Genomic DNA, 70389 nt, shown 5'->3' on the forward strand with positions numbered 1-70389 from the left:
AGAGAAAAAGAAGGGGATGTTTTGAAAAAGACTGTGTTGACCCACGGACCCCTCTGCTGGACGGTGGACCGGCGGTGTGTCTGGGTGAAATCCGGGGGTCGTGGTTTCCGCTGAAAGAAAAGTCGTTGAAAAAGCACAGGGGCTGCCTTGCCCTGCGCTTCGGGGTCGCCGAGAGTCAGAATCCAGCCCACGGATTGTGGGCTGGATTTAAAAATAGATATATTTTTTATTTGGGGGGGCACCAGGGAAATCCCCTCCCGCCAAACCCCTCCACCCCACCCCCCGCGCGGAGAGTAAACTTGCAGAGACAAAAGGAGACTGAATTGGGCGCTCACAGACGTCGCTGCGATGGCTGCAGGCTCGGGGGCCAGACTTGCAAACAACACGGACGCTCTTGTAACAGCTTTGCTTCCAGGGACGAGGTGCGTGTTTGCACAGCCTCTCCGGCTTCTGCGCCAGATTCCTTCGCCAGGGTTTACAAAGACCGCAGTGTTCCCGGCGGGAGACCAGACCCATTTCCTGCAGAAGAAAAGGGGGTGGGGGTGGGGCTCCCTCCCAAGACTTTTTCCAAGGAGCAGGACCGCCCGCAAAGCCCCTGCAGGGCCTGGCGCGGGACTCCTGCCCGGAGCGTCCGGAAACCAGCAGCCTTTCCTCCCGGGGAGAAAGATGAGGCTTTCCACTTCTGTGAAGAGTTGCAAAATCAAAACTCCCCACAATCACTTGCCATCAAAATGCGGCTCTCGGGGACCCTGCTGGACAGGGCGGAGCTGCCCCCGGGGGTCCCCCAGGCGGTCAGTCTGCACGGGAGCAGACGGTCTGGTCTCTCTCCCCAGGAGCTAATGGATAGAGAGATATGCAGATAGATAGATATGCAGATAGATAGATAGATAGATAAATAGATAGATAGATAGATAGGTAGATGGATAGATAGATAGATGATAGATAGATAGATAGATACATAGATACACAGATGGATAGATAGATCAATATGTAGATAGATAGATATGTAGATAGATAGACAGATAGATGGATGATAGATAGATGATAGATAGATAAATAGATAGATATGTAGATGGATGGATGGATGATAGATAGATAGATAGATAGATAAATAGATAGATAGATCGATAGATGGATGGATAGATAGATAGATGGATAGATAGATAGATAGAGATAGAGAGATGGACAGGTAGATGTGTAGATAGATTGATAGAAAGACAGACGGACAGAGGGACAGGTAGTTTTGTAGATAGATTGATAGATAGACAGACAGAGGGACAGGTAGATGTGTAGATAGCTGCATAGATGGATATGTAGATAAATTGATAGGCAGATGGACAGATGGACAGGTAGATGTGTAGCTAGATTGATAGACAGATGGATAGAGAGGTGTATAGATAGATAGATAGATACATAGATAGATACATAGATGGACAGATGGACAGGTAGATGTGTAGATAGATAGATAAGCAGATGGGCAGAGGGACAGGTAGATAAATTGATGGATAGGCAGATGGACAGAGGGACAGGCAGGTGTGCAGAGGCAGACAGCTTGTCTTTCTCCCTCAGAGAGGCTGGTGGTTTCTAACCCCTGGCCTTGTGGTCAGCAGCCCAGGACATAACGGCGACTCCCAGCCTTCAGCAAGGAGCCCGCAGGGCAGTTCCTCCCTGTCCTGCAGGTCGGCGGCTCGGAGGCCGGTCTTGTGTTTAGGCTCCGCTGTGTTAGTTCTGGTCCACGGCCGCCCGATGTACAGCAGATGGACACTCCGCCCGTCCGGGGCCTCCGCTGAATTCCTGGTACCCGTGAACCAAGCCCGCATCCTCTTCCACCGAGCTGACCCTGATTCACGGCGGAGCTGTGGGGCGGGTCGGACTGACCCCCAGGAGCCGAACTCTTCAAGGGACCCGAAAGCCTCGTCTCTCTCCCCACGGGGTGACCGGTGGGTTCAAACTGCCGCCCTTACGGTCAGCAGTGAGATGCGTAGCCCAGCCCTCACCATGCACCATGTGTGTGTTTGTGTAAAAAGACTCCACAGTTTGTGCGTTGGGAAGGGGGTGTCTTTCTCCCCTTCCCAGCCAGCCCGGCAGGAGAAGGCTGCCCAGGGGCTGGCCTGGGGGTGTCCTGGATGGACAGCACTGTTGGGGGGGGGGGATTCTGCACAGATATGAGTCATGTCCTACCAGTCGGACCCCGATGGCCTCGGTCGGAAGGCCCTCACGCTTCCCCACTTCGGCTGTGCGGGATGGAGGATGGATCTGCCCCCCGTCACGACGGTGGACAGTTTGATTTAATTCCATGGCGTATTTAACTCGCTCCCTGGCTGAATTCTCAGACACCGTGATGCTAAGGGGCTCCCTCACCCGGATAATGGGTCCCTGTGTTTGTGTCCTCTCTGCCCTGCTTAGGACTTAACAGGAGTCTCCTGGCATTTCCTTGGAGACGGGAGCGGCTTCTGTGCCCTGGGCTGGGCTGCTGACCACTCGCTTCAGGCCAGCAATTCAAAAGCCCCAGTGGATCCTCGGGAGAAAGACCAGACCGTCTGCTCCTGTGCAGACTGACCGCCTGGGAGACCCCCAGGGGCAGCTCCGCCCTGTCCTGCAGGGTCCCCGTGAGGCAGTGTCCCCTCGAGGGCAGTGTATCTATCTATCTATCTATCTATCTATCTATCTATCTATCTATCTATCTATCTACCTATCTATCTACCTATCTATCTATAGATCTATCTACCTATCTAATCTATCTATTAGCTATCTATAATTTATCTATCTATTGTCTATCCATCTATAATTTACCTATTATCTATCTATAATTTATCTATCTATAATTTATCTATTATCTATCTATCATCCATCTAATCTATTATCCATCAATCTATCAATCTATCTATTATCTATCTAATTTATCTATCTATCTACATATCTATCTATCTATCTATCTATCTATCTATAGATCTATCTATCTAATCTCTCTATTATCCATCTATAATTTATCTATTAGCTATCTATAATTTATCTATTATCTATAATTTACCTATTATCTATGTAGAATCTATCTATAATTTAGCTATTATCTATCGATTTAATGTATTATCTATCTATAATTTATCTATCTATAATTTATCTATTATCTATCTATCCATCCATCTAATCTATTATCCATCAATCTATCTATTATCTATCTAATCTATCTATCTATCTACATATCTATCACCTATCTATCTATCTATCTATCATCTATCTACCTAGCTACCTCTCCATTCCCTCTGTCCTGTCCTGCTGGGTCGCAGGCGGCAGGAGAGCATTTGCAGGGCGGTGAGTTTGTTTGCTTTCGGATTTGCTTGTGTGTTTTTCACGTGGGGCCAGGCTGAGCCCTGGGAGGCTCTGTGCTCCTTGTCCACAGTCAAGGACGCAATGTACCCTCTCTGCTTGCCTGGGGGCCTGGCCGCTTGCCCGCCGGCCTAGGGCCCCCGAGTGTCTTCCAGGTGTCGGTCTGCAGTTGACTGTCCTTCAGGGGAGGGGCACGTTCTGAAGGCTCGTTCCTCCTTTCTTTCCTCAAAGGGAAAGAAAAAGTTGTATTTTCCTGTTGGAAGCCGGGAAAGCCATTTGGCTCCCCACCTGTGTCCGTCAGTCTGGGTTGGTTAGAGACGCAAATCCGGAGACACTGCTCAGTGTGTGCGAGAGAGCTTTCTAGGCAAGAGTGCCCGGTCCAGGTCAAGTCCATCAGTCCAATATTAGCCCATAATGTCCAATACCGATCTATAAATCCCTCTTCAGATGCACGCAGCCCCTGCAATGACACAGATGCAGGAGGGTCACAGGCCAGGCGGTCAGTCTGCACGGGAGCAGACGGTCTGGTCTCTCTCCCCAGGAGCTAATGGATAGAGAGATATGCAGATAGATAGATAGATAGATAGATAGATAGATAGATAGATATGTAGATAGGGTGCTTACGTCCGCTTTGTGTTTGCAAACATCAGTTCCAGCCCCAGGTGCATGCTTTATATTGACAGTCTGCCGGGGGAGCCGGCCCCCAACACATCGTGACGGGTCCGGTGGGCGCGATGTACAGCGATAATAGGTAAAGATCATGGTAAAGTCATAGAGAGCATGAGAGAGAGAAGAGAGATTGAAATAAATGGAGTCAGTCATGATTCATGGTGCGTGCTCACCTGAGCCCCCCTGATGGTCCACGTGGAGGGAGAGATCTTAAATGCTAGCCCAGGCCTTTTATCTTCTCTGGAGACATGCAAGCCCCCCAATTACAGGTGAGGACATATGTCACTGGAAAGGGCTGTCCTACAGGTAATACAGTAATGAGGGGGTGATCTAGGGGTATCCACACCATAGGAAGAGGAGGGATTGGGGTACACATGTGGCAAGATGGGCAGATCCGAGATCCAGGATGCAGCCTAACCTTGGATGTCACTGAGCCGGTTTGGCCTGTTCCCTGGCTCATCTGATCGAGACCATTATCAGTGGGGTGTGCACTCTCTTCCAGGAAACACGCTCATGTTTGGGGCCCCCACCCCTGTGCTCTGGGGAGACAGCAGTCTGGCAGCGACTGCCTTCAGGGCGGATGCCTGTGAGCATCTGCCCTCCCCCCACAAGTCCCCCTTTTGTTTCATAAATAAAATTCTAAAGCCACATAGGCGACATGGTGATTTTGTAGACATTAAAAGCTGCCAGGACAAAACCTCGTGACCCAATTAATATAGCCAAAAATTCAGGCTTGAGAGTGAGGCAGCGGCGGGGGAAGGCACCGGTGGGGCCGGCGGGCGGGTCGAAGGAGGGAAGCGGGCGAGCGAAGTCCCAGTGCGCGCCGCGGCGGCCCGGGTACCCTCCCCTTCCGGGCGTGAGGCGCTGTGAGGAGAGCTGAGCCCAGCGGACTCGAACCGGCAGCGAGGAGCCTGTGTCGCCGCCCCAGCCTGGTCTCCCTCGGCTTCGGCACTCCCGTCGTGGGGGCCGGGTTTCCTCAGTACACCCAGCGCCAGCCACCCCCAGAGCCTGCTCCCAGCCCTTCGGAAGCCCCGGCGTCAGCCCGGGCCCTGATCGGGGAGGATGACGGAGCTGCAGTCGGCGCTGCTACTGCGAAGACAGCTGGCAGAACTCAACAAAAATCCAGTGGAAGGCTTTTCAGCAGGTTTAATAGATGACAATGATCTTTATCGATGGGAAGTCCTTATTATTGGTCCTCCAGATACACTTTATGAAGGTGGTGTTTTTAAGGCTCATCTCACTTTCCCAAAAGATTATCCCCTTCGGCCTCCTAAAATGAAATTCATTACAGAAATCTGGCACCCAAATGTTGATAAAAATGGTGATGTGTGCATTTCTATTCTTCATGAACCCGGGGAAGATAAATACGGTTATGAAAAGCCAGAGGAGCGCTGGCTCCCCATCCACACCGTGGAAACCATCATGATTAGCGTCATTTCGATGCTGGCAGACCCCAATGGGGACTCACTCACCTGCTAATGTCGATGCTGCGAAAGAATGGAGGAAAGACCGAAATGGAGAATTCAAAAGGAAAGTTGCCCGCTGTGTAAGGAAAAGCCAAGAGACTGCTTTTGAGTGACATTTATTCAGCAGCTAGTAACTTCACTTATTTCAGGGTCTCCAATTGAGAAACACGGCACTGTTTCCCCTGCACTCTACCCACTTATTGCTGGACTTCTGTTGTAACATGTTGGCAAACACTGGCTGGAACTGGGCTGCAATAAAACATTGCCAGTTATCAATGCTGCCAAGAGCCTAACCAGTGCCAACTTACAGATGATGACGCATTTTGAATTCGAATGGACTGTTTTACCCTTCAGGAAGAACTGTAAAGATGTGTACATAGCACAACTTGATCCGGATAATATATATACTGTCCATGGACATCCATAAATACACCTTGTACCAAATAATGCTTTCTTGTACTAGAATAAGAATCGTGTATATTCTTAAAAGATTTTAGCAGGGTTTCTTTCCCTATTCATCGTTTCTTATCAGTTTTAAGACTCCTTAAAGCATGGAAGATGAAAAGCAATTAGGATTTGAAAGTTTCCATTTAATTTCCTTTTAAACCACCGAGGCTTCATTAACCCTTTCACTCCTTCACTCCACTGTTGCATCTTCTTTGTTTGGGCGCAGTCCTCTCTGCTGCCATCCCTCTGTCTTCTCATACCATTTCCTTCAGACGCGGAAACACGTGATGAGCCCCTCCTTGATTTTTTAATGACAACTTCAGAGAAGTGGTCATCACTAGGTGCTTTGTCCTTTTTGTACTCTAGTCGCACCCATCTCTCCGACTGGATGTAGCAATAACCTTTTTGGCTGTTGAGAGCTCTTGAACCCAGTCATGATCCTCGAGAACTAAAGAGTTGGTTCTGAATTCAAGTTAACTGAAATTTACCCTAAACAATTCAGAATTCTGAATTCCACCCCGTCTTCTCCAAGCCCCCCCCCCCCCCCCCGTTGCCTAATGTGAAGGTTGGATAAATAAAGCATGCACAGCTATTGGCTTTCCACTTGACGTCTGGGTCTGCTATCACAAATGCTGTTTACCCTCCAGCCCAACTACTTCCTTGGCCCTTTATCCTTCTTTGCCTCTATTCTCCACTGCAGATTTTCCCCTCACCTATTGTACAAAGAAATTGCGATGTATATTTTCATGTAATTTGATTTTGGAATTCTGTCACCTTATGTAGTGAGTTCTTCCAAAATACAATTTTTTTTCCAATATAAAAAAAAATTCAGGCTTGATAGAAACATTAATGATCCAATTAATATAGCCAAAAATTCAGGCTTAATAGAAACATTAATGATCCAATTAATATAGCCAAAAATTCAGGCTTGATAGAAACATTTAGAATCCAGGCACTGGGGGTAAAGTCCCCTTATTCTCATCTGCTATTGGAGGAAGGTATGAGAGAGATTGGATACTGTGGTGGGTAGAAATAGAGCCAAATAGGAATGTCTGCTTCTATAGGGAGAATGAATCAACCATGCGCTCACTTTAAGGCAGCACAGCTTTAAGGGAGAATCTGTGGAAATGATAGATTACCGCAGGAACATGAACTTGGAGTATATCTCCAACTAACAGAGTGGCGTCTTCCAGCCATGGAACATTAGTCTCCCAGATTCCCGCTGTACCAGTCAGGGAATAAGTCCCAGTATTATTTCCCTTGGTGCTAGTATCCCACATTTCCCCTCTCTGCATTATGTTTAAGATTCAATAGTGTCACGGAGGCAACATGGTCTCTTTTCATATCTATTAGCTTCCTATAGAAGTGACATGAGACTGCAAGCATCACAATTATGATGATAAAAAACACAGTCAGACTGGAACTTAAGCTATGTGAAGTACTTTGCCCCCAAGCTCGCGGGTCCAACCCTTCCATGCTACTCATCAATTGCTTAATCACATCAGAGCCAGGAGAAGCCTCAAGCTTGTCTTTGAATGTATAGAAAATATCCTTTCTAAGCTGATCAATATCTAATGAAATGTTTCCTAATCAAATCCCAATCATGCAATGTCTTATTATAAGGATAAGGGGTTGTACAGAAATCAGTTACATTCCAATCACATGATAGCATCGACAAATTCAAAATCTTGATCTTTCAGCAAAGCAGTCTGCAGTAATGTTCCAGTCACATTGTATAAAATGTTCAGTTTTTGTCCCAGGGTGTCCTTTAGACAGCGTCAGCCATGGAAGAAATATCTCAGCAGTCAGCAATCGCCATTCTCAGGAATCTGCCAGGTCTCCTTGACGTTTTGGATAACTTCCGTAACAGGACAGGGTCGCGTCACATATCAGCTTCTCTCCTTTCTTCTGGGCCTTGCTGGCAGAAGAGAAATCCACCTATCTATCTCCTTTGCCTGTGAAAAATATAAACAAATAGCCCCTCTCTCTGGGGAGTCATGAACCTGAAAAAGGAATTATGATGAATAGTGGGTGTCTTCCCCATCTCTTCCCTGTCCATCTTTCTCCAAACATGGTTGCGTCCTTCTAAGGAGAGGCCCACAGCTTTCTTCTGTAAAAACATGATTGCATAGCCTCTTCTCCAGGTGAATGGACCTGGATCCCAAACGCGGCTTCCATCGTCTTCGGATTTCTTAGGATTAATTTTCTCTGTAGGAATTGAAAACGTGTTTCTCTGCCCTCATTTTGTCACGCACTTTTAGTAAGGAGAAAAAAAATTTGGTTAAAATCACCAAATGAAATTTGTCACACACGATATTCGTCTTTTCCCCCTTCTGTTTTACCCATGCAAATATTAAAATATTGCTAGCACTCTCCGTTACCTGGCTAGGTCTTGAACCAGTGAAACTACTTGTTAGATAGCCTCCATTGTTAAGTGAATCTTGGCTTTCGGCTCTCAGAGAATTAAGAGAGCTAAATTGAGAGAACTTCGTACCATACTTTGAAAGACTGGAAAATTTTTAAGAGATTTTGTTCAGCTGCTCTTTAAGTAATTTACCAAACAGACATTTTTTTCTCTCTCCAAGGTTACCAATAAGGTTGTAGGCTCAATTAAACCGCTTTGCCCTTCAGGCTTCTTACACTGTATGATTTTACAATCTTGCAATCGTCTCTCTTGGTTAACTTCACTCATTCCTTCCATGCTGGACGTAGAGGAAGTTCACGGGAGGGTCTTAGGCCCTCCTGAATGACCTAAAGAAATGACCCTGTATCCAAAGTTTAAAACCATTTCCCCTTCAATCTCTAATTCCGTGGGAGGTGGTTAGGTGGGGGGCTGGGGGTGGGGGGTAAGCGCTCTCGTTTCCCCACAACAGCATTCCCAAAGACCCCTTGATTTAAAGGGTGGTCAGACTTCTCAAGTACTCTTTCCTGATAGACATACAATTTTACTCTAGGACAGCAAGGAAGCCAAAATTGGCTTAAGCGATCTTCTTTTATAAACCATGATATATCAGAATTCATCACTGCCTTAACTTTTTCATAATCTCGTTCAATAATTCCAGCAACTGCCAGAACACCGTGAGGATTTACATTAGACTTTCCTAATCGACATCCTATAGTTCTTTGAGGTAGCGAACCCCAATTACTGCTCTTAACAATTTCTGATAGAATCACAGCTTTTGGCTTTCCTTCACAACTCTGATCGACTCCAGTATCAATTTGAATTTCTTGAGTACTCAGGTTAAAACTTCCTGACAAAAACGGTATTACTCTTTCAATAAGGGGCTCCTGTTCTTTAGCATCAGCAAACTGCTGTGAGGGCTCCTGAGCCTTCTTTTGGTTAATCAAGGTTCTAGCAGCCAGAACAGGGGCTGGGGTTCTGCAAGTTTGGCTAGGTCTGGTCTCCTGCTGTGAGGTTGGGGGATGCCTGCAGTTTCTCTTTAGGATCTTTGCTCTGGCCGGCAGACACCTTGCCTCCCATGTTCTGCTGGGTGGGGTCTGTATCCAGCTCCTTCCTCTATTACCTGCGCCCCGCTGCCCGTTTCTTGGCTTGGCGTTACTTCCAGGTAAATGGCCTCAATTGCTACACTTTGAATGACCACCCTCTGCCCAGTGACTACCTCTCTCGCAGCAGGGGCAGAGTCCAGTTGCCTCGGACTCTCTCCCTGGATCTTCTCCGCTGTGAATCGTCCTGCTCTTTTGCGACATCCGCCTGCAGGCTCTCTGGGAATGTCCCTCGGCTCCACAGGTAAAGCGTCTCCCATTAGGTCTGGGATAACTTTGCAAAGCGGCGGCCATGAGGTTGGCTCTGAGCTCATGTGTCCCCACGTCTTTGCAAAGCCTGACATAATCTAACAGCGTGCTCTGTCCCTTGAAAGGGCGATGGCAGCCTGGCACGATGTATTCGAGTTCTCCAACGCTAATGTCAGAGTAAGATTATCCGCCGCCCCTTTGCCTGTGACATTCTTGTGGACAGCATCCTGCAACCTGGATATAAAATCTCCGTAAGACTCACCTTTCCTTTGCTTTACTGTCGCGTCACTGGGCCGTCTGCTTCCTGATGGTATTAATCTCTCCCAGGCCTTAAGACAGACGTCTCCAACTTGAGCAAAAGTCTGCTCATCAAGGTTTAATTGTGCCTCGATCGCGATATAATTCCCATCTCCTAGCAACTGGTGAACCCCCGCATCTATCCCATCTCAGCATCCTTGCGCGCTCGTGCGAGGGCTGCCTCCTTCCGCAGCGTCTGATGTTGCAAGGATTCCGAAGGGGAAACGCACACTTTCGTCAGAGCTTTCCAGCCTGCCGGGATCCCGTGTTCCACATCTGCCACATTCCTGACCTTACCAATTACAAATGGTGAATCTGGGCCATAGCTAGATTCGGCTTGCTCAAGATCTTTCCGTCGCTTCAAGGGAAAGGCAGGATATCGCCTTTCTTGACTCCCTTCGGGGTGCTGCTCGTCGGGCTCCCGGTCTATAATTCTAGCAGGATAAGCCATTCCGAATTCCACGTCTGCTTCTTGAGCTGTGCTCTGTATTCTCCACCCGTGAGAGCAAAGGTGCTTTCCTGCTCCCAGACTCTTCGCCTCTCACCGTCCCAGCCTCACTTGCTAGGTTAAATCTCCCGATTTGCATTTCTCTGGATCTAATCCCTTCTCCTCCAACACTGGCTTGCGGGATAGGATTGTGATTCCCTGCGCTGGGCTCTGGCCGGGCAGATGCTTCTACTCTGAGATCTCCTGATTAAAACTTTGTTTTCCCAGCTACTCCTAAAACCTTCTCATCCGCCTGGGACTCATTCTGCCTGCTTCTCGCCTGGTTTAAGTCTGCGTGGCTTAGAGGTTTCTCACGACTCTGCTGGTCTTGCAAGCCCCCTAATTACAGCGAGGACCCACGTCACTGGAAGGGGCTGTCCTATGGGTAATGCAGTAATGAAAGGGGGGTGCTCTAGGGACAGACACGCAATAGGAAGGGGAGGGATTGGGGGTCACATGCAGATCCAGGATGCAGCCTAACCTTGGGTGTCACAGAGCCCGTTTGGCCTGTTTCCTGGCTCATCTGATCGAGACCATTATCAGTGGGGTGTGCACCCTCTTGTAGGATCGAGGCCATTATCAGTGGGTTGTTCACCCTCTTGTAGGTTCGAGGCCATTTACCAGTGGGGTGTGCACCCTCTGCCTGGATCCAGGGCATTATCAGTGGGGTGTGCACCCTCTGCCTGGATCCAGGGCATTATCAGTGGGGTGTGCACCCTCTGCCTGGATCCAGGGCATTATCAGTGGGTTGTGCACCCTCTTTTATGGTCGGGGCCATTATCAGTGGGGTGTGCACCCTCTTGTAGGATCTGGGCCATTATAAGTGGGGTGTGCTCCCTCTGCCAGGATCGAGGCCATTATCAGTGGGTTGTGCACCCTCTTGTAGGATCGGGGCCATTATCAGTGGGGTGTGCACCCTCTGCCAGGATCGGTGCCATTATCAGTGGGGTGTGCACCCTCTTGTAGTCTCGACACCATTATCAGTGGGTGTGTGCACCCTCTGCCAGGATCTGGGCCATTATCAGTGGGGTGTGCACTCTCTTCCAGGAACCACGCTCATGTTCGGGGGGCCCCACCCCTGTGCTGCGGGGAGACAGCAGTCTGGCGGCGACTGCCTTCAGGGAGGATGTCTGAGAGCACCTGTCCTCCCCCACATCAATCTCTTCTTCCGTCGTGCACACTACGCAGTGTCGTCTATTGATCCTCCTGTTTCGTCTCCACGCGGCTCGCCTGACGTGACGGGTGGACGAGGGAGCTCGCAGTTTCCAAGGCGAATCCACGTTTAACCAGGATCCCTTCAGAGGCTCTGATTGATTCTTCTCTGCCGGGGCCGCTCTGCGGCCACGAGTTATTGATCCGTCTGTTCCAGTCAACGGGCACACGGCTGCCCCCCTGACGGCCGTGCCGGGCATGACCGCGGCCACGGTTCATCGGCAAGATGCCAACGCCAAGAGGTGTTTCCGTGGCTCGGAGAGGGGGTTCGCTCGGTCGTCGGGTAGCCATGAGCTTGGCGGGCTGCAGGACTTGCCGTGGTGGCCCCCCCATTTCAGTTGCTCCCCGGCAGTGCCAGCGCCCCCATGGGGGACCCGCCCGCACCATCATGGGCCCGAGGGGCGGCTGTGTCCCTCAGGGGGGACGTTGAAGGGACGTCCCGTAAGAGACGGCTCACCTCCCCGACGGCCACGAGGAGCAGCCAGTCCGTGCAGAGAGCGTGGACACGTCCTATCACGCGTGGCAGGAAGGGCTGTGCAGTGAGCACACGTGACAGGAAGGGCAGGGGCGAATACAGATGACAGGATGGGGGCCCTGGATTCTAGATGGAAGATTAACCTTGACGCTCCGTGAGGGGGCTCGACCTTGTCCTTGGGCTTCTCTTTCAGGGGAGCCATTCTCTGTCTGTGTATCTGTCTATCCGTGTATCTGTCTATCTATCTATCTGAATATCTATCTATCTACCTCTATCTATCAACATATCATCTATCTATCCATCATTGGTCTATTATCTATCAATCATTTATCTATCTATCATCTATCTATCTATCCATCCTATCTATCTATCTATCTATCTATCTATCTATCTATCTATCTATCATCTGTCTATTATCTATCTACATATCTATCTTTCTACATATCTATCTATCTATCAATCATTCATCTATCTATCAATCATCTATCTATCTATCATCGGTCTATTATCTATCTATCAATCACCTATCTATCTATCTATCTACACATCTATCTATATCGCTATGTCTATCTATCATCTATCTATCTATCTATCTATCTATCTATCTATCTATCTATCTATCTATCTGTCTGTCTGTCTGTCTGTCTGTCTATCTATCTATCTATCTATCTATCTATCTATCTATCTATCTATCTATCTATCTATCTATCTATCTATCTATCTGTCTGTCTATCTGTCTATCTATCTATATACATATCTATCTATCTATCTATCTATCTATCTATCTATCTATCTATCTATCTATCTATCTATCTATCTATCTATCCATCCACATATCTCTCTATCCATTAACTCCTGGGGAGAGAGACCAGACCGTCTGCTCCCGTGCAGACTGACCGCCTGGGAGACCCCCAGGGGCAGCTCCGCCCTGTCCGGCAGGGTCCCCGAGAGCTGGTATTGATCGGACATCAGTGGGCTTCAGACAGGATGTTTAGAGACCAATGGCACACGGCAGGCAGTGCCCATGAGATCGATGCCTCATTGGGGGTTTTGGGGGCTCCTATCTGAGAACTCTTGATTCTTATGATGTGACGCTCGCCCCCCTGCACAGACCCTGAAGCTCCAGGCGCGACAGCCAAGTGCGGTGAAGGAACCGGACGGTGCCCAGCTGGTTCTGAAAGAATAGCGCCAGGAGCCAAGGGCACACGGAGGGACCGGCCTCTGTCCAGGTCACACTCCGTCCCCCCATCTCCCCGGGATGCATGCTGGCTTCCGATTTTTCATATAACGTCTGCCTTCCTTTCGGCGGAGGGCTTCCTCCGGGTCCTGTTGTGTCCTCTGTGGGTTTGTGCAGAGGCTGCCCAGGAGAGCCACGCCGGAGACCGTCCGCGGATGAGCCGAGGGCCTCGGGCAGGGCCGGGGAGCAGGCAGGGACACGGGGGCGCTGAGGACAACGGGATCCAGACAGGACAGCCCGTTCCAAGGTGGTTTACCGAGTTGGCCCCGCTCTTCTGGATGCAAACAGATGACCGGATGGCGATCCAATGCAAACAACACCCTAGACCCGCAGGTCATGCGCTTGGACAGCTCCTCCTTCCTGGGCGCGCTGAGTCGGGCAGCGCACGACACCCCCTCCCCTGGCCTCACAACCCCGTGGGAGCCCCAGGGACGGGCGGTTGGTGGCTGTGCCCACGGCGCCCAGGCCGGGACCTGAACCCCGATCTCCCACTCGGAAGGAGCGGGTGTTACCCACGGGCCACGCCAGCTCTCTGCAGCCTTTCCACGGGCTCGTTCCCAGCGGTGGGTCTCCAGGACTTTCTTCCTGGTCTCTGTCCGTCTGGAAGCTCCTCTGAGACCCATCGGGGGTGCGTGTCTGTGTGGGGGGGCCCTGCTGGTGTCTGACTTCCTGGGGGCCCGGCTTCCTGCACCACAGCCCCGAGCTAGCCCGCCCTGCCTCTGTCCACGTGGCTACAGACGGACGGACGGACGGTCACCCGGAGCTCCTGGACCCAGCTCAGTGGCCACGCCTGGGGCCCCTTAGTCCCATCTCTGCCGGGGGTGGGGGGTGGGGAGGTGGCTTGCAGGGTGCCCGTGGGAACTGAGTGGGACGACAGACAGACAGACAGACAGACTCAGAGCACACTAGCCGGCCTGGCGTGTCCTAAGGGGCAGCAGGCAACTCTGCAAAAGAGTCCACATGTCCTGCTGGTGGAGGATGAGGTTCTGCCCCACTGTGCGCTCCACTCACTCTGCCAGGGACTGGGGGGGGCGATTGAGCTTCAAACCCCGTGGTCACTGAGCGGACGCCGACTCACGCTGACCCTGCAGGACGGGGCGGAAATGCCCCGCGTCGCCCTGGGCTGAGAGCCCACGTGGAAGGCCGCCGCGCCTGCAGGCTCCCAGTGGGCGCAGAGGGCGGTCATTAGGGCGCAGAGGGCGGTCACTAGGGCGCAGAGGGCGGTCATTAGGGCGCAGAGGGCGGTCACTAGGGCGCAGAGGGAGGTCACTAGGGCGCAGAGGGCGGCGGTTACCGTTTCCCGCCCTGGGACTGTCCAGCTGCCTCCGCCCCGCAGGCCTGTCCCCGAATCCCGAGAGCCCGTGCGCGGGGCGCGCGTGAGAGAGAGCAGAGCAGCCAATAGACAGACAGACGCATGAACGGAGAGCCGCCCCGCAGCAGACACGGCCTCCCTTTCCTCCCGCCGGGCGGGAGAGACAGAGACAGAGAGACACAGAGAGGGAGAGAGACAGAGAGAGAGACAGAGACAGAGAGAGAGAGAGACACAGAGAGGGAGAGAGACAGAGACAGAGAGAGAGACAGAGAGAGACAGAGAGACACAGAGAGGGAGAGAGACAGAGACAGAGAGAGAGACAGAGAGACACAGAGAGACACAGAGAGGGAGAGAGACAGAGACAGAGAGAGAGACAGAGAGAGACAGAGAGACACAGAGACGGAGAGAGAGATAGACAGACACACACAGAGATGAGAGACAGAGACAGACAGAGACACAGACAGGGAGAGAGACAGAGACAAGAGAGACAGAGACACAGAGACACAGAGGAGAGTGACAGAGACAAGAGACAGACAGAGACAGACACAGAGAAAGGGAGACAGAGACAGAGAGAGAGACAGAGACACACAGCGAGAGACAGACAGAAAGACAGACACACAGAGACAGAGACACAGAGAGAGACAGAGGGAAGGAGAGAGAGGGGAGACAGTGAGTGAGAGAGGGGGGGGGGACAGAGAGAGAGACAGAGAGAGAGAGACACAGACAGACAGACAGACAGAGAGAGACAGAGAGAGAGACACAGACAGACAGACCGACAGAGGGAGCGAGAGGAGGAAGGGAGGGAATAAGAAATAAAGAATCGGGCAGAGAGCAGTGAAGGTGGGTCCCCGCAGAGCCGTCCGTCCGTCCATCACAGGGGGGCCCTGCACCCGACCTGCACCCTGTTCTCGGTTGGGAACCGTGGTGGGTGTTGCCTGGCTGTCGTGGGCGGGGCGCGTGGGTGGTGTGTGTCCTGCTGGGTGCAGGCGCGAGAATGTGCGTCTTGTCGCTGTGAATTATTAGAAGCTGAGCGGTGTGCACGGCAGGTGTCCCTGCGTGTTGCAGGTGATGGTCCGTGTGCCGTGGGCTGTGGGGACGGATTGGTGTGGATTGTGGGTTATGCGGTATTGGATCATTTTCTAATTAAAAAATTAAAAATCATTTTATTGGGGGGCTCGTACATCTGTTACTACAATCCATCCACCATCCCTCCATCCCTCCATCCCTGCATCCCTCCATCCCTGCATCCCTCCATCCCTGCATCCCTCCATCCCTGCATCCCTGCATCCCTGCATCCCTGCATCCCTGCATCCCTCCATCCCTGCATCCCTCCATCCCTCCATCCCTGCATCCCTGCATCCCTGCATCCCTGCATCCCTCCATCCCTGCATCCCTCCATCCCTGCATCCCTCCATCCCTGCATCCCTCCATCCCTGCATCCCTCCATCCCTGCATCCCTGCATCCCTGCATCCCTGCATCCCTGCATCCCTCCATCCGTCCATCCCTCCATCCCTGCATCCCTCCATCCCTGCATCCCTGCATCCCTCCATCCGTCCATCCCTCCATCCCTGCATCCCTCCATCGTGTGTCCAGCACGTCCGTCGTCATTTTCAAAACATTCTCTTCCTACCGGAGCCTTTGACATCAGCTCGCTCCCTCTCTCCCTCTCCCTCCCTCATGAACCCTTGTTAATTTATACGTCGACGGATGTCTCCCTTCACCCACTGCGCACTCCCCCTCTTTCACGATGATGTCGGTTTTTATACGAAAGCCCCGGGGCCTGTAATTTCACAAGGAAGAAGCTGGCAAAAGCCCCAGAGCTGATCGATGATAGGAGCGGATCAGTGATAGGAGCGGATCAGTGATAAGCACCCAGCACCGCCCGAGGGGACGGAACCCGCAGCCTGGCTTCTGAAGGGGGCGACACGGCCCGTCCAGAAGTCTCTTCGGGTGTAGACACACACACACACACACACACACACTGCACCGAACACCCGTGTGCAAGCATGCACATGGACAGAGCACACACTCACAAAACCACACACCAAACGAACACTGCTCACAGCGCACACAGAGAATGTACACCGAGAACACGCACAACACACACATGTGCATACGACACACACAGAACACACTCAATTGCACATACAAGACACAGAATACACATGTGCACATGCAACACACACAGAATAGATACAGAACACACACGCACACACAACACAGACAACACAGAGAAAGCTCATGCACATGCACAGAACACGCACACACAACACGCAGGGCCAGGGTTGGACGTCTCCGTGGGAATCCTGCTCCCACACTTCCCCTCCTGTGGATGTCCCCCCAGGCCCCCCCCTCAGGCAGGGGGAGCAGATAGCCCTGGAGGGAGGTGGGCGACTGGACACCAAACGGAGCGTGTTTGTGGAGCCCCGTGCGCAGGTCCTTGCACTCTGTGGCCGGCTGTCGGGCTGTCGGGCTGTCGGGCTGTCGTCGGGCTGTGGGTGGGGGTCCAGCCACCCAGGGACCTCAAGCCCTGTGAGAATTCTGCACCCACTGCAGCCAGGCGACGGCCACCCTGCAGCCCTCCAGACACCAACTGCACCGTAGCCCCCCACACACAGAGCTGGTTCGTGGGTTCAAACTGCTGACCCCCCTCTGTTCCCAGCCCCAGTGTGTGACCTCCACGCCAGGAGCCCCCCCGTCTGCAGATCCTCCAGAGATGGGGACAGGGAGGTTCTGTGTCAGAGCGCCCCCTAGAGGCGGGGACGGGGAGGTTCTGTGTCAGAGCGCCCCCTAGAGGCAGGGACAGGGAGGTTCTGTGTCAGAGCGCCCCCTAGAGGCGGGGACGGGGAGGTTCTGACTCAGAGCGCCCCCTAGAGGCGGGGACGGGGAGGGTCTGTGTCAGAGCGCCCCCTAGAGGCGGGGACGGGGAGGTTCTGTGTCAGAGCGCCCCCTAGAGGCGGGGACGGGGAGGTTCTGTGTCAGAGCGCCCCCTAGAGGCGGGGACGGGGAGGTTCTGTGTCAGAGCGCCCCCTAGAGGCGGGGACAGGGAGGTTCTGTGTCAGAGCGCCCCCTAGAGGCGGGGACGGGGAGGTTCTGTGTCAGAGCGCCCCCTAGAGGCAGGGACAGGGAGGTTCTGTGTCAGAGCGCCCCCTAGAGGCGGGGACGGGGAGGTTCTGACTCAGAGCGCCCCCTAGAGGCGGGGACGGGGAGGGTCTGTGTCAGAGCGCCCCCTAGAGGCGGGGACGGGGAGGTTCTGTGTCAGAGCGCCCCCTAGAGGCGGGGACGGGGAGGTTCTGTGTCAGAGCGCCCCCTAGAGGCGGGGACGGGGAGGTTCTGTGTCAGAGCGCCCCCTAGAGGCGGGGACGGGGAGGTTCTGTGTCAGAGCGCCCCCTAGAGGCGGGGACGGGGAGGTTCTGTGTCAGAGCGCCCCCTAGAGGCGGGGACGGGGAGGTTCTGTGTCAGAGCGCCCCCTAGAGGCGGGGACGGGGAGGTTCTGTGTCAGAGCGCCCCCTAGAGCCGGGGACGGGGAGGTTCTGTGTCAGAGCGCCCCCTAGAGGCGGGGACGGGGAGGTTCTGTGTCAGAGCGCCCCCTAGAGGCGGGGACGGGGAGACTGTGTCACGGACTGTGGACGTGTCGTCGGGAGAGACCAGTCCCTGGGGAAGGACGTCGTGCTTGGTAAAGCGGAGGGGCAGCGATGCAGAGAAGGCCCTTGAGGAGATGGACAGACAGTGGCTGCAGCCGTGGCTCAGACATAAGGATGATGGTGGGGGCGGTGCAGGACTGGGCAGTGTGTCCTTCTGCACAGAGTTCCAATGATCCGAACAGCACTGAGCACCAAACGTCCCCTACAATCACCACCTGCCGGCAGGGCTGCAGGTTCCCCACGTTGCTCGTAAGCAGGTCACAGCCAATGAGGCCTCTGTGTGGGCGTGGCCTTCTCCTGAGGATTCTGGGAACTCCTGTCTTCCTCTCTGGAGTCAGGTGTCAGTCCCGATAGATGAGAGAAACCAATTCATAAGCACATGTGTATCAGAGAGAGCCATTGAACATTGAGAAAACACCCCAGCCCAGCCCAGATCAGTCCACAGTCTGATATCAGCCCATATGTCTGATACCAGTCTATAAATCCCTCTTCAGACGCATGCACTTCATGCAATGACACGGATGCAGGAGGATCACAGGCCGGTGGGTGGAGAGTCTTGTGGATCCAGTGGTGGTGGAAGCAGCTCAGCGCCGGCGTGGCCTCCACGTGGCTCCTCCTGCTCCAGGGCTCGGGCTCCGTCACCACAGCTCCATGGGGTTTGTCCACAGGAATGTCTTGCAGGGAGTGAGAGTGTGTCCCGCCTCCAGGGAGGAAGACGGGAGTTCCCAGAATCTTCAGGAGAAGGCCACGCCCACACAGAGACCTCATTGGCTGTGCCCTGATTGACAGGCTGGACTCTGCCCAGTGGTTGCCGTGGGTGAAGGAGGAAGCGTTTCTGGCTTAGGGGGCACCGAGCTGACATGAGTGATGGTGGCATAATTTGGCCACGAGCATCAGCAACGGTTCCACGGCGCCAGGCGCCTATAGGATCAACGGCGCTGAGTCGGACGTGTACAAGTTGTTGGATCGGAGCAGGTTTTCTCGGGTCTGTTTTTGGCCACAATTAAACAAAATTAGCGATGCCAATGCCATAGAGTTCGGGAAGAAGAGATGGTTCCGGAGCTGATGGGCGGGTGATGGAGGAGCTCTTCCCGATAGGATGGAACTTCCGGAAGGTACAGCACGGGGCTGGGGTGCCGCTAAACTGAGTACACAGGCACCTTTGTGGGGTTATTTTTTGCTTTTATTTTAACAGTTTCATGGGAAATTTATCCACATATCCTACATTGCGATGTTTCCATCGTTCCGAGAAGAGTCGTCCAGCACTCGCTCCACCAGAAGCAACTTTTGGACATTTGATGTTTTTTTTTAACGGTGGCAGAAAATACCCGCAAGGAACCATCCCCCAATTCTACGTGTCTGATTCGGTGCCACGGATCGTGCCCCTCGTCCTGGGCAACTGTTACTGACATCCTTTCCCAAGGGATGCCGCCACCATTCCCACCAACGCAGCGCCCGACGCAGCAGCTCAGCCTCCTGCACCCAGCTCACCAGCCTCGTCCCCGTCCCCGCCACTAGGGGGCGCTCTGACACAGAACCTCCCCGTCCCTGCCTCTAGGGGGCGCTCTGACACAGAACCTTCCCGTCCCCGCCTCTAGGGGGCGCTCTGACACAGACCCTCCCCGTCCTCGCCTCTAGGTGGCGCTCTGACACAGAACCTCCCCGTCCCCGCCTCTAGGGGGCGCTCTGGCACAGAACGTCCCCGCCTCTAGGGGGCGCTCTGACACAGACCCTCCCCGTCCTCGCCTCTAGGTGGCGCTCTGACACAGAACCTCCCTGTCCCTGCCTCTAGGGGGCGCTCTGACACAGAACCTCCCCATCCCCGCCTCTAGGGGGCGCTCTGAAACAGAACCTCCGGTCCCCGCCTCTAGGGGGCGCTCTGACACAGAACCTCCCTGTCCCCGCCTCTAGGTGGTGCTCTGACACAACCTCCTATCCCTGCCTCTAGGGGGCGCTCTGACACAGAACCTCCCCGTCCCCGCCTCTAGGGGGCGCTCTGACACAGAACCTCCCCATCCCCGCCTCTAGGGGGCGCTCTGGGACAGAACCTCCCCATTTCCACCTCTAAGGACCACACTGGTTGTACTTCTGCCAAGACAGGTCCGTTGGTCTTTTCGTGGTCCTGGTGCTGTCAGTCTTCTTCACCAGCACCGTGATTCACATATACATTGAATCTTACAGTGTCAACCTCCACACGCATAGGGGGCGATGGAAACACCAGGGTTGGGTCCGGCGCGCACACCCCTGCCGCCTTGCTCTCCAGCCCCCTAAAGAGGTCGTGTGCAGCAGGCTGACTCCGTGCTGACTCTCTGGCCAGCTGCTTCCCCGAGCGCTGTCTGCTTGTGGCTCAGCTGGGTCCCCTTGAGGGGACCCCGTCTTGGAGCTGATGGTGGCCGCCCTTCTCGTCCCCAGGTCAGCTGATAAGGCCCCATGCTGCATCCCTGGCTCGACCAGAGAGTTCACAGATGAAGCATTGCCATCCCCGGCGGGGACAGGGGAGCATTTCTCCCGCCAAGGTCTTCTCCGATCCAGGAGCCTCAGAGACGAGGATTAAGAAGACAGACATGGAAGCCCAAACAAGCAACTCCTGCTGCGATGATGCAGGAGAGCCCGCCTTTCCGGGGGTGCTCGTGCAGTTTCCTGGTTGGATGTGCTTTGGGCGGGGTCCTCCAGGGGAGGGGGGACTTGTGGTGGTCACATCAGCCCTGTCTGGACCCAGGCTTTGCAAGAGCACGATTGCTGTCCCTGCAGTGATTACGGCTGCGATGCAGCATCCCTTGTTTCTCGTGTTTGAATTTCCGGGCTCTGTTTGCCAACAGATATTAGGTGTGTTTGGAGACCTCTTCTGGTGGAGTGAGGAGTCACTGGGGAGTTGGGAGCCCCCTGGTGGTGGAGTGGGGACTCCCTGGGGTGTTTGGAGGCCCCTGTTGGTGGAGTGAGGGACTCATGGGGGTGTTGGGAGGCCCCTGGTAGTGAAGTGATGGACTCACTGGTGTGTTTGGAGCCCCCTGGTGGTGCAGGTGGGGATTCATTGGGTATTTGGAGCCCCCTGGTGGTGGAGTGAGGGACTCACTCGTGTGCTTGGAGCCCCCTGGTGGTGGAGTGGGGGACTCAGTGGGGTGTTTGGAGCCCCCTGGTGGTGGATTGGGGACTCCTTGGGGTGTTTGGAGCCCCCTGGTGGACGGTGGATGACTCCCTGGGGGTGTTTGGAGCCCCCTGGTGGTGCAGTGAGGGACTCACTAGGGGTGTTTGGAGCCCCCTGGTGGATGGTGGCTGACTCCCTGGGGTGTTTGGAGCCCCCTGGTGGACGGTGGGTGACTCCCTGGGGTGTTTGGAGCCCCCTGGTGGTTGAGTGAGGGACTCACTCGTGTGTTTGGAGCCCCCTGGTGGTGGAGTGAGGGACTCCCTGGGGTGTTTGGAGCCCCCTGGTGGTGGATTGGGGACTCCCTGGGGTGTTTGGAGCCCCCTGGTGGTGGATTGGGGACTCCTTGGGGTGTTTGGAGGCCCCTGATGGACGGTGGATGACTCCCTGGGGGTGTTTGGAGCCCCCTGTTGGTGCAGGGAGGGCCTCCCTGGGGTGATGGGCTCAGTGCAACTCAGTCCCGTGGACCAGTGAATAGAGTGAAAGTCCGTCCACTCACAGGGCTGCCGGGTCCAAGGTCCAGGGAGCCGACAGCAGAGTCCTCCCTGGTGCACGGCGGGCAGAGTCGCCCACAGGCAGCAGGCGGGTCAGCAGCAGCTCAGGAGCTGAGAGAAGCAGCCCGGATCTGAGGTCAAACTCCCGCAATGCGAGGCGACAGGACCCCCGGCCCCGGCTCGGGCGTGTGCACCGGCAGCAGCTGGAGAAGCAGGTCTGGGAGGCGCTCGGGCTCCAGGGCACGTGCACGGGTCGGCCGTCCCGCAGGCGGTGCAGCTCACAGGCCGAGGCAGGGACCCGCCGAAGCAGCCGCTCGCTCCCGTCACAGAGAGCGAGGGAGACGGGGGCCTTGCCGAGCCATCGATCTCTTTGTCCTCCAATCAAACTGCAACCTGATGAATCCGCATGCTCCTATTGGCCAGGTTCTGGAACAAGACAGAGCTCCGTACCCACGTTCAGTCTTTTACTAACGTCCCCCGGACTGAACGATGCTCCCAGGCAGCGGGTGGATGGTCAGGGGATGGGTGGGGGCCTCCCATGAGCTGTGTCTTCCTCCCCTGCAGGTGGACTGTCCAGCCGGGTGCATGGTCAGGGGAGGGGTGGGGGCCCTGGCTCCAGCGCTGTCTTCCTCCCCTGCAGGTGGCTGGGAAGGCGGCATCCGTGTACCGGGCACCTTCCGGTGGCCGATGGTCCTGGAGGCCGGACACGTGGCCGAGGAGCCCACGAGTCTGATGGACATCGGCCCCACGCTGCCCTCCTGTGTCGGAGGGGGATCCTGCCCCAGCACGCCGATCTATCTTCTCTTGTCTGTCCGTCTGTCTGCCCACTTCGGCATGCATCTCTGCTACACCTGTCTCTCCATCTCTAGCGCCGTCATTGATCTCCTATCATCTGCCTGTCCGCCTACTTATGTATGCATCTATCTATCTATCTATCTATCTATCTATCTATCTATCTATCTATCTATCTATCTATCTATCTATCTACATATCTATCTACATATCTACCTATCCATTAGCTCATCTATCTATCTATCTATCTATCTATCTATCAATCTACATATCTATCTATCAATCATCTATCAATCTATCTATCTATCTATGTATCTATCAATCAATCAATCAATCTAGCTACATATCTATCTATCTATCATCTATCCATCTATTATCTATCAATCAATCAATCTATCTATCTCTCTATCATCTATCCATCTATTATCTATCAATCAATCTGTCTATCTATCTATCATCTATCCATCTATTATCTATCAATCTATCTATCTATCTATCTATCTATCTGTCTGTCTGTCTATCTATCTATCTATCTATCTATCTATCTATCTATCTATCTATCTATCTATCTACATATCTACCTATCCATTAGCTCATCTATCTATTTATCTATCTATCCATTCATTTATCTATCTATCTATCTATCATCTATCCATCTACTATCTATCTATCTATCTGTCTGTCTGTCTGTCTGTCTGTCTGTCTATCATCTATCTAACTACCTACCTGTGCATCTATGTATCTCTGTGTCTACAATCCCATCACCGGTCGGTTCTTCATCCCTCTCTCCCACAGCCAACATACGACACCGTCCACGGGCGGTGACGTCCCAGGAGCCCCACGAACCAGCAGGGAGGTGACTCCGCGTCGTGACCCAGTGCTGGCTGACCTGGGGCGCCCCGAGCCCCCCGGGGGGCAGCCTGTGGCCAGCATCAGCAGCAGACGGCATGCTAGGTTTTCGGGGGGTCGGTGGGTGGCTGGGGCTGCAGGACCTGGAGGCTCTTCATCGACAGAGAACAGCCAGACGCAGGATGACTCGTGTTTTACGGGGTGAGGGGGGACCCTGTGCCGTCCTGTCGTCAGATTTATTGACACCCACACACCGTGACCCGCGGACCCCACAGGCATGTCCGGGCACCTTCTTGGCGATGATTTCACCGGGGACCCCGACCGCTCCTGTACAAGCCACGCAGGGAGCTTCTTGGCACACAGATTCCCAGCATTATTGTCGACACCGGCGGTTCCCAGCCTGTGGGTCACGACCCCTTTGGGAGGGGGGGCTCCAAGGACCCTTTCCCAGGGTCGCCTAGTGCATCCTGCCTGTCAGCCGCTGGCAGGGCGCCTCAGCACCGTAGCAGAAGGACAGGGATGACATGGCCACGAAAATAATGTCATGGTTGGGGGTCACCTCCCCGGGAGCAGCTGCACGAATGGGCCTCGGATTTGGGAAGGCGGAGAACCTTCAGTGCGTCCTGCTTGACCCCTCCCTTCCTGTGACCCTCACCTGTGACCCTCAGTGAGGGGACGTCCCCTTGTCTGCAGACAGGTTCGGGGTCTCTGCTCCGACCCCCTTGTTCTCAGCAAGGTGGGCTTTTCTGTTTGTTCTGGGTCTTCGGATGCTGGTGACCCTGTCCATTAGCATCTCATGGCTGCACCGGCCGGTGCCCAGTGGGCATGGCTTGAACCCGGGAGCCTGCTGTCTGTCCACAGGTGGGCCATTCCCACGGGAGGCCCCTGCGTCTCCTTCAGGTCTGCGCCGCTCACGTGACCCAGGCTGGCTGCTCCGCGAGCCCGGGACGGGCAAGGCTGAGAAATGCTGGCCGCTTGCCCAGTATCGGAATGCTCGATGCCCTGCCTGGTCTTCCTCCCGCTCGCTTCCAGCTTTGGCTGCAGAAGCACCACCCGGCCCACAGCTGACAAGCACCCCGGGGTGTGCTGGGACCTGTCCCTGCCATTTGCATCGCCCTGGTCCGTCCCCGCCCCGGCCTCAATCTGCTCACACCTCCTCCTCCTCGCTTAGCGACCGACCGGGGGCTTATCTGATGCTTCCCCGGGAAACAGCCCCGCCCGCAGACCTGCCAGCGTCTGCCCGGCAGCAAGGGGCGCAGCGGTGCAGGCTCGGGCCACGTGGGCCTCCATGGACGGATGGACGGATGGATGGATAGATACACAGATACATGGATGGATTGAGAGATAGACAGATAGATAGATAGATAGATAGATAGATAGATAGATAGATAGATAGATAGACGGATAGATAAATAGATAGATACATAGATAGATAGATAGATAGATACATAGATAGATAGATAGATAGATAGATAGACAGATAGATAGACAGCCAGAAAGATAGATAGATAGATAGATAGATAGATAGATAGATAGATAGATAGACAGATAGACACGTACATAGATGTGACATGGAAGGTCATGATACTGGCACAGAAAAAAGCTAGGTGATCGATACACACACACAACAGATAAATACATATATAGACAGACAGACGGACAGACAGGCGGGGAGATACGTATGCAGACAGACAGATCCATAGCTATACAGACGGAGACGGCGGGATCAATGATCGGGAGGTAGGTACGTAATAGGGATGAAAGCCGTTTGGATGGATCGTTGGGCGAGTAGGTGATTGATAAGAGACACAGATTCGTGGACACGGGTTGGAGATACGATGGATGGACAGATAGAAACAGACATCATAAATGGATGGATGAATAGGTATCTATGTAGGGAGGCAGGTAGAATATTAAAATGACCCACAGACATCGATTAATGCTGATGGATGATGATGGATGATGGATGGATGATGGATGATGGATGATGGATGATGGATGTTGATGGATGATGGATGATGGATGGATGATGGATGATGATGGATGATGGATGATGGATGATGGATGGATGATGATGGATGATGGATGATGGATGATGGATGATGGATGATGATGGATGATGGATGGATGATGGATGGATGATGGATGGATGGATGATGGATGATGGATGGATGATGGATGATGATGGATGATGGATGGATGATGGATGGATGATGGATGGATGATGGATGGATGATGATGGATGATGGATGGATGGATGATGATGGATGGATGATGATGGATGATGGATGGATGGATGATGATGGATGGATGATGATGGATGATGGATGGATGATGGATGATGATGGATGGATGATGATGGATGATGGATGGATGATGGATGATGGATGGATGATGATTGATGGATGATGGATGATGGATGATGATGGATGGATGATGGATGATGGATGGATGATGGATGATGGATGATGGATGGATGATGGATGATGATGGATGGATGATGGATGATGGATGATGGATGATGGATGGATGATGGATGATGGATGGATGACGGATGATGATGGATGGATGATGATGGATGATGGATGGATGATGGATGATGATGATGGATGGATGATGGATGGATGATGGATGATGGATGGATGATGGATGATGGATGGATGATGGATGATGGATGATGGATGGATGATGGATGATGATGATGGATGATGGATGGATGATGGATGGATGATGGATGATGGATGATGATGGATGATGGATGGATGATGGATGATGGATGGATGATGGATGGATGATGGACGATGGATGATGGATGATGGATGATGGATGATGATGGATGATGATGGATGATGATGGATGATGGATGATGATGGATGATGATGGATGATGGATGGATGATGGATGGATGATGGATGATGGATGGATGATGGATGATGGATGGATGATGGATGGATGATGGATGATGGATGATGATGGATGATGGATGATGGATGGATGATGGATGATGGATGATGGATGATGGATGATGGATGATGATGATGGATGATGATGGATGATGATGGATGATGGATGGATGATGGATGGATGGAGACAGAAAGGCCTGAATAATGGATGGAAGGAGACATAGGCAGACAAGAATAATTGATGGATGGATGGATCGATGGTGGATGAGTGGTGGAAGAGCCATGGATGGGCAGGTGGACAGACGATGGCCGAGCCATGGATGGGCGGTGGAAGGACGATGGCCGAGCCATGGATGGGCGGTGGAAGGACGATGGCCGAGCCATGGATGGGCAGTGGAAGGACGATGGCCGAGCCATGGATGGGCGGTGGGAGGACGATGGCCGAGCCATGGATGGGCGGTGGAAGGACGATGGCCGAGCCATGGATGGGCGGTGGAAGGACGATGGCCGAGCCATGGATGGGCGGTGGAAGGACGATGGCCGAGCCATGGATGGGCGGGGCATGGAGCAGTGCTGGAGGAGCTGGGGCGGCAGCAGGTGCAGGACGACGCCTCCCCGCTCCGAGCGCCGAGGAGGAGGAGGGAGCAGGGTGTCTGCGCGCGGGCCTGGGTCTCGGCTCCTGGAGCTCAGGGGAGCACCGGGGACCCTGCATGCGCTTCCCCCAAAAGCCTGGAGCCCCCAAACCTCAGCACTGCACCCCCACAGCCCTGGCCACAAGGCGTGCAAGCGGAACCCCTTCCGTCCGTCCTCCGGCTGCAGGGGGCTCTGGCTTGGGGCACCGTCTGTCCCGCATCCGTCTGTCCACTCTGGGCCTCCCTCCCACCGTGGCTTCGCTCCTGCGCTGCCCGGGGACCTCGTGCAAACCCCACGTCGACCAATCCCACTGCCAACGCGGGCTGCCTGTGCATGAACGAGTCAAGGCAGAATGCACGGGAGCGGGAGGGGGCGGGGGTCCCCTGTCCTCACACCCCCCTGGAGGCTGGCCCTGATTGCACTAAAGCAATGAGAACATCGACACCCCAAGGGGACTTGGATTTTTCCGTGACAGGTGAGCTCTGTCGGACTTCAGTAGGCTGTGCGCCTCCCGGCACGGCGTCCGGAAGGACAAGCTGCAACACTGGGGCAAAGGGACAGGGCGTAGGCGGGAGGCGGGTAGAAGGAGGCAGAAGATGGATCATCACCCCACGCCTAAGTCCTCCAAAGCCGTGGCGCGTGGCCACCCCAGGGTGGAGGCTGAGGACGGGGCTGGGCGCTCCTGGTGCTGCATGTTCCACCAGCCCCAGCCCCGGATCGCGGGGGCCATTCCCAGCAAACGCAACCTGGGCTGGCTGACACCCTGGGTGACAGGTCCTGCTCAGGGCGTTTGAGATCTGCAGACCCTCAGGATCACCCTCCACGGCGGAGTACCCCCTCTGCCCCCCGATTTTGCACCCCAAGAGGTTAGGGGGGACCTGCTCCTGTGTGCAGACATCGGTCGCACCTTGATGTTGGAAAGCGGCCTCAGTTTCCCCTGAGACCTCGCAGGGCCTCCCGGCTTTGCCCCACTGGCAGGGGACGGGGCCCGGGCTGTGTCCACGGTCTCCAGGTGGACTCACGTTCTGGGGGACATGAGAATTTCGAGCAGCGGGGACATCGCCTGCCCACGGCACCGGCGGCTCTTGCCTGAGGTGGACTGGGCAGGTGCCCTTACCTGATTCAGGTGCAGGATCACGGACGCTCAATGAGATAAGTTAAAGCCTCCCCCCGCCGTGCTCCCCCCGCCATTGTTGGGAGGTGTCCGAGCGTGGGTGAGGCTCGGTGTGAGTGGGGGGAGAAGGGGGAGCCCATCTCGATCATGTCCATTCAACCCCCTCCCACGGGGACCGGAGAAGAGTGGGTGAAAGGAGACATCAGTCCATGTAAGACACGAACTTTTAAAAAAATGCTCAAGCGTTCCTGGGAGAGGGAGGGTGGTGGAGGGGAAAATGAGGAGCTGAGACCAAGGGCTCAAGCAGAAAGACAGTGTTTGAGAGCGACGAGGGCAGCAAATGTACGACATGCGGGCGGATATTGGCTGGTGGACTGGATCGGAGCCGGGCTGTTTTCTGAGTCCAATGGCTCTTGTCTAGAAAGCTCTTCCTTCCTATAAGAAAAGAAAGAAGAAAGTCCAGTTAGCTTTCTGCTTTTTCACGCTTGCTCACATCCTAGACCAAGGATACACGATTATTTCATTTTATTTTATTTTTCCCTTAAAGGTGAACTGCTAAGTGCATTCGGCACGGCAATCGAGGGTCGTTTTTTGAGCTTCGCAGTCGGGCGATCACCGGCGACAGGGGATTCACAATGATCGCGGCGTCGCAGGGCTGCTGCTTCTCTGAGCCCGTAACCTGCCCCCTGACGCGTGCACACGCCGGGCAGCGCCTCGGGCAGACTGCAGACACGCGGAAGCCGTTGGATCGGGGGGGGGGGGGACTGGTGAAGAAGGGAGGACGTGCCGGGCACTGCCGAGAGGTGGAACGCTCCGATTTGGAAGCAGGACCTCCCGGCCGGAGGGTCCTGGGAGCAGAGGTTGGCGAGGTTTTGTCTCACGTGCTTTGGACACGGTGTTCGGAGGCGACCAGTCCCCTGAGGAGGATGTCGTGCTGCGTGAGGTTGAAGGTCACAGAGGAAGAGCAAGACGCCCCAGGAGATGGACTGGCACAGGGGGGGGGGTTCACCCCGAGTTGGTCGAGTCGAGGGTACCCGTCACCCACATTGTCCATTTAAAAATCATTGTATCGGCGCCTTGGGCAGCTCTTATCACCATCCATCCATCATCCATCACCATCCATCAATCATCCATCCACCCATACTCATAGTGGGCGTGGGTGTGTTAGCCAGAACCCCCCCAGTACCCGGCCTCCACCGTCTCTCTGTCTGAGCCACGGCTGCAGCCCCGTGTCCGTGCATCTCGTCCAGGGCCATCCCCTCTGTCGCTGCCCCTCCGCTTCCCCAAGCACGACGTCCTTCCCCAGGGACTGGCCTCTCCCGACGACATGTCCACTGTCTGTGAGACCGAGTCTCACCCTCCCCGCCTCTAGGGGGCGCTCTGACACAGAACCTCCCCGTCCCCGCCTCTAGGGGGCGCTCTGGCACAGAACCTCCCCGTCCCCGCCTCTAGGGGGCGCTCTGACACAGAACCTCCCCGTCCCCGCCTCTAGGGGGTGCTCTGACACAGAACCTCCCCGTCCCGCCTCTAGGGGGCGCTCTGACACAGACCCTCCCCGTCCCCGGCTCTAGGGGGCGCTCTGGCACAGAACCTCCCCGTCCCCGCCTCTAGGGGGCGCTCTGGCACAGAACCTCCCCGTCCCCGCCTCTAGGGGGCGCTCTGACACAGAACCTCCCCGTCCCCGCCTCTAGGGGGCGCTCTGACACAGACCCTCCCCGTCCCCGGCTCTAGGGGGCGCTCTGGCACAGAACCTCCCCGTCCCCGCCTCTAGGGGGCGCTCTGGCACAGAACCTCCCCGTCCCCGCCTCTAGGGGGTGCTCTGACACAGAACCTCCCCGTCCCGCCTCTAGGGGGCGCTCTGACACAGACCCTCCCCGTCCCCGGCTCTAGGGGGCGCTCTGACACAGAACCTCCCCGTCCCCACCTCTAGGGGGCGCTCTGGTCCTGCTTCTTCCAGGAGAAGTCCCTTTGTCCTGGTATAAGTCCACGGTCCTTTCAATATTCCTAACATGATGTCCTGCTCCAGGGGCGGGTCTCTCCTGATGTCACAGCTGACAGCCAATCGGCTCAGACCCAAGAGAACCCGTAAGGGTGGAGGAAAGCTTGCTTAATGCAGGTCTTGGTCATCAGTGTGTTCTGTGCCCCCAGTGGCCTGTCTGGTTGCCGTGTGTCTGTCTCCTGCCTGCACCATCGTGCCCCTAAAGTGCATTGTAAATCCTAAGCGTCCACTGTCCGTGTGAGACACAGTCGGTTCTCTGGAGCCCTGGAGGCCGTGGTGCCCGGGAAGGAATCCGAGAGGCGCTTTTGGGGGGGGGGGTGCTCACCTTTCCACCTACCGCCGGCGGCAGCCTTGATTTCCTCACCTCCCTGTGGGGCAACGTCTCACCTTTTGAACGGATGGAGAAAGCGCGCTTCTCGGAGAGCCAGCTGTGATGAAGGACGCCGCCAAGCCCGGGGGCACCTGGACGACCGACGCCTATCCTGACACCCCAGTAATCAGGGAGCAGATGCACCATCAGGTCGCAGCCAAGGAGGCCTCCGTGTGGGCGCGGCCTTGTTTCTCCTGAGGATGCTGGGAATTCCTGTCCTGCTCCCTGCAGGCCGGACACACGCTCCCTCCCCGATTGACATTCCCGCTGACGAGCCACGTGGAGACACGAGGATGCAGCTGGAGACCTGGAGCTGGAGGGGCCACGTGGAGCCACGCCGGTGCTGAGATGCGTCCACGGCCACTGGATCCGCAAGACTCTGCACCCGCCGGCCTGTGACCCTCCTGCATCCGTGTCATTGCATGAGCTGCCTGAGTCTGGAGAGGGATTTATAGACTGGAATCAGGCAGATGGCTAATATCAGACTCATGGACTTGATCTGGACTGGGCATCAGTCAGGCAGCAGCTGGAGAAGCAGGTCTGGGAGGGGCTCGGGCTCCAGGGCACGTGCACGGGTCGGCCGTCCCGCAGGCGGTGCAGCTCACAGGCTGAGGCAGGGACCCGCCGAAGCAGCCGCTCGCTCCCGTCACAGAGAGCGAGGGAGACGGGGGACCTTGCCGAGCCATCGATCTCTGTCCTCCAATCAAACTGCAACCTGATGAATCTGCATGCTCCTATTGGCCACGTTGGCACAAGACACCCACCTGTCAGAGCTGGATAATTGATCCAGAACCTGACTCTGACCCACAGGGACCCTGCAGGAAAGGCAGAAAGGGGATTTCCGAGAGTCTTTCTGCGGACACACGGCCTCTTCCTCTTGCTCCCAGAGGGGCTGGTGGTTTGACCCGATGACCGGGCAGCTCAGCGACCAGGTTTTCCCAGGTAGGCGGGATTGTGACCCAATACCAGGAAGCCCGGGCTGCAATTACAACAGGCAGATAGACCGAGTCCGGGAAATGCAATTCCCAGGCCGTATGTGCTTAGTTGGCAAGTTCCCCGGCCGAGGGCGAAGTCTTGCTGCAACCAAGCTGGTCTTGCACAACATCAGCTCGCCCGGTACTGCTCAGACGCCCGGGGAGAGACAGAGATGCAGAGACACGGGCAGCGCATTCTCTGTCGGCTGTCTCTGCGCTGCGGACGGCTCTCGGCGAGTGACGGGTGAGTTTCCTGAGGCTGCAGGGAAGGGGATTTCTGGGGGTGTTCTCGACACCCCGCTTCGGGCCAGACCCTGCCCGGGTGCATTTTCTGAGACTCCGTGGTGCTGCTGGGGGCTGCGAACCAGGCTGCTCAGTGCGAGGCCTGCTGTTCCGGCCAGCTGGTGGATCCTCGTGAGAGAGACCAGACCGTCTGCTCCCGTGCAGACTGACCGCCTGGGAGACCCCCAGGGGCAGCTCCGCCCTGTCCTGCAGGGTCCCCGCGAGTCGGAGTCCACTGGATGGCAGTGTGTTTATTCAATTATCTATCTATCTATCTATCTATCTATCTATCTATCTATCTATCTATCTATCTATCTATCTATCTGCATATCTCTCTATCCATTAGCTCCTCGGGAGAAACACCAGACCGTCTGCTCCCGTGCAGACTGACCGCCTGGGAGACCCCCAGGGGCAGCTCCGCCCTGTCCTGCAGGGTCCCCGTGAGTCAACACCGAGAGTCCACAGCAGTGGGCAGTTCCCACGTCCCTGGGACTGACAGCACCCCAAGTCATGCACCATTAGGGGAGCGGGTGGGAGGGGGCTCCCCGCTGGGGGAGGGGCGTTAGCAATGAGTCCCGTGGACAGAAGGGCACGTCAGTGTGCGTTCTTGGGGAGATCCGAGGGCCACTGGTCGGATGCCTTCTTCCTTTCTTCCCTCGACGGCTTGTCCAGGGGTTCAAGTGTGCAAATTCTGGGGGGCAGGGGAATGCAGAGAATTGTCTCAGGCCTCAGGGTCCCCAATGATTATAATTGCACTCCCAGGCTGGGTGCGTGGGCTGCCCAGAGGAACGAATGTGTGGACACGCACAGGTGTGTCACAGAGAACTTCTGATCCAAGAGCAGGTGACTGTGGAGAAAACAGCCCAGCCCGTGCAGAGCAAGTCCATCAGTCTGATATCAGCCCATCTGTCCAATATCAATCTATAAATCCCTCTTCAGACGCATGCACTTCATGCAATGAGGCCGAATGCAGGAGGGTCACAGGCCGGTGGGTGCAGAGTCTTGTGGATCCAGTGGCCGTGGAAGCAGCTCAGCGACGGCGTGGCCTCCATGTGGCTCCAGGGCTCCGGCTCCATCAGCAAACTTCCAAGAGTTCCCAGAATCCTCAGGGGAAAGCCACGCCCCTACATAGCAAGGCCTCCTGGGCTATGGCCTGAATGCAGGCTAGACTCCGCCCCTTCACTCAGGCTGACAGGAAATGATGTCATTGCCATGGTAACCCAGGATGGCTTAAGACAACCTCACCCTTCTCCCTCCTGGCAACTGATGGAGGGAGCAGACCCACAGGGGGCGCCGTGAGTCAGCACTGACTCCATGGAGGGAGGAGACCCACAGGGGGCGCCGTGAGTCAGCACTGACTGATGGAGGGAGGAGACCCACAGGGGGCGCCGTGAGTCAGCACTGACTCCATGGAGGGAGGAGACCCACAGGGGGCGCCCTGAGTCAGCACTGACTCCATGGAGGGAGGAGACCCACAGGGGGCGCCCTGAGTCAGCACTGACTCCATGGAGGGAGGAGACCCACAGGGGGCGCCGTGAGTCAGCACTGACTGATGGAGGGAGGAGACCCACAGGGGGCGCCGTGAGTCAGCACTGACTCCATGGAGGGAGGAGACCCACAGGGGGCGCCGTGAGTCAGCACTGACTGATGGAGGGAGGAGACCCACAGGGGGCGCCGTGAGTCAGCACTGACTGATGGAGGGAGGAGACCCACAGGGGGCGCTGTGAGTCAGCACTGACTGCATGGAGGGAGGAGACCCACAGGGGGCGCCGTGAGTCAGCACTGACTGATGGAGGGAGGAGACCCACAGGGGGCGCCGTGAGTCAGCACTGACTGATGGAGGGAGGAGACCCACAGGGGGCGCCGTGAGTCAGCACTGACTCCATGGAGGGAGGAGACCCACAGGGGGCGCCGTGAGTCAGCACTGACTGATGGAGGGAGGAGACCCACAGGGGGCGCCGTGAGTCAGCACTGACTCCATGGAGGGAGGAGACCCACAGGGGGCGCCGTGAGTCAGCACTGACTGATGGAGGGAGGAGACCCACAGGGGGCGCCGTGAGTCAGCACTGACTGATGGAGGGAGGAGACCCACAGGGGGCGCCCTGAGTCAGCACTGACTCCATGGAGGGAGGAGACCCACAGGGGGCGCCGTGAGTCAGCACTGACTGATGGAGGGAGGAGACCCACAGGGGGCGCCATGAGTCATCACTGACTGATGGAGGGAGGAGACTCCCAGGGGGCGCCGTGAGTCAGCACTGACTGCTGGAGGGAGCAGACCCACAGGGGGCGCCGTGAGTCAGCACTGACTCCATGGAGGGAGGAGACCCACAGGGGGCGCTGTGAGTCAGCACTGACTGCATGGAGGGAGGAGACCCACAGGGGGCGCCGTGAGTCAGCACTGACTGATGGAGGGAGGAGACCCACAGGGGGCGCCGTGAGTCAGCACTGACTGATGGAGGGAGGGGACCCACAGGGGGCGCCGTGAGTCAACACTGACTGATGGAGGGAGGAGACCCACAGGGGGCGACATGAGTCAGCACTGACTCCATGGAGGGAGGAGACCCACAGGGGGCGACATGAGTCAGCACTGACTGCATGGAGGGAGGAGACCCACAGGGGGCGCTGTGAGTCAGCACTGACTGCATGGAGGGAGGAGACCCACAGGGGGCGCCGTGAGTCAGCACTGACTGATGGAGGGAGGCGACCCACAGGGGGCGCTGTGAGTCAGCACTGACTGCATGGAGGGAGGAGACCCACAGGGGGCGCCGTGAGTCAGCACTGACTCCATGGAGGGAGGAGACCCACAGGGGGCGCCGTGAGTCAGCACTGACTGATGGAGGGAGGAGACCCACAGGGGGCGCCGTGAGTCAGCACTGACTGATGGAGGGAGGAGACCCACAGGGGGCGACATGAGTCAGCACTGACTGATGGAGGGAGGAGACCCACAGGGGGCGACATGAGTCAGCACTGACTCCATGGAGGGAGGAGACCCACAGGGGGCGCCGTGAGGCAGCACTGACTGATGGAGGGAGGAGACCCACAGGGGGCGCCGTGAGTCAGCACTGACTGATGGAGGGAGGAGACCCACAGGGGGCGACATGAGTCAGCACTGACTGATGGAGGGAGGAGACCCACAGGGGGCGACATGAGTCAGCACTGACTCCATGGAGGGAGGAGACCCACAGGGGGCGACATGAGTCAGCACTGACTGCATGGAGGGAGGAGACCCACAGGGGGCGCCGTGAGTCAGCACTGACTGATGGAGGGAGGAGACCCACAGGGGGCGCCGTGAGTCAGCACTGACTGATGGAGGGAGGAGACCCACAGGGGGCGCCGTGAGTCAGCACTGACTGATGGAGGGAGGAGACCCACAGGGGGCGACATGAGTCAGCACTGACTGATGGAGGGAGGAGACCCACAGGGGGCGACATGAGTCAGCACTGACTCCATGGAGGGAGGAGACCCACAGGGGGCGACATGAGTCAGCACTGACTGCATGGAGGGAGGAGACCCACAGGGGGCGCTGTGAGTCAGCACTGACTGCATGGAGGGAGGAGACCCACAGGGGGCGCCGTGAGTCAGCACTGACTGATGGAGGGAGGAGACCCACAGGGGGCGCCGTGAGTCAGCACTGACTGATGGAGGGAGGAGACCCACAGGGGGCGACATGAGTCAGCACTGACTGATGGAGGGAGGAGACCCACAGGGGGCGACATGAGTCAGCACTGACTCCATGGAGGGAGGAGACCCACAGGGGGCGCCGTGAGGCAGCACTGACTGATGGAGGGAGGAGACCCACAGGGGGCGCCGTGAGTCAGCACTGACTGATGGAGGGAGGAGACCCACAGGGGGCGCCGTGAGTCAGCACTGACTGATGGAGGGAGGAGACCCACAGGGGGCGCCGTGAGTCAGCACTGACTGATGGAGGGAGGAGACCCACAGGGGGCGCTGTGAGTCAGCACTGACTGCATGGAGGGAGGAGACCCACAGGGGGCGCCGTGAGTCAGCACTGACTCCATGGAGGGAGGAGACCCACAGGGGGCGCCGTGAGTCAGCACTGACTCCATGGAGGGAGGAGACCCACAGGGGGCGCCGTGAGTCAGCACTGACTCCATGGAGGGAGGAGACCCACAGGGGGCGCCGTGAGTCAGCACTGACTGCATGGAGGGAGGAGACCCACAGGGGGCGCCGTGAGTCAGCACTGACTGCATGGAGGGAGGAGACCCACAGGGGGCGCCGTGAGTCAGCACTGACTCCATGGAGGGAGGAGACCCACAGGGGGCGCCGTGAGTCAGCACTGACTCCATGGAGGGAGGAGACCCACAGGGGGCGCCGTGAGTCAGCACTGACTGATGGAGGGAGGAGACCCACAGGGGGCGCCGTGAGTCAGCACTGACTCCATGGAGGGAGGAGACCCACAGGGGGCGCCGTGAGTCGGCACTGACTCCATGGAGGGAGGAGACCCACAGGGGGCGCCGTGAGTCAGCACTGACTCCATGGAGGGAGGAGACCCACAGGGGGCGCCGTGAGTCAGCACTGACTGATGGAGGGAGGAGACCCACAGGGGGCGCCGTGAGTCAGCACTGACTCCATGGAGGGAGGAGACCCACAGGGGGCGCCGTGAGTCAGCACTGACTCCATGGAGGGAGGAGACCCACAGGGGGCGCCGTGAGTCAGCACTGACTCCATGGAGGGAGGAGACCCACAGGGGGCGCCGTGAGTCAGCACTGACTGCATGGAGGGAGGAGACCCACAGGGGGCGCCGTGAGTCAGCACTGACTGCATGGAGGGAGGAGACCCACAGGGGGCGCCGTGAGTCAGCACTGACTCCATGGAGGGAGGAGACCCACAGGGGGCGCCGTGAGTCAGCACTGACTCCATGGAGGGAGGAGACCCACAGGGGGCGCCGTGAGTCAGCACTGACTGATGGAGGGAGGAGACCCACAGGGGGCGCCGTGAGTCAGCACTGACTCCATGGAGGGAGGAGACCCACAGGGGGCGCCGTGAGTCGGCACTGACTCCATGGAGGGAGGAGACCCACAGGGGGCGCCGTGAGTCAGCACTGACTCCATGGAGGGAGGAGACCCACAGGGGGCGCCGTGAGTCAGCACTGACTGATGGAGGGAGGAGACCCACAGGGGGCGCCGTGAGTCGGCACTGATGTATCTTACAGAACAAGGCGTGTTTATACCCAAAGCATTGCTCTTCCCATTCTTCTGAGCCCCGTGTGGCTGAGTCTGCATTCTGGAAACCTCAGAGGCTGGGTTAGTTTTGCCTGTGTCTGTTTCTGAGACTGTAACTCTTTACAGGCGTCCAGAGCCTCATCTTTCCCCTAAGGAGCAGCGGGTAATCTTGAACTGCTGACCTCGTGGTTTGCAGCCCAAGGCACAACCCACTGCAGCACCTGGGCTGCAGCCCATTGCTTCTGCTGCAAGGATGCGTTTGCAGAATAGTTTGCGGGTCAGGAATGCACATCCCTTGCTATTGACCCAACGCCCTGAGACCAGCACCTTTGTTTTTCAGACGACTCACCTGTGCATCCCGGAGCTCACAGCCGAGCCCTGACATGTTCACCATGAAGCCGTGGTGAGTTCACTCGTTCATTAAGCCGCCCACGACGTCGCTCTTCAATCACGGCACCGAGAACACATTCACATGCCCCGCGGTCCTGCAGTCAGCTTGCTTTTAAAGATACTTGTAGAAATATCCTCACAATCAGCTCGATGCATCATTATCGGCTCCCCGGTTCCCTTACCCCCCCCCCCTCCAGTCCCTGATCCACCAGTGCCTCATTCTCCCTGCGCCTCTGCACCCTCTGAGCCTCCTTGCATGGGGGACACACCCAGGAAAGCACAAAGCCCCCAAGGCACCAGACAGTGACACAAAGGCACAAACTGAGAAGGAGGAAGCAAAGCCCACCAGCAACAGGAAATTCCCGTCGTGCGACGAGTCGGAAAATGTTCAATCTGGAGGTCAATCAGGTCCGGTCCAGAGGGCGGTCAGTTGGCCAGGTTTCCTATTCTACTGTAGCCGCTGCTGCCCCCAATCTAGTTTTCAGAAACACTCAGGGTGCAGGCTGCCTGCCCGGTGCCGAGCGGTGCGGAGGGGAATCTTTCCACGGTGGCTGGAAGGGGGAAGGTTGCGTTCCTCCCACCCAACACTTTCCGTTCAGCAAGCTTATTTTAACATGTGATGCATGCACAGCCTTTTATGCAAGCGCACCGGGGAGCAGTCATCGTGCACACACCTGCCGGGTCGTCGTATAAAGCCAGTCACGGAGGCAGGTGCAGAGGAATGAGATATGGGGGAGACCTGCTTCTTAGCTTTGGAAAACCACGCGTGTACGTGGACAGCCGCCCACGGGATGAGGCATGTGGTTGGGCAGTGAAATATTAGCATGTCGCGTGGCCCTTTGAGTCACGAGGAGGATGTAGTCCCTGCAGGAGGCTTTGTGGAATAGAGAGTGTGTGATCTCGGTGCTTTAGAGAAACAGATCCACAGACACTCATGCACAGGAGAGAGTTTTATATGAAGGTTAAATGCACGTCAAAAAAACATTCCAGCCCAGCGCTGCCCAAGCCCACAGGTCCCACATGAACCCACATGTCCGACACCGACCACAGAGCCCCCCGTCTCACAGACAAGGTGATGCCGACGCAGGAGGGAAGCCGAGTCAGTGACGGGTCAGCGTCTCAGCGCTGCAGGGTCTCCACACGGGGCTCCAGCTCCCAGGCTGCATCGGGGCAGCTCCATGCGGCTGCTCCTCGGGGTGCTGTGCAGGAAGGGAGCCTTTCTCCTTGGGGTGCTGTGCAGGAAGGGAGCCTTTCTCCTTGGGGTGCTGTGCAGGAAGGGAGCCTTTCTCCTCGGGGTGCTGTGCAGGAAGGGAGCCTTTCTCCTTGGGGTGCTGTGCAGGAAGGGAGCCTTTCTCCTCGGGGTGCTGTGCAGGAAGGGAGCCTTTCCCCTCAGGGTGCTGTGCAGGAAGGGAGCCTTTCTCCTCGGGGTGCTGTGCAGGAAGGGAGCCTTTCTCCTCGGGGTGCTGTGCAGGAAGGGAGCCTTTCTCCTTGGGGTGCTGTGCAGAAAGTGAGCCTTTCTCCTTGGGGTGCTGTGCAGGAAGGGAGCCTTTCTCCTTGGGGTGCTGTGCAGGAAGGGAGCCTTTCTCCTTGGAGATGTCCTGCAGGAAGTGAACCTTGCCAGCTGAGGCAGGGAACTGGCTAAGGCAGCTGCACCCTGGTCTGACCATCAGAAACCAAGAGACCTGAGAACCAGACAGGCGAGTCTCACTGAGCCACTTAGCACTCCACCCTTCAATTAACCCCGCATGTGTTTATCGGCCAAGTTGGCACCACAAACGAACTACCTGGATCCACAGCTTGCCAACTGGCACGTGTGCCTTGCTCGTTAGCTCCACAATTGCAGTTAAGCAGCACCCACGCCCTAATCCTCCGTATGTTCCAACACCTATGACGCTCGTAAGCCTGCCACTTCGTGCCTTGCCCCCGCCCCCAGTTTTGGGGATCCACTTTATCTCCTGCCCCCTTACATCACCCCAGTGCTCCGAGGAGACGATCCTATTTTCTGATATGAAGACTCTTCATTCCACTTGGAACCTTGTGAAATCGCCATCCGTGAGCAAAGTCAGATCCGGACACGCCGTCCATGAAGTCGGCAACAACATGCAGGGTTTCACAGGCTCAGGAGTGTCCAGCTGGCCGGGCCCCGGTCAGCTCCGTGTGGCTGCCTCACTCGCCCTCCCCAGGGTGCCCATGGGTCGCCTCGCCTTCAGACCAAGCTTCAGCTTCCTCTAAAGATCGCAGCCGATAGACCCCCAACCCTGGGGCTGCTCCCCCCTCTTACAAGGAGCCGCCATGAGGAGGAGGAGGAGATGAGGAGTGAGGTTGGGGGCGGGGGGTCTCCGGCTTCTTGCTAGACTCTTGCTAGACATCAGGCTTGTCAACCTTCGGAGGCTGAAGGGGGGCGCTGTCTGTCCCCCCATCGCCACCCCACACACCTGGGAGGCTTCTTCAGGGTGCAGCCCTGCTCATTCGGTCATTCTCCCCGCTTTCCAGGACCTTCCTGGCCTCGCTGCTCACACTGATGTTGCTTTGGGACACGTGTGAACCAACCGGGACGACGGACAGCCGGCCAAACATTTTACTGATATTGGCGGACGACTTTGGGATCGGTGACCTTGGCTGCTACGGCAACCACTCCATGAGGTACGTGGACCTGCAGGTCCAATCAGGGAACGACGTCACACGGGCGTCCTGACAACGGGCGGGTCTCCTTCCTCCCCTCTGCCCACGTGGCCCCGACACCGTGATGAAGGGGCGTCGCCCGCTGAGCAGGTGGGTCGGCGAAGTCAAGCGGGCTTGGAACGAGGTTCTGGAAGGGGGTCCCATGCACCGTCGCTGAACGGTTTTAAAATACAGCGTGGGAGACATTTGCTTGAAATGTGTTCTTTAAAACACACCTGGTGTCTCCCTTCCATGACAGTCCTGCTGGATTCTGTCCATCATCTATCTACATATCTATCATCTATCTATCTATCCATCCATCCATCCATCCATCTATCATCTATCTGTCTACATATCTATCTATCTGTCTATCTATGTATACATCTATCTATGTATCTATCTACATATCTATCTGTCTGTTTGTCTATCCATCCATCCATCTATCATCTATCTATCTATCTACATATCTATATATCTATCATCTATCTATCTATCTGTCTGTCTATCCATCCATCTATCATCTATCTGTCTACATATCTATCTATCTATCTATCTATCTACATATCTATCTATCTATCTATCTATGTATACATCTATCTATGTATATATCCATCTATCTATGTATCTATCTACATATCTATCTGTCTGTCTGTCTATCCATCCATCCATCTATCATCTATCTATCTACATATCTGTCTATCTATCTATCTATCTACATATCTATCTATCTATCTATCTATCTATCCATCCATCCATCCATCCATCCATCTATCTATCTATCTATCTATCTATCTATCTATCTATCTATCTATCAATCTATCTGCATATCTCTCTATCCATTAGCTCCTGGGGAGAGAGAGCAGACCGTCTGCTCCCGTGCAGACTGACCGCCTGGGAGACCCCCAGGGGCTGCTCCCTCGAGGGCAGTGTGTCTGTCTGTCTATTTATCCATTCATCACTCAATGTATTATATGTATTTATGATCCGTCTATCCACCCACCATGTGTCTACCTGCCTACCTATCTTTTGTCTACCTGTCCACCCATGTAGCCATCCATCCACCATCCATCCATCCATCCATCTGCATATCGACCTACCTGCCTGTCTATCCATCCATCTGCATATCGACCTACCTGCCTGTCTATCCATCCATCATCCATCCATCCACCACCTAAGTCACTCGTTGCGTGCGCACATCACGTGGGTCGTGCGTGCGTCACGTCGTGCGTGCGTCACGTGATTGGTGCGTGCGAGCGTCACGTCCTGCGTGCGTGCGTCACGTCGTGCGTGCGTCACGTGATTGGTGCGTGTGTGCGTCACGTCGTGCGTGCGTCACGTCGTGCGTGTGCGTCCCGTGGCGCGTGCGTGCGTGCATCCCCACTGCGGCCCTCTGTTCCAGGACCCCGCACATCGACAGCCTGGCGAGAGACGGGGTGAAGCTGGAACAGAACATCGTCGCCGAGTCCATGTGCACCCCGAGCCGGTCGGCCCTGCTCACCGGCCGGTACCCGGTCCGATCAGGTGCGTGCGCCGCCTGCCGGCAGAGGGCGCTGTCGTCCGCGCCGCGGCTGCTCGGAGCGCTGCCAACCAGCCGCAAGGTCAGCGGTTCAAATCCGCCGGCCGCTTCTCGGGACGAAAACGAGGCCCCTAACGCGTGGCGGCCCCAGAAACCCCCAGGGCCGGTTCCGAAGGGCGCTGGGACTCGGAATTGACCCGATGGCGCGCGGGGCGGTGTGAGCGGGAATTCCAACCCACACGGTCGGAGGTTCAGATCCGCCAGTGCCCCGGTGGGTGACAGCCCTGCGCACGCCCTCTGCACGGGGGGCGCTGAGAATGGGGGTTCGCGAGCCTGCTTCTCCGGAAACGTGCGGAGCGGGTCCCAGTCTCAAGCATTTGCAAGGTTTATTTTAACACGTGACGAACGGAGGCCTCGGGTGAGGGGGCGGGACATGATGCGGTTTTAGTTCCCACGGTACTGGACCTCCAGGGGGGCGGCTCTCCGCTGCCCAGCGCGCCGGACCCGAGAAGGAACCGAGGGCGGTGGGTTTGTTTTCCTCGAAAAGATGCGCCCCAAACGGCACCCTGCGCAACCCAGGGACGAGCACGGCCCTGCTGGCCTGCAGAGCGCGCTGGGCGGTGGGTGGGCATTGGATAGTGGGTGGTGGGCATTGGATAGTGGGTGTGCAGTGGGTGGTGGGCGGTGGGTGGGCAGTGGGTGGTGGGCATTGGATAGTGGGTGTGCAGTGGGTGGTGGGCGGTGGGTGGGCAGTGGGTGGTGGGCATTGGATGGTGGGTGGGCAGTGGGCGGTGGGTGGGCAGTGGGTGGTGGGCACTGGATGGTGGGTGGTGGGTGGGCAGTGGGCGGTGGGTGGTGGGTGGGCGGTGGGCAGAGCGCGGTGGGCACTGGATGGTGGGTGGGCAGTGGGCAGTGGGTGGTGGGTGGGCAGTGGGCGGTGGGCACTGGATGGTGGGTGGGCGGTGGGCAGTGGGTGGTGGGTGGGCAGTGGGCGGTGGGCATTGGATGGTGGGTGGGCAGTGGGCGGTGGGCAGTGGGTGGTGGGTGGGCGGTGGCAGATGCATCTTGCTTAATATGTCACACCTCATCATTGGACCTGTTATAAATGCATTCTACTGTTTAGCAATATCTGCTTTTTAAAAATGGGGATTTTCATGTTTTAATTGGTGAGTGTTAGGTTTTGGGGACTATGTTTTTCCTGTAGATGATACTCTGGATGGGTAAGTCAAATGAGACAGTGGCTGCATTAACGGTTGCTTGGAGGTGACTCAGGAGCCCTGGTGGTGGGGATGCGAGGGACTGAGAGCCCCATGATGGGCAGTTCAAACGCCACCAGCTGCTTTGCTGGAGGAAGGCTGGGATTTCTACTCCTGCCAACACTTACTGTCTCAGAAACCCACAGGGGGCGCCGTGAGTCAGCACTGACTGATGGAGGGAGGAGACCCACAGGGGGCGCCGTGAGTCAGCACTGACTCCATGGAGGGAGGAGACCCACAGGGGGCGCCGTGAGTCAGCACTGACTGATGGAGGGAGGAGACCCACAGGGGGCGCCGTGAGTCAGCACTGACTGATGGAGGGAGGAGACCCACAGGGGGCGCCGTGAGTCAGCACTGACTCCATGGAGGGAGGAGACCCACAGGGGGCGCCGTGAGTCAGCACTGACTCCATGGAGGGAGGAGACCCACAGGGGGCGCCGTGAGTCAGCACTGACTGATGGAGGGAAGAGACCCACAGGGGGCGCCGTGAGTCAGCACTGACTCCATGGAGGGAGGAGACCCACAGGGGGCGCCGTGAGTCAGCACTGACTCCATGGAGGGAGGAGACCCACAGGGGGCGCCGTGAGTCAGCACTGAGTGATGGAGGGAGGAGACCCACAGGGGGCGCCGTGAGTCAGCACTGACTCCATGGAGGGAGGAGACCCACAGGGGGCGCCGTGAGTCAGCACTGACTGATGGAGGGAGGAGACCCACAGGGGGCGCCGTGAGTCAGCACTGACTCCATGGAGGGAGCAGACCCACAGGGGGCGCCGTGAGACAGCACTGAGTCTCATGCGCCCCAATCACAGGCCCTGCCCCTGGAACTCAGGCCACGCCCCAAAGCACAGGCCACGCCCCTTCGTGCGAGGCCCCGCCCCTGGCCGCGTGTCCGATCCCGATGTGCGCATGCGTGCTGGCCGCAAGGTGACGTGGTTCCCGCCTTCCCCGCAGGCATGGTCGGAGATTACGTTGACCACTCTCTGGATGTTTTTAACAGTCTCGGGGTGTCGGGGGGGCTCCCCCGAAATGAAACCACGTTCGCGGCCATCGTGAAGCAGGTCGGGTATCGCACCGCGCTGATAGGTAAGGACGGCGGGCGCGCGTCCCTCGCTTTCTCCTCAGGGGCCCCGGCTCCGCGCGCGGGAACATCCCCGTGGGCGGGAAGAACCCGCCGGCGCAGCGACTCTCCTCAGCGAGCGCCGGGAGCCGCTGCTCCTGTCAGGCGGCGCCCCGCCCCCCTCTCGGTGACCCCGCCCCCTCTCGGTGACCCCGCCCCCTCTCGGTGACCCCGCCCCCTCTCGGTGACCCCGTCCGCCGCTCGGCGACCCCGCCCCCTGCTCGGTGACCCCACCCCCTGGTCGGTGACCCCGCCCCCTCTCGGTGACCCCGCCCCCTGCTCGGTGACCCCGCCCCCTGCTCGGTGACCCCTCCCCCTGGTCGGTGACTCCGCCCCGCTCGGTGACCCCGCCCCCGCTCGGTGACCCCGCCCCCGCTCGGTGACCCCGCCCTCCTCTCGGTGACCCCGCCCCCGCTCGGTGACCCCGCCCCCACTCATTGACCTTGGCCTCAGAGCCTTGCACGCCCCCCGCCCCCCGCACCGGGGCGCCCCCCCATTCCCGGCCTGCAACCGCGTGGCCCCCCGGGTAGAACCGCGGACGTCCGCACTTCCGGCCGGGCCCACGGAAGGATCGTCATTAGTCATAGAAATTAAACAGAAATAAACAACCTTCTGCTTCTGGCGCCCCGGCCGAGTCGGTCTGTCTGTCCCCGCGGGGCGCGGGTGTGGGTTCCGGTCTCCCCGCTGCCTCTTCGTGTCCCCACTGATGTGTGAGCGCTGTTTGCACCTGCGCCCTCTCCGGCCGCTCCCCCAGCGGCGTCTCTCTGTCTCGGTCTCTCTCTGTGTCTCTCTCTGTCTCTGTATCTCTCTCTGTCTCTCTCTGTCTCTGTCTCTGTGTCTCTGTCTGTCTGTCTCTCTCTGTGTCTCTCTGTCTCTCTGTCTGTCTCTCTCTGTGTCTCTCTCTGTCTCTGAGTGTCTCTCTGTCTATGTCTCTCTCTGTGTCTCTCTGTCTCTGTCTTGTGTCTCTCTGTCTCTCTGTCTATGTCTCTCTCTGTCTCTCTCTGTGTCTCTGTGTCTGTCTATCTCTGTCTGTCTCTCTCTCTCTGTATCTCTCTGTGTCTCTCTGTCTCTCTCTCTGTGTCTCTCTGTCTCTGTCTGTCTCTGTCTCTCTCTGTGTTTCTCTGTCTCTCTGTCTCTGTCTCTGTCTGTCTCTGTGTCTCTGTCTCTGTGTCTCTCTCTGTGTCGCTCTCTGTCTCTCTGTGTGTCTCTGTGTCTCTCTCTGTATCTCTCTCTGTCTCTGAGTGTCTCTCTGTATGTCTTTCTGTGTTTCTCTCTCTGTGTCTCTCTGTGTCTCTCTGTCTCTCTGTGTCTTGTGTCTCTTTGTGTATGTCTCTCTCTGTGTCTCTGTGTCTGTCTGTGTCTCTGTGTCTCTGTGTCTCTGTCTCTCTCTGTCTGTGTCTCTCTCTCTCTGTGTTTCTCTCTGTCTCTCTCTCTGTGTCTCTCTGTCTGTCTCTGTCTTTCTCACTGTCTCTCTCTGTCTCTGTGTCTCTCTGTCTCTGTCTCTCTGTGTTTGTCTGTCTCTGCCTGTCTCTCTGTCTCTGTGTCTCTTTCTGTGTCTGTCTGTCTCTCTCTGTCTGTCTCCCTCTGTATCTCTCTGTGTGTCTGTCTGTGTCTCTTTCTCTGTTTCTCTCTCTGTGTCTCTGTCTCTCTCTCTCTGACTGCCCGCGTGCTCTGTCTCTGCCGGGAGGCCCCCCCCCTCCCGTCTCTGCCCCCCCCGTCTCTGCCCCCCCCTCCGTCTCTGCCCCCCCGTCTCTTCCCCCTCCCCCCGTCTCTGCCCCCCCCCCGTCTCTGCCCCCCCCGTCTCTGCCCCCCCCCCGTCTCTGCCCCCCCCCGTCTCTACCCCCCCCCCGTCTCTGCCCCCCCCCCGTCTCTGCCCCCCCCGTCTCTTCCCCCCCGTCTCTGCCCCCCCCCCGTCTCTGCCCCCCCCGTCTCTGCCCCCCCCCTGTCCCTGCCCCCCCCCGTCTCTGCCCCCCCCCCTGTTCCTGCCCCCCCCCTGTCCCTGCCCCCCCCCCCGTCTCTGCCCCCCCCCCGTCTCTGCCCCCCCCGTCTCTGCCCCCCCCCGTCTCTGCCCCCCCCCGTCTCTGCCCCCCCCGTCTCTGCCCCCCCCCGTCTCTGCCCCCCCCGTCTCTACCCCCCCCCCCCCCCCCCCCGTCTCTGCCCCCGCGCCCCTTCCCCGCGTGGCGTCGCCCCTCACCCCGTCCGTCTGCAGGAAAGTGGCACCAGGGCCTGAACTGCCGCCTGCGCGGGGACCACTGCCACCACCCGGCGCGCTACGGGTTCGACCACTTCTACGGGATGCCGCACTCGCTCACGGGGCCCTGCTGGCCCGACCCCTCCCGGGCCATGGAGCTGGCCGTGCACGCCCGGCTGTGGCTGTGTGTCCAGCTGCTGGCGCTGGCCGTGGTCACGCTGGCCCTGGCCAAGCTGCGCGGCCTCGTCTCGGTGCCCTGGAGCCTCCTGGCCTTCCTGGCGCTCTGGACCCTGCTCCTGAGCCACGGCTGGTTCTGCAGCGTGGACTCCAGCCGCTACTGGGAGTGCGTGCTGATGCGGGGCCACGAGGTCACCGAGCAGCCCATGGACGCCCAGCGGGCCGGCGACATCATGGTGCGGGAGGCCGTCTCCTTCATTCAGAGGTCAGTCTTGCACCCCCTTTTCCGCGCGCGGCGCCGGGGGGTCGGCTCCATGTCCTGCCCGCCCTCGGGAGCCGGGCTGTCCTTGCGGGAGACTCGTGGGCATGGGGGACAGGGGGCTCGTCCGCAGGAGGACCAGCAGGGACAGGGCGTGTGTCCTGCCTCCGGGGAGGAGGACAGGAGCTCTCAGGATCCCGGGAGAAAGGCCACGTCCACTCAGAGGCCTCCTCGGCTGCCACCCGCTGGCCAGGCTGGGTCCCACGACGGAGCCTCGTGTGTTTCAGGAACCGCCGCGGGCCCTTCCTGCTGTTTTTCTCCTTCCTGCACGTGCACGTCCCCCTGCCCACCCGGGAGGACCACATGGGCACCAGCGCCTTTGGCTTGTACGGGGACAACGTGCAGGAGATGGACAGCATGGTGGGTGAGTGCCGCGCCCCGCCGTGCGTCCCCAGTATTGTCCTCTGTCCGGGCCGTGCGCGCGTCAATCCTCTCTCTGCCTCGGCTGCTCCGGGCAGGGACGTCGTCCCCGGGCTTGATGTGCCAGGAAGGGGCTGGTGCCCGCCCTGTCTCTCGCTCCTTCCCGGCCTGCTTCTCTGCGGGCGTGGCAGCCCCCCTCTTCTCCCCACATCCTGTGGGGTCCCTGTTGTCCCTGCACCACATCCTTCCAGGGAGGCCGGTCAGTTGGGCTCTGACTGGGGCCGGCCTCGCGGCCCTCGCTGTCCATGTCTCGCTCCATGTGCACGCACACACCCGATTCAGGGGAGACACAGACAATACCCTCCCCCGGGGGGGGCGGTCAGTGCCCTGCTCCCCCATAGCCATCGTCGCCCTCATTTTTGAAAAAAAAAAAAAGTTTTCCCTTTTTCTCCGCCCGACCCCTTGTTGGGCGCCACTGGCTCGGTCCCGTCTGGTGGCGGCCGTGTGCATGGTGGGGGGACACTGCCCGGGCCGGGACCCCGCTCAGGCCTGTGTACTGGGCCCCCGGGGGCGCAGTGACCGGGTCGAGCCGTCTCTTTGTGGGGGGGGGGTGCTAGTCTGGAGAGACGAGAGAAAGAGCCACATGGACGCTCCTGTGCATAAGAAGACCTCCCCCCCCCTGTACGTTCCTTCTAACTTTTTAATTAAATATTGGGGCGCGTACATCTCTGATCACAAGCCGTCCATCCATGCAGCGTGTCAGGCACATTTGCACAGAGGCCGCCGTCATCATTTTCACAGCCTTCTCTTCCCACTTGAGCCCCGGATCTCAGCTCCCCGTTTCTCCCCTGTCCCCCCCCCCCAAGTCCTCGCTCCCTCAGGAGCCCTTGTTCAGTTGTAGATTATTTTCCATCTTCCATCATCCTCCATCGCCCTCACCCGCGTTTCCGTTATCCATCCCCCTGGGAGGGGGTGTCCAGTTGTCCGCAGATGGGCCTTGGCCCCCCATTCACCTTGCGTATGATTTTGCTCTGGGTCTTGGATGCCGGACGTCTGGTCCCTTCGACCCCTCGAGGTCACGCAGGCTGGTGTGATTCAGCTTCGGATCCACCGGCCGCTCCTCGGCAGGGAGGCTCGGGGGTCCGTGTCTGTGCAGACTGGGATCCAGGGGCCTCGGGCGGCCGTCGCAGGCTGTGCCCCTCGCGGTCACTAGGTGACCGGGGCCTTCGCAGCAGCGACGAGGACGCGCAGGCAGGAAAGTGCAACCACACTCAGGCAGGGCACTCACCCTAGGCCAGCTCCTGGACGCGCTGGACGTCAACGGCCTCCGAAACAACACCGTTGTCTTCTTCTCCTCGGACCACGGGGGACACCTGGAGGCCAGGAGAGGACATGTCCAGCTCGGGGGATGGAACGGGATCTACAAAGGTGAGACCTGTGTCGACGTCTTCAAACAAACGGGGACGCCCCGAGAGGGCGATGCTCGACGCCGAGCCGGGAAAGCCAGGGGGGAGCTGCTTTCCTCGGGGGCCTCCTGTAGCCAGAGAGGTAGACGGACGGCCGACAGAAACACGGACGCGTCCATGGCTCGAGGGGGCAGACGGGTGGATTCGCGGTCGGACGGGAGGACGGACAGGTGATGAACAGGCAGGTCGTGGACAGGCGGACAGGGGTTAGGTGACAGCACAGGTGCATGGAGGGAGGGAGGAAGGACTCGATGGGATGCTGGACGGATGGAATGACTGATAAATGGAGCTGGATAGATGACAGACAAGTAATAAGTTTTAGCTTAAAAGATCCATCGATGGATGATGGACGGATGGAGACAGGCAGGCATGAATAGTTGATGGAAGAAGACATGGGCAGACATGAATAATGGATGGATGATGGATGATGATGGATGATGATGGATGATGGATGATGATGGATGATGATGGATGATGGATGGATGATGGATGGATGATGATGGATGATGGATGATGGATGGATGATGGATGATGGATGGATGATGATGGATGATGATGGATGATGGATGATGATGGATGATGGATGATGGATGATGATGGATGGATGATGGATGGATGATGGATGATGGATGGATGATGATGGATGATGATGGATGATGGATGGATGATGGATGATGGATGATGATGGATGGATGATGGATGATGGATGATGGATGATGGATGATGGATGATGATGGATGATGATGGATGATGATGGATGATGGATGATGATGGATGGATGATGGATGATGGATGGATGATGGATGGATGATGGATGGATGATGGATGATGATGGATGATGATGGATGATGGATGATGATGGATGGATGATGGATGATGGATGATGGATGGATGATGGATGATGGATGATGGATGGATGATGGATGGATGATGGATGGATGATGATGGATGATGGATGATGATGGATGATGGATGATGGATGATGATGGATGGATGATGGATGATGGATGGATGATGGATGATGGATGGATGATGGATGATGGATGATGGATGGATGATGGATGGATGATGGATGGATGATGGATGATGATGGATGATGATGGATGATGATGGATGATGGATGATGGATGGATGATGGATGATGATGGATGATGGATGATGGATGATGGATGATGGATGATGGATGATGATGGATGATGGATGATGGATGATGGATGATGGATGATGATGGATGATGGATGGATGATGGATGATGGATGATGGATGGATGATGGATGATGGATGATGGATGGATGATGGATGGATGATGGATGGATGATGATGGATGATGGATGATGATGGATGATGGATGATGGATGATGATGGATGGATGATGGATGATGGATGGATGATGGATGATGGATGGATGATGGATGATGGATGATGGATGGATGATGGATGGATGATGGATGGATGATGGATGATGATGGATGATGATGGATGATGATGGATGATGGATGATGGATGGATGATGGATGATGATGGATGATGATGGATGATGGATGATGGATGATGATGGATGATGGATGGATGATGGATGATGGATGATGGATGGATGATGGATGGATGATGGATGGATGATGGATGATGATGGATGATGATGGATGATGATGGATGATGGATGGATGGATGATGGATGATGATGGATGATGATGGATGATGGATGATGGATGATGGATGATGATGGATGGATGATGGATGATGGATGATGATGGATGATGGATGGATGATGATGGATGATGGATGATGATGGATGATGATGGATGATGGATGATGATGGATGATGGATGATGGATGATGGATGGATGATGGATGGATGATGGATTGGTGGAATGGTGGGTGCAGAGACACGTGGCTGGGGTTGACCATGAGAGTGTGCTGTGCACAGAGAAAGCAGGGAGACGTGGAGACGTGAGCCACACGCAGGACAGCGATGGGCTGTAAGTTCCACAGTCGGGTGCCGGCCGCCGGCTGCTCCGTGGGGGAGTCCAGGCTGTAAAGGCTGATGGCCTTGGACACCCGCGGGGGCAGCTCCGCTCCGTTTTCCCGGGACAGGGGGGGGGGGCGTCAGATGGGCTGGGGGTCATCGGCGTGGAGGACCCCGTGCGGCACGGTAGCTAAGCGCCAGCGGTCGCCCGACGGGGCGCTGGGGCTCGGAATGGATTTGGGGGGGCTGGGGGTCCCTGGGGGGCTCAGCTGTTTGCAGACGAAGCTCCTGCCCCTTGTCCTCCAGGCGGCAAAGGGATGTCCGGGTGGGAAGGCGGCATCCGCGTGCCCGGGCTCGTCCGGTGGCCGGGGGTGCTGGAAGCCGGAAGAGTGATTGAGGCGCCCACGAGTCTGATGGACGTGCTGCCCACCGTGGCCGCCCTGGCGGGAGCACCTCTGCCCCAGGACAGGTACGTTGGTGATCTGTAATTGCTGCCTCGCGTTATTGGGGCTCGCACGGCTCTTGCCGCCATCCGTCCATCCATCCGTCCATCCGTGAGGACCCTGAGCATGCACAGGTCCAGCTGTGCCCTGACCGACAGCCGGACGCCACCCCCTGCCCGCTTCCCCTCAAACTGGCCACAGACAATGTGTCCGCCGTGAGCCCCGAACCGTCCGTTCACGCGGGACCCCGAGTGTCCCGTGGGTCTTGTTTCCGGCTGGACGTTCCAGCAGCTGGACAATCGCCCCAAAAGGGTCAAGGCCCCGGCCTCCCGGCCGCCGTGGGGCGTGTGTCGGCGTGAGCTGCCCGCTGGCTCCGCGCCCAGAGCCCGTGCTGCAGCTGAACCCGCTCCCGCCTGCGTCCACCCCAGGGTCATCGACGGCCGGGACCTGCTGCCCCTGCTGACCGGCGAGGCCGCACACTCGCAGCACGAGGTCCTGTTCCACTACTGCGGGGTCTACCTGCACGCCGCCCGCTGGGTCCCCAGAGACGGTGAGTGCCGTCCCCTGCAGGGCTGCGGTCAGTGGGAGAAGGCGGGTCTCGGAGTGGACGGGCCAGACGCGGACCTGCAGCCCTGCAGCCCTGCAGCCTGGGAGCGGCCGTGTCCGTGGCCAGGGCGGGACAGGCGGACAGAACACGGACGGCCTCGTCCCCCGGCTAGTGGGCCCGTCTGTCCCCGCAGATGACGCCGTCTGGAAGGTCCACTTCGTGACCCCCGTGTTCAGCCCCGAGGGGGCCGGGGCCTGCTACGAGACGGGCTTCTGCGCCTGCGCGGGGGACAACGTGACCCACCACAGCCCCCCGCTGCTCTTCGACCTGGCCCGCGACCCCGGGGAGGCCACGCCGCTGTCCAGGGACTCGGAGCCGCGCTACGACGCGGTGCTGCGCACGGTGGACGCGGCGCTGGCCGAGCACCTGCGCTCCCTGCGCCCCGTCCCCCAGCAGCTGGCCCTCAACCAGGACCACGTGTGGCTGCGGCCCTGCTGCGGGGTCTTCCCCTTCTGCCTCTGCGACCGCGAGCGCGGGCTCCCCGAGATCACGCCGTAGCCAGGCCCCCGCGCCCCGCCCCGTGTCCCGCCCCCCGTGCCCACGGTCCCCCCGAATCACAGACACACGCAGCGAGGTCTCCCCACGGGGCTCCAGCTCCCAGGCTGCATCGGGCAGCTCCATGCGGCTGCTCCTCAGGGTGCTGTGCAGGAAGGGAGCCTTTCTCCTTGGGGTGCTGTGCAGGAAGGGAGCCTTTCTCCTCGGGGTGCTGTGCAGGAAGGGAGCCTTTCTCCTTGGGGTGCTGTGCAGGAAGGGAGCCTTTCTCCTCGGGGTGCTGTGCAGGAAGTGAGCCTTTCTCCTAGGGGTGCTGTGCAGGAAGGGAGCCTTTCTCCTTGGGGTGCTGTGCAGGAAGGGAGCCTTCTCCTCGGGGTGCTGTGCAGGAAGGGAGCCTTCTCCTCGGGGTGCTGTGCAGGAAGGGAGCCTTTCTCCTTGGGGTGCTGTGCAGGAAGGGAGCCTTTCTCCTTGGGGTGCTGTGCAGGAAGGGAGCCTTCTCCTCGGGGTGCTGTGCAGGAAGGGAGCCTTTCTCCTTGGGGTGCTGTGCAGGAAGGGAGCCTTTCTCCTCGGGGTGCTGTGCAGGAAGGGAGCCTTTCTCCTTGGGGTGCTGTGCAGGAAGGGAGCCTTTCTCCTTGGGGTGCTGTGCAGGAAGGGAGCCTTTCTCCTCGGGGTGCTGTGCAGGAAGGGAGCCTTTCTCCTCGGGGTGCTGTGCAGGAAGGGAGCCTTTCTCCTTGGGGTGCTGTGCAGGAAGGGAGCCTTTCTCCTCGGGGTGCTGTGCAGGAAGGGAGCCTTTCTCCTTGGGGTGCTGTGCAGGAAGGGAGCCTTTCTCCTTGGGGTGCTGTGCAGGAAGGGAGCCTTTCTCCTCGGGGTGCTGTGCAGGAAGGGAGCCTTCTCCTTGGGGTGCTGTGCAGGAAGGGAGCCTTTCTCCTCGGGGTGCTGTGCAGGAAGGGAGCCTTTCTCCTTGGGGTGCTGTGCAGGAAGGGAGCCTTTCTCCTCGGGGTGCTGTGCAGGAAGGGAGCCTTCTCCTTGGGGTGCTGTGCAGGAAGGGAGCCTTTCTCCTTGGGGTGCTGTGCAGGAAGGGAGCCTTTCTCCTTGGGGTGCTGTGCAGGAAGTGAGCCTTGCCAGCTGAAGCGGGGAACTGGCTAAGGCAGCTGCACCCTGTTCCAACCATCACTAAGCACAAGATGCCGCCACCTGCCCCCTCCCCCTTCAGGGCTCCCTGCTGGAGACAGGTGCACACGGAGACCGAGCTCCGAGCCCTGCGCCCACCGACGCGGCCCGGGTGCTCCCTTGCGCTTCACAGCCTGGTTCACGGCCTGCTTCCTCACCTGCTTCCTCACCTGGTTCCTCACCTGGTTCACTGCCTGCTTGCTCACCTGAGGGGCTCAGGTGCCTCCGTGGGTTGAGTTCCCAATAGAGCGATTCCATCTTGCCTCCATCGCGTGGTCCCCAGGACAGGGTGTAGAGCTGCCCGTTCTGACCCGCAGGCAATGCTACGTGTCAAGGTGGGGGGCGCCCTCCTGCCCCCCAACCCCCCAGCACCCTGCGTTCTTCTGACTCGTTCACCATCCACATACGTACCCCTGCGAGGTGTCGAGCACACCTGTCCATCCTCGTCCTCAAAACAGCGTCTCGTTCAGCCCCTCGGGATCAGCCCCTCGTGTTCCTCCCCCCGCCCCCCCCATGAACCCTGATGATTTATAAATTCTTCTGAATTCACGTCGGACACCGACCGCCGTCTCCCGTCTCCCTCTTTCCTGTTGTCCGTCCCCTGAGAGGGGTTCCAGGTGGATCGGGCCCCTTTGTCCCCCACGCTCCTCTCCCTCCTGGATCCCTGCTCTCACGACGGTCCCGAGGGCTTATCCGACCCGGATTCCGTGTTTCCCGCTCTTGCCGGTGCCGCCCCCCCAGTCAGCCTGCGCTGCCCTCTCCCCAGGGCCCCCAGGCCTCGCCATGGGCTGAGCTCCGCCGCCGGCCGTGGCTGGGGAGTCAGTGACTCGCGGGAGGGGCACAGCCCCCCAGGGTTCCTGGGTGCCATCTGCACAAGAACAGAATAGACCTGCTCCTCCCTGAGGACTTCCCGGGGGCTTCAGCCGGGGCTCCTGGCCGGTGTGCACCGCACGGTCATGGCAGGAGGGGGGGGCGCGTTTCCAACCTGAGCTGCACAGGGGGGCTGGCGCTGGCTGAGAGGACCCGGGGCGGAGGGGGCCGGGGACGGGGCGGTCGGAGGAGGACATGGAAGCAAAGGGGACAAAGAGGAGACGGATCACCCCCTGGCGGCCCCTCCCTCCCCAGCCCCCTTGGCTTCCCCACCGTGCGAGGCCGGGGGACCAGAGAAACCAACCCGACTCCCTCGCTCCTGTGCTCCTGACGTCGCCCGGGGTCACCTTGAACCCGCCAGGGTGGGGGGCGTCCAGCCTGTGAGTCAGGCCGCAGCTCGATGACCTCACTGGAAAGCAGAAACAGCTCCCTGGGGGCGGAACACGGATGCTCCCTGCGAGACACGCCTGCTGACGAGCCACATGGAGACCCACTGACGATGCAGCCCGAGCCCTGGAGCTGGAGGAGCCACGTGGAGGCCACGCCGGCGCTGAGCTGCGTCCACGGCCACTGGATCCACAAGACTCTGCACCCGCCGGCCTGTGACCCTCCTGCATCTGTGTCATTGCATGAGCTGCGTGCGTCTGAAGGGGGATTTATAGATTGGTATTGGACAGATGGGCGCTCCCCGTCCCCACCTCTAGGGGGCGCTCTGACACAGAACCTCCCCGTCCCCGCCTCTAGGGGGCGCTCTGACACAGAACCTCCCCGTCCCCGCCTCTAGGGGGCGCTCTGACACAGACCCTCTCCACCCCCGCCTCTAGGGGGCGCTCTGACACAGACCCTCTCCACCCCCGCCTCTAGGGGGCGCTCTGACACAGAACCTCCCCGTCCCCGCCTCTAGGGGACGCTCTGACACAGACCCTCTCCACCCCCGCCTCTAGGGGGCGCTCTGACACAGAACCTCCCCGTCCCCGCCTCTAGGGGGCGCTCTGACACAGACCCTCTCCACCCCCGCCTCTAGGGGGCGCTCTGACACAGAACCTCCCCGTCCCCGCCTCTAGGGGGCGCTCTGACACAGAACCTCCCCGTCCCCGCCTCTAGGGGGCGCTCTGACACAGAACCTCTCCACCCCCGCCTCTAGGGGGCGCTCTGGCACAGAACCTCCCCGTCCCCGCCTCTAGGGGGCGCTCTGACACAGACCCTCTCCACCCCCGCCTCTAGGGGGCGCTCTGACACAGAACCTCCCCGTCCCCGCCTCTAGGGGGCGCTCTGACACAGAACCTCCCCGTCCCCGCCTCTAGGGGGCGCTCTGACACAGACCCTCTCCACCCCCGCCTCTAGGGGGCGCTCTGACACAGACCTTCCCCGTCCTGCCTCTAGGGGGCGCTCTGACACAGACCTTACCCGTCCTGCCTCTAGGGGGCGCTCTGAGTGTACTTCCTCCCACACAGGTTTGTCTTGGGGTTCTGGTTGTCCAAACTTTCAAAACTTGCCTCTGTCGAGGGAAGGCCGACTCGCGGGGCAGTGTAGACGCAACTACCCCCGTGTGGTTCTGAGACTGGAGACCAGAGCCCCTTGTTGCTTCTTTGGGCGGCTGCTGGCTTCCAACTGCTGACCTTGCACTTGGTTGCAAGCCGAACGCGTAACCACGGACGAGACCCGGGTGTGCCCGCAGGCCGTCCAAGGCAGGGTCAGGAGCACAACTCACATGCACGGCTCTTTCTCCCACCTCCCATCCCCCATCTGACCTCTGCACACGTGGGAGGTGACTGACAAGGACGTGTCTTGCACCAGAGGTCCTCAGTGTTTGCTCGCCGACGCGCTGAAAAGGTGTCCAGCTGCAGGGCTGCCCAGTGGGACGCGTCCTTCCAGGCAAGGAGCGGCCTTGCAACCAAGCGGGAGGCTGTGATTGAAAGAAAAGTGAGAGACAGACACGTGAGAGAGTGTGCCTTGCACGCACGCCTTCTCCAACAGGCTGAGACCCGGGGCTTGCAAGCCCCGGTGTGCAAATATGTAGCACAGGGGCAGGGGCCAGAGTTAAAATGCCCGCTGAACTAGCCCTGGGCATCCCTGCGCTGGCTTGACCGTGCATGTCCGCGAGCCCTCTGCTCAGTCTCAGAAGCCAGTGCGTCGAGAGGGGCAAGCACGAGGGCCTGGCTGCGCTGCACGACACAGGTCGAGTCCGCAGCCCTGGGCTTGGAGGAAGCATCTTTAAAACAGCCCTTTAAAAAATTAAATCAATTTATTGGGGGTTCTTGCAGCTTTTATTACTGGTTGGGCCGCGTCGCTAGCTTCTCGGGAAGATAAATGATCTGGCTGAACTTCGGAGCAGTTTCACAAGCGCACTCCCCTGTACTTCCCCGGGGCAGGACACAGCCTCCCCCTCCCCGCCCACCCCTCCGCTCCCTGGGTTCCAGGAAGCAAGCTTGCTGCCAACAAAAGGATTTACTGACTGGAGACTTGCAACCGCAGCACAAGGAGCCTCCCTTCCCCTTTAACCTCATACCCTATATATGTCCTGCCACCCTCGCACCAGGTGCAACTCCCCTGACCTAACGCGCTGGGTCCTGGAACCTGCCCAGGGGCTCAAGATGCCCCCGTCCCTTTCTCTGCTCTCCCTTCCCTCCCGGGAGTTTCCACCCACCCGACCCCACGGCCGCCTCGATAAACTCTTTCTGGACTCCGCACTCCTGGCTCAATTCCCTGTCTGCTCTGCGCCTCCGCCTGCAACCTTTCCATTGCAATGCATAGGTGAATGTGTCCAGCGCACGTGTGTCTGGGTTGCCTTTACCATTGCCTTTTTGAAAAAGTCATGTCCCCGGGGGCTCAGGCTGCGCTAATCCCACTCCATCCATTTGTACCTAAGTTGCCACCATCGTTTTCAAAAGTTTCTTTCTCCGTGGGCCCTCCGTATCAGCTCATTTAAAAAATCATATACATTTATCTAGTCATGATTATGGAGCATTTCGGATCTACTTTGAGCCCTTGGTATCAGCTCCTCCTTCCACCCTCCCCCATCCTCGCCCCCCCTTGGTAAATGGTTGTCATTGTCGCATCTTGCACCGCCTGCTCGCCCGCGTTTCTGTGGCCCGTCTCCCTGGGGTGGGATGGGGTGGGGGGTTATAAGTCCATCTTGCAATCGGTTCCCCTTATCGATCCCTCCCCCCTCCCGCACGGTGTCCCTACTCCCAGGAAAAGGGGCAGTCTCTCGGGGGGAGGACGTGGGGGTGAATTTCAGTGCGGAGAATGTGGCTGGGCGGCCTCCCTCCACCCGTGCTGGCCTCCAGGCTCCTTCGCTGGGAGCACGGAGCATTGGAGCCCACAGCCTCTCCCGGGTCCTCGTTCCCACGCTGCGGCTCCTTGTCTGCAGCTTCCACGACGACCCCCCGCCCCCCCCATCTGCCACGCGGTTGCCCTTGGAATTCCTGATCAGTGGACACCAGCTACTGCACAACGGGATGCAGTGGGAAGGCTGGCATTCCACGGTCCGAGGAGCAGCGTGGGGGGCCGCAGGACCACCTGGCTTGGTTAACCTGAGTCGTCCAACGCCCCTCAAAAAACACAAAAAGCAAAATAGTGCGCATGTGTGCGTGGTGAGGGTGGGACGGTGGGAGCCCACTGGACCCTGGGACGCTCTGGCAGTGGGGAAGTAGCATAGATGCTGCATCCTAGAAGTGCCCCGCCCTGCACGCCGCACCAGCAGCCGAATGGCGCCCCCTATGGGAGGAGAGGACTGAGCCGAGTCAGTGCAGGAGGCTACCATCTTGGAAAAAGCCCCACTGGGTCCCGTTCCGTCTCCCTAGGAACCTCGGGGATGGGGGGGGCCCTTCCTGCTCTTCTCCTCGCGGATTCCCGATTCTTGGGCAGCGCCAGTTCTCCCGCTCCCGGAGCTGTAGGTTTGGTGGCTCCGGAGTGGAAACACCCACGCGGTTTCCCGCTTCAGTCTCTGGCGGAGTCGGGCCGAGCGCGTCCTCTGCGCATGTGCGGCGAGCGTCCTCCGATGACGTAAGACGTACGGACGTGCGCGGGCGGTGATCTGCGTGCGTGGCTTCGTCTCTGTTGATGTACGCATGCGTTTATTTGTCTTGCGTTAATTTCTCTTGAGATAATATTTATCTTAGTCTCTTGATATATAGATTTATTTTGAGTTAATACCTTTCTCTTTTGAGATGTGCCTATTTATTTTGAGTTAATCTCTTGATATATATATATATACACTTATTTATGTATTATTTTGAGACAATCTCTCTTTTGAGATATGCATATATATTTATCTCTCACTTTTAAAAATCCACCATTTCCCGGGAGCTCCTACAGGACAAGAGCAGTCCCCGGCCCTCCCAGCTCCATCCTCTCGGGGGTCCTGGGCCAGGAGGCCCACCCGTCTGCTCCCATGGGATGTCACCTGGGAGCAGCCAAGGCCAAACCCGTGAGGTTCCCAAGGAGACCAACCCACCCCCGGGGGGACGTCCCAGCATCTGGGACGTGGCTCACCTGGCCACAGCTGCTGACTGGTCCACCCGGGCCAGCAAATCACTGCCATGGCGGGAAAGATGGAGACAGGATGGCCAGCGTGCACCTGGGGAAGAGGCTCATGGGAAGAACCTGATCCAGGTGACCAACTGGGTGACGATGGAGTCTCCCGGACCACTGCCCCGTCACTTCGGCCCCTGCTGCTTCCTCCAGGCCTGCGTGGCTCAGGGGCCCCCGTGGAGCCGGCCTCTCGTGGGTACTGGACAGTCCCCCTTGGGCTGTCCTGACCACCGCCTTCCCCCAAAGCAGCCAAGCCTCTCGGCAGCGACTCGATGACCCAAGAGTCCACTGGAGTCCCCACTCCCAGCCCTGCACCCCCGGACTTTCTCCCATCAAGAGTTTTTCCAAGGTGTTCACGGCCAACAAGCTCATCCCAGTGGGCGGAACCGCCCCTGTGGGTTTCTGAGACTCTTTGTGGGGCCAGGGAGCCCCGTCTCTCCCCCACGGAGGAACCAGTGCATGACCTTGTGAGCCACGCGATGCATCACCTCTCGGCAAAAGAGAGTCCCACACCCGAAATAGAAGGATCTGCGTAAAGTATTCACAAGCACGGAGCTTGCTTTGAGGACCAAGGTGCGCCCCACCCAAGCCGTGGTCTCTTCAGTAGCTTCCCATGCACGTGTTCACGGGACATTGAATGAGGAAGGCCGGAGAAGGACTGGTGCTTGGATTGTGGTGCCGGGGAAATATACGGAGAATACGGAACAGCCCTAAGGACAGACATACCTGTGTTTGATGAAGTGCAGCCAGAGCGCCCCCTAGAGGCGGGGACGTTCTGTGTCAGAGCGCCCCCTAGAGGCAGGGACGGGGAGGTTCTGTGTCAGAGCGCCCCCTAGAGGCGGGGACGTTCTGTGTCAGAGCGCCCCCTAGAGGCGGGGATGGGGAGACTGTCTCACATGGACAGTGGACGTGTCATCAGGAGAAGCCAGTCCCTGGGGAAGGACGTCGTGCTTGGGGAAGCGGAGGGGCAGCGCCAGAGAGGACAGCCCTGGACGAGATGCACGGACACGGGGCTGCAGCCGTGGCCCAGACACGGGCACGATGGGGGGGACGGGGCAGGACCGGGCAGTGTGTCCATCTGCTGTCAGCAGCAGACTCTGTGTCAGAACTAACAACAAGCCCTCGTTTGTCCTGTGTCCCTTGAGACAATGCAGCCGCACGACCTCCTTGGAGCCCACCCCAGACAGTGACCATGACCTTCTGAGCTGACCTCTGTCTGCTTCCAGCTTCCCGGGCTCAGCAGATGCCATCGGAACGCACTGGGTTGGACCAGTTTTCAAAAGACCCCCCATTGAGACCAGCAGAGAAAGAGCAGACCGTCAGGCGGGGGAGCGCCCAGCTGGGCAGCTGGAACGGCCTCGTCCCTCGGGAGACCCAGGACCTGTCCCTCCCCGGCAACCCTGGTTTGCTCCACACCGGCAGCAGCTCCGGGGGCAGCAGAGGATGTTTGCTTGGCTTTCCTCAGCAGCGGGTGGCCGGGCCTTTCCTGCAGGGACTCGAACCTCTGACTCCAGCACAATTCTGGACCAGCTACAAAAATGCAAAGCTCATTTATTCTTATTCCATGTACTCACGAATGCACCGAGAAGCCTTCGAATGCACAATGCATGTCTGCGCATTCTGCATATCCGCAAGCGTTCACAATGCACAAAACAGTGTGCGTGTCTGCCCTGACCTGAGCGCCCTGTGGTGCAGTGCACGGAGTGGACTGAGCCAGGGACGCCCAGTCCGGGCAGGAGCTGCTGACGCCCAGCCTCAGGCACCTTCCGAATGAGCATCCGCCACGGTGGACGGCACGTGGACTTCATGTGGGGAGAGACGGGCTCCCGTGAACAAGTGGAGCCGAGTCACGAGTCAGGGCGACAGCGCATGGTCTCAGGTCAGGGCCCTTTCCCTCTGGGACAAAGTTCCAGGGCAGCTCGTGGCTCCCGGCTTCAGCTGAACGCCGGCTGGTCGGGCCAGGCTCTCCCATTCCGTGTGGAAGTGACGCGTTTCTGTCTTACTCGGTGCAGCTCCCCTCCCATTTTAATACCGAGTCAGCGGCCAGGCCTGCAAAGACGGCTTTGAAAAGAGATGCCCCCCCTGGTGCTTTGGACACTCAGGAACCAGCGGCCTTTTATCAGAAGCTGGAAAAAATCCGGAACCATGGAGAAGGCCCCCGTCTGGGACTGGCTGTTACAGGGAGGCGGCGGGCAGGCTGCTGAGACGCTTGCTGGGTGACCAGCTGGGTCGACGTGCTGAGACCGGCCACTGACCCCGGGACCTGGTTTGCGGGGAAAGAGGACGCACTGGGAGCAGCTGACGGTCTCAGGCTCATGGTCTGAAGGCGAGGCGACCAGCGGGCACCCCGGGGAGGCTGAGTTCACAAGGTTCCAAGTGGAACGGAGACTCTTCATGTCGGAAAACACGATTGTCCCCTCAGAGTGCAGGGCTGAGCTAAGGGGGCGTCGATAAGCTGGATCCCCAAAGTCGGGGGACAGAGGCATGACGTGGTTGGCTCACAAGCTAAGGGGGGGGGGTGGATTCACCAGACTCTGCAGCACCGGTGTCCCTGCGGGGTCGCGGGGCTGCCCAGGGTGTCCCCCCAATGGCCCCGTTGTAGAACAACCCGCCTCGTCTCTCCCGAGGAGCCGGGGCGGGGGTGGAAGTGCTGCTGCTTATCCCACCGCCAGGAGTCCTTTCAACAAAGGACGGACGTCAAAGCCAATCCCACTGCCCTCGAGTGGACGCCGGCTCTCGGGGACCCTGCTGGACAGGGCGGAGCTGCCCCTGGGGGTCTCTCAGGCGGTCAGTCTGCACGGGAGCAGACGGTGTGGTCTCTCTCCCCAGGAGCTAATGGATAGAGAGATATGCAGATAGATAGATAGATAGATAGATAGATAGATAGATAGATAGATAGATAGATAGATAGATAGATAGATAGACAGACACTGCCCTTGAGTGGACGCCGGCTCACGGGGACCCTGCAGGACAGGGCGGAGCTGCCCCTGGGGGTCTCCCAGGCGGTCAGTCTGCACGGAGCAGACGGTCTGGCCTTTCTCCCCAGGAGCGGCTGGTGGGCTTGAACCGCCTGCCTCCCAGTCAGCAGCCAAGTGCTTCCCTGGAAAGTCGCATTACTAAGAAATCGATGCTCCGGAGCAAAAGTGCAGCCACGAAGCAGAAACCCAGCCCCTGGTCTGGCCTCGCTCCGTGGGGTCCCGGCTGCCTGCGCAGTTAGGGAAAGGCGTGGGGTGCAATGGAGATTGTGGGGACCCTTCCGTAATGTCCAGCCGGAGCCCGAAGAGCCAGGCCAGGCGTCCGGGGAACAGAACCCGGGGTGCCCAGACAATGGCGCACCCGTGCGCGAACACCGATCGTGGGGCGCAATTCCGTGGCCTTTTTTATAAGCAGCCCCCCCCTTCTGTCAGGGTCGTGGTGGGACGACCTGCAGGCCGCTGGAGCTGGAAGCAGACACCAGCGGGTTCTAGCGGAGCTTCCAGACCGAGAGAGACCAGGAAGAAAGGCCTGGAGCTCTTAGCAGAATCACACGGAGCAGGGAAGGAAAGCCGTCCTCCCTCCACCCACGGGGGAGCGAGGGGGGCTCACACGTCGGGGGGTTTAAGGAGACACCGCGCTTCTTTAAAAGGAAACCCGCCCAGACTGCGTGGTTCAAGCAGGTAAACAAAGGCAGAGGAACATGGAGGCGGACGAGGGCCCGCGTCTTCGTGTCCAAGGAGTGACACTGTCTGCAAGGTTTCCTGGGGGCAGCTGCAGGCTGGCGGGTGCAGTGCCCGCCCTTAGCTGCGACCCGAAAGGCTGGAGGTTTGAGTCCTGCCCACAGGCGCCTCGGAAGAAAGGCCTGGCGACCTACCTGCCTGCTGCCGGGAAAACCGGCCACCGGGACCCCGCAGCCGTGCATGCATGCGTGCACGTGTGTGCACACACACACACACACACACATACACACGCCTGCCGGTTCCGACAGGCCCCGGGGCCCCCCACCCGGCGGGGCGTCTGCACCGGGCTCGTTCCAGCAGAGACTTGGACGCAGGGGGACTGGCCCGGGCCTTTCTGGAAACGTGTGGGAGTAGCCGGGGGCCGGGGGGCGAAAGAAGTCACCTCCACCCCCTCCCCTGTTCTCATGCATGGCCCGTCCATCCGTCCGTCCGTCCCGTGTCCAGCCCTGTGCGGTGTTGCTCTCACCATTCCCGAACATGTCGTCTGCTCGCGCCCTTGATTTCTCCTTCATCTTCCATCAACCTTCACCCACGTTCCTGCTGCCCGTCCCCAGGGAGGGGGTCACAGGGAGGCCGCTGGGCCGGGTCCCCCCTTTCCCTCCTGGTCTCGCGGTTGGCCCTGGGGCTTATCTGTCCTGCATTCCGTCTGTCCGGCTCTGAGCTGCGCCCCTGCACACGTGCACGCAGAACTGGGGTCACCATCTCGGGGGAGGGGGGCACCAGGAAGGACCGGGAAGCTGGGTGTCTCATGGGGGCTACCTGACCCCCGACCGGCTCCTCCTCCTCGTGACCCTTCTGTGAGCGGGTGTCCGTTTGTCTACAGAGGGGCGCTGGGCCCCCACTGCGTGCTCCCGACAAAGACGCATCTGCTTTCACCTCGGGGCCCCGACACACGTGCACGCCCTCCTTGCAGCGCGCGGACCGCCGTCCACGCGCCCGCCTGCCGTCCACCCACCTGCCTGCCGTCCACGCGCCCGCCCACATGCACTTTAGGAAACCAGTCTGGTTTTCCGTTCCTCGCGGATGAACCCCCCTCCCAGAGCCATGCGAGTCCCCGTCCAGGCGCGCCCCCCCCCCGGTGAAGGAATGGGCCCTGGGAGCCGAATATACACATAGGATCCCACCCAAACCCAAACCCCTGCCCTGCGTGGACGCCGGCTCTCGGGGACCCTGCAGGACACGGGGAGCCGCCCCGGGGCTCCCAGGCGGTCAGTCTGCGGGAGCGGCTGCTGGGCTGGAAGGGCTGACCTTGCAGGGAGCACAGCTCAGGGGCCGCGGGGCCGGGAAGCAACACAGTCCTTGCAGGACGTGGACCTGAGCCCCTGCGGCGGCGGCGGCGGGACAAAGGGCTTGGTCACCGCAGGGTGTGGGGTGACTGCGGGCAGGGGCCCCTCTTGCTCCCAGGTTCTTGCTGGCCGCGCGAGGTGGGGGCGGGGCTCCTCGGGGTCCTCTCGGGTGACGCTGGCCAGCAGATGAGTAGGCTCTGCTGGAATGTGGGAGGCGCTCAGAATCCTAACGGGGGGGGGGGGGGCGCAGGCAGTTGGAAGCCCCCGGCTGCTGTGTGGGAGATGGGCGAGGTTTCCGCTCCTGCACCGAGGTGCGGTCTCGGACACGCGCAAGGCCGTCCTCTGGGGGGGCTGCAGACGCGAGCCCACCTCGCGGATCAGAGGTCACCTAGCAGGGAAGCAACAAGCCCCCCTGGAAGAAGCGCCCCCGCCTGTGCGACCACGGGGCGTCGATGGGACCAGGCATCCAAGAACCAAAAATCTGACCCTTGTGAATGAGGGGCGGCGTGGAGACCCAAGGGCCACTGCAGACAGCTGGACATCCCCTGGCAGGAGGGTCACGGGAAGGGACGAGCCAGCCCGGGAGCAGCCCAGCCCCCCCACCGGGACACACGCCGTTCCTCTAGATCTTTAATGCACCCCCTTCCCCCACTACCACGGCCCCAGTCCCCCGCACACACCTGGCTGCACACCTGGCTGCACACCTGGCTGCACACACCTGGCTGCACACCTGGCTGCACACCTGGCTGCACACACCTGGCTGCACACACCTGGCTGCACACCTCTGGCTGCACACACCTGGCTGCACACCTGGCTGGCCAGGGCGTGTGCACAGGGGCAGACCAGCGCTCCGCACATGGAATCCGGGACAGACCAGCCCCCCAGGAGCAATAATGTGAACAGTGGTCCCAGGGGGGCAGGGGGGCAAAGGGGACCCAATAACCACGATGGATGTACAACTCCCCCCCCCCCCCCGGAGCCAAACAACTGAAAGCTGGGTGAAGGGCGATGTGCAGATAACGCTCCTGATTAAGGGCTCACGGGGGGGGGGGGGGGGGGTACGTGAACCCCGAGCGCCGCGCGATGGACGCGCTCTGGCAGCAGAGGGGGGGAGCGGGGGGCTCACAGCGGTGCCTGAGGGGAACCCCCCTCCCCATGGCGCCCACTGCCCAGCCCAGAGCATCTGCTGCAAAACCAGGCAGCTCACCCGGCCCCCCTCAAATCAGAGCAAAATGGACACGACGCCCCGACCTCAGGCCAGGAGAAAAGGGAGGGGGCTTGGTTTCCCAGAGCAGCGGGGGTGGGAGGGGGCTGTGTTGAAACAGGCTGGCCCTCCCCCATGGCTCCCCCCCAGGAGAACCACGGGCATCCTGCGGGGGGGTGCGCTGTGCACCTGTGGGTGCACCTGGGGTTTGGCTGCGGGGGCGCTGGGCTCCTGGCTGTGAGATGGACAAGGGGGGGCTTCTGTCCCCATGGGGGCCGACCGCCTGGGAGACCCCCCCCCCCCGCTCCCCACCCCCGGGCAGCTCACAGGGGTAACAAGGGACGGGCCAGGGGCAGTGACCACTAGGCCCTGCAGGCGAGGGGCGGGGCCGACTGCCAATCACGTGGCATCGGGATGCCCCGCCCACCGCGCCGGGGGCGGGGCCGACTGTCAATCACGCGGCAGCAGGATGCCCCGCCCACTGCGCCAGGGGCGGGACCGACTGTCAATCACGTGGCAGCGGGATGACCCGCCCACCGCGCCGGGGGTGGGGCCGACTGTCAATCACGTGGCAGCGGGATGCCCCGCCCACCGCGCCGGGGGCGGGACCAACTGTCAATCACGTGGCAGCGGGATGCCCCGCCTACCGCGCCGGGGGCGGGGCTTTGGGAACAAGACCCGGATGCGAGGGCGAGGCTTCCTCTCTGAGCCTGGGCTCCCGGTCCCCCCCCCAGCCCCCTCGCTGACTCCCGGGGCGCGCCCGCCACGTCTGCACCGGCCTGGGGGCCACGGGCCCTCCCGCCCCACCAGCCCCCGTGCACTGAGGAGGGTCCCCCGTTTATTTCTGGGGCCTCCCACGGCCCCGCCCCCACCGCGCCCCTCCCCCACCCCACCCCCCGCCCGCTGACGGACGCCGAGCCATCCCCCCTGTGGGGCTTGATAGATACGATTCCCGCTGGTGCACGGAGGGGGGGTCCCCGGTTTCTCACCCGGCCTCCCTCGGGGCCCCGCCCCTCCCCCACGCGCCCCTCCCCCACCCCGCCCTGACGGACGCCGATCCATCCCCCTTGGGGTGTGTCCGCGGGGCACCCCCCCCCCGCGGGACGGACGCCGAGTCTGATAGACGATTGAAACCTTTAAAAACTAAAAGAACAAACACGGGACCCCAAACCAACCCCACAAACGCGACCTCCCGGCCGGGACGGCGGCGACTCGGACTCACGTCCCCGGCAACGGATCGCGGCCAAGCTCGCGGAGCGCAAACCCTCGCGAGACTTGCGGGCGGGCGGTGCCGTGCGCCAACCGCAGGGCGAGAGGGCGCTCCCCGAGCACGGCCTCCGATCGATCGCTCGGGGCTCGCTCCGAGTCTGCGTCGGCCGTGGGCTGCGGTGGCGGGTGGGGACTCCCTGCAGAGGGTTTTTCTGCAGCCGGGTCGCCGGTGGGCAGACGGACTCACCGCTGCCTTCACCGACGGCGCCTGCGCCTGCAGACGAGCCGCAGGACGCCCCGGGGCGGCGGAAACCGGTGTGCGGACGCGGGATCCGGGCTTCCTTTCCAAAGGCCCCTGCGCGTGGGAGCTTGGTTTGCAGGCACGCAGCGAAGTCACGGTGCATCACGACCCCAGGAAGCTCCCCTGCCCCGTGGGGGCCGTTAGCCCGGAAATGCATGCATTGCAGGCACCGCTGCAGGCTGCTCACAAAAGTGGTGTGTGGGGGAGGGTGTCTGCCCACCTCTGACTTTATAAGAAACAAAACCAAACCACAAAAAGTCACCACCATCGAGTGGACGCCGACTCACAAGGACAGGGCGGAGCTGCCCCTGGGGGTCTCCCAGGCTGTCATTCTGCAGACAGTCTGGTCTTTCTCCCCAGGAGCTCATGGATAGAGAGATATGCTGATAGATAGATGGATAGATAGATGGATGATAGATAGACACACTGCCATCAGGTGGACTCAGAGGGACCCTGCAGGACAGGGCGGAGCTGCCCCCGGGGGTCTCCCAGGCTGAAGGCTATCAAACAGCCTCCTATTTCTCCCTCTGAGCCGTCGGTGGGTTTGAACTGCGGACTCTGAGTCCATGGCTTATCCAAGAATGTCCCCAGAGCTGCTCCTGAGATTTAATAGGGGCGTTACTTTACTACAATGCAGGTTCAGGAAAGCCCAGGAGACAGTTCTTCATTCTCCACAGTCTCTTCCCTGCCCTGCAGGCAGGCACGCCTGGGCTGCCTGGGCAAACCTCTTTTAAGCCAGAGCCTGTCAGACTCGTGGTACCTTGGGCCTCTGCCTGGCCTGGGCAAGGGTACCTGGAATAAGAGCTGCCCCTCTGCCAGCAAGTCTCAGTCCGAAGGCATTCAGTGTTCCTGATCCTGGGCCAGGAAACGGGCTATTCTGGGATCTGTTGGTGGTTAGCTGCTTGTTATGAATTGTCGATGGATCAGAAAGCCTTTCTCAAGAGCCCTGCTGGTGCCGTGGGTTTCAGGTCGGGCTGCTCACCGCAAGGTCGGCAGTTTGAAACCACCAGCCGCTCCACAGGAGGAAGAGGCTGCCAGTGACAGTCTCAGAAACCCACAGGGGCAGCTCTGCCCTGTCCGGCAGGGTCGCTGTGAGTCCGCGACCACTCGAGGGCAATGAGTTAGGTTTTATTTGGGGGGCAGGGTAGGGGGATTGCTGGTACTGGGGGTGGCGTGTGGGGGATCGCTAACTGCAGTGTCAGCGGTTCAAACCCAGCCCCTGCTTTGCAGGAGAAAGACGGGGCTTTTTGCTCCCACAATGACGTATGCATGCTCTCCAAACTTCTGGGAATATCGTGGACACCGAGCTAAGCCAGTTTCCAAGGACATCCCCAGCTGATGGGAGCAGAGCAGACGGATAACCTGCCTGCCCTTGCACCCCTTTCCGCCCCAGTCATCAGCAATGCAGCCACGGAGACCCCAAACACAGCCAACAAAGACGCTACGTACAAATTGTTGGTAATTTCTCAGTACGGATTCTGAGAACAACCAATAACAGACCAGTTCCCAACAACAACCAAACAAAGAGGGACAGTCTTGCAAACCCACCGGGACCCGGCAGGGCGGGGTGGGTGACAGACTGGGCGGCAGGGCCCTGCCGTTCGTTGGGGGGTCGTTCAAGGTGAAATCTCACGCAAACACCAGAAAGGGTGATTCACTGCTGAGACATGCTGGCTGGCCCAGCTGCCGCTGGTCGATGCAAATAAGCAAGGACGAAATTACGCTTTGCACTTGGAACACGGACTTGACCGCGCACTGCCGCCGTGGGTTTTGGAGACTAACTCTTTAGGGGACGGGGAGCAGCCTGGTCTACCCCCCCCCCCCTGAATTCTGCAGCTTTCCCTACGGAATGCATCCATGCCGGAGCAGGACGTCTCGGCTTGGGGGCTTGGGAAGGGCATCCAGAGTGCTTAGAGACTAGTCTCACAGACTGGACGTGTCCTCGGGAGAGACCAGTCCCTGGGGAATGAAGTCGTGCTTGGAGAAGTGGAGGGGCAGCTATAGAGAGATGGGCAGACACAGGGGCTGCAGCCCTGGGCGCAGACATCCCAGGAGGTGGGCGCAATAGCTGGCCCTGTTTTCTCTGGGTTGCAAGCAGGAGCTGAGCCAACACCGTCTGCCGGGCACCAGGGAATGCAGAGAAAAACGCGTTTGCACTTGCAGGCGACGGGGAGGGTTGAGAAAAATGTCTCCTTGCAATCCCAGCGGCGTCCGACGCCCAAGCTTTGCCCCTGGAAGCAGAGAGGGCCATCTGGAAAAGTCAAATTGAATTCTTCCCGTCTCAGGCTCCAGCACAGGACTTGGAAACCGCAAAGAGCCGGGGAGGGGGCCGGGGTGAAGCAGGAGCGGAAAGGAATGTGGACGCGTGTCAGTTCTTGTCGCTCCTTCCCAGAATCAGACCTCCTGGCAACACATCGGGACCTGGCTTTCCCTCCCGAGTTGGCATCCTGACTCGGTTTCTGAACGGCTCTCACTTATCCTGCTTTCCCGCCTCCGGAGCTGCACAGACGTGTTCTCATGGCGGCCGGACTGAAGAGTTCAAACCTTGCTTCCTGGTTGGGTTTCCCCTCTGAGGTGACCGGGCTTCACCCTGCGCAGCCCGGCCTCATGCTTCGCTCCTGCAGGACCCTACGAGCACCACCTGCACCACCTGCACCTGCTCCATCCTGAAGACTCACCTGCATCAGTCAGTGCTGACTCACGGCGCCCCCTGTGGGTCTCCTCCCTCCATGGAGTCAGTGCTGACTCATGGCGCCCCCTGTGGGTCTCCTCCCTCCATCAGTCAGTGCTGACTCACGGCGCCCCCTGTGGGTCTCCTCCCTCCATGGAGTCAGTGCTGACTCACGGCGCCCCCTGTGGGTCTCCTCCCTCCATCAGTCAGTGCTGACTCACGGCGCCCCCTGTGGGTCTCCTCCCTCCATGCAGTCAGTGCTGACTCACGGCGCCCCCTGTGGGTCTCCTCCCTCCATCACTCAGTGCTGACTCACGGCGCCCCCTGTGGGTCTCCACCCTCCATGGAGTCAGTGCTGACTCACGGCGCCCCCTGTGGGTCTCCTCCCTCCATGGAGTCAGTGCTGACTCACGGCGCCCCCTGTGGGTCTCCTCCCTCCATCACTCAGTGCTGACTCACGGCGCCCCCTGTGGGTCTCCTCCCTCCATGGAGTCAGTGCTGACTCACGGCGCCCCCTGTGGGTCTCCTCCCTCCATGGAGTCAGTGCTGACTCACAGCGCCCCCTGTGGGTCTCCTCCCTCCATGGAGTCAGTGCTGACTCATGGCGCCCCCTGTGGGTCTCCTCCCTCCATCAGTCAGTGCTGACTCACGGCGCCCCCTGTGGGTCTCCTCCCTCCATGGAGTCAGTGCTGACTCACGGCGCCCCCTGTGGGTCTCCTCCCTCCATGCAGTCAGTGCTGACTCACGGCGCCCCCTGTGGGTCTCCTCCCTCCATGCAGTCAGTGCTGACTCACGGCGCCCCCTGTGGGTCTCCTCCCTCCATCAGTCAGTGCTGACTCACGGCGCCCCCTGTGGGTCTCCTCCCTCCATGGAGTCAGTGCTGACTCACGGCGCCCCCTGTGGGTCTCCTCCCTCCATGGAGTCAGTGCTGACTCACGGCGCCCCCTGTGGGTCTCCTCCCTCCATGGAGTCAGTGCTGACTCACGGCGCCCCCTGTGGGTCTCCTCCCTCCATGGAGTCAGTGCTGACTCACGGCGCCCCCTGTGGGTCTCCTCCCTCCATCAGTCAGTGCTGACTCACGGCGCCCCCTGTGGGTCTCCTCCCTCCATGGAGTCAGTGCTGACTCACGGCGCCCCCTGTGGGTCTCCTCCCTCCATGGAGTCAGTGCTGACTCACGGCGCCCCCTGTGGGTCTCCTCCCTCCATCAGTCAGTGCTGACTCACGGCGCCCCCTGTGGGTCTCCTCCCTCCATCAGTCAGTGCTGACTCACGGCGCCCCCTGTGGGTCTCCTCCCTCCATGCAGTCAGTGCTGACTCACGGCGCCCCCTGTGGGTCTCCTCCCTCCATCAGTCAGTGCTGACTCACGGCGCCCCCTGTGGGTCTCCTCCCTCCATCAGTCAGTG

The 70389-nt window shown here is 58.8% G+C and overlaps 2 protein-coding genes and 1 pseudogene across 2 annotated transcripts; 2 read left to right on the forward strand and 1 right to left on the reverse strand.

The window, feature by feature from the left end:
- The first annotated feature begins 4811 nt into the window (after window positions 1-4811).
- On the forward strand, window positions 4812-5934 carry LOC142434463 (ubiquitin-conjugating enzyme E2 G1 pseudogene; annotated as a pseudogene).
- Window positions 5935-26823: 20889 nt separating this feature from the next.
- Window positions 26824-52029, forward strand: LOC142434742 (arylsulfatase F-like). Its single transcript, XM_075539362.1, has 14 exons — window positions 26824-27104; window positions 27793-27914; window positions 28119-28247; window positions 31434-31565; window positions 31751-31841; window positions 39946-40095; window positions 41513-41634; window positions 43837-43968; window positions 46212-46635; window positions 46917-47053; window positions 48343-48477; window positions 50788-50950; window positions 51353-51474; window positions 51665-52029. The coding sequence occupies exons 1-14, from the start codon at window positions 26824-26826 to the stop codon at window positions 52027-52029; spliced, it is 2505 nt and encodes an 834-aa protein (XP_075395477.1).
- Window positions 52030-53731: 1702 nt separating this feature from the next.
- Window positions 53732-56158, reverse strand: LOC142434743 (uncharacterized). The gene is made up of 2 exons (XM_075539363.1): window positions 55471-56158; window positions 53732-54707 (listed from the first exon to the last, which is right to left on the reverse strand). Exons 1-2 carry the CDS (start codon window positions 56156-56158, stop codon window positions 54148-54150), a joined length of 1248 nt encoding a protein of 415 aa, XP_075395478.1. The 3' UTR covers window positions 53732-54147.
- Between the last annotated feature and the right edge of the window lie 14231 nt (window positions 56159-70389).

The sequence above is a fragment of the Tenrec ecaudatus genome, chromosome X, assembly GCF_050624435.1.
Source record: "Tenrec ecaudatus isolate mTenEca1 chromosome X, mTenEca1.hap1, whole genome shotgun sequence".
Taxonomy (NCBI): domain Eukaryota; kingdom Metazoa; phylum Chordata; class Mammalia; order Afrosoricida; family Tenrecidae; genus Tenrec; species Tenrec ecaudatus.

Coding starts and splice junctions, on each gene's coding strand:
- LOC142434742 (XM_075539362.1), top strand. CDS start 26,824: ATGGATGGGCGGTGGAAGGACGATGGCCGAGCCATGGATGGGCGGTGG. Junction 27,105..27,792: donor AGGAGCTGGGGCGGCAGCAG/GTGCAGGACGAC, acceptor TGGCCACCCCAG/GGTGGAGGCTGAGGACGGGG. Junction 27,915..28,118: donor GCTGACACCCTGGGTGACAG/GTCCTGCTCAGG, acceptor CCCCACTGGCAG/GGGACGGGGCCCGGGCTGTG.
- LOC142434743 (XM_075539363.1), bottom strand. CDS start 56,158: ATGCACGGTCAAGCCAGCGCAGGGATGCCCAGGGCTAGTTCAGCGGGC. Junction 54,708..55,470: donor GCCCCCTAGAGGCAGGACGG/GTAAGGTCTGTG, acceptor ATCCCCCTTCAG/ACGCACGCAGCTCATGCAAT.